This window comes from Schistocerca gregaria, chromosome 1 (assembly GCF_023897955.1).
Source record: "Schistocerca gregaria isolate iqSchGreg1 chromosome 1, iqSchGreg1.2, whole genome shotgun sequence".
Taxonomy (NCBI): Eukaryota; Metazoa; Arthropoda; class Insecta; order Orthoptera; family Acrididae; genus Schistocerca; species Schistocerca gregaria.
This window is the reverse complement of record NC_064920.1, coordinates 758,181,149-758,253,237: the sequence shown is the minus strand read 5'-3', so window position 1 is coordinate 758,253,237 and position 72,089 is coordinate 758,181,149. Positions and strand designations below refer to the sequence as shown.

Genomic DNA, 72,089 nt, shown 5'->3' with positions numbered 1-72,089 from the left:
ACAACAGGTTACGGGCCCAGGTACCGTATTAAAGCGAAATAATAAGCTTTAAGGTGACGTGTATTTGCGCACAAGGTGAGCGGAAGTTCATATAAACTTGGATTGTGTACGCTATACGAAGAAGAAAATAACTGTAAAATAAGTACAGCACAGATACCGCAAATAGAGCGGCTTGTAGGACACGAAAATTACGCGACCTGGAAATTTGCCGTTGAGGCGTATTTGCACTTTGATGACTTACGCGACGTCGTAAACGGTAAATTGGCACCGGCGGAATCAAGTTTTGCTACTAATGAACGGAAGGCAAAATCAAAACTAACCCTCGTGACTGATCTAGTGAATTATGTTCATATAGAAAAGGCTGTGTCGGTAGAGGAGCTATGGGACAAACTGAAAAACACATTTGAAGGTGGTGGTTTAACCAGAAAAGTAGGAGTTCTTCGTGAGCTGATAACCACGAGTTTGAATAAGTGTGAAAGCGTGGATGAATACGTGAATAAAATAATTTCAGTCTCCAATCGTCTGAAGAATGTTGGTTTTGAAATTGTGGAGGAATGGATTGGAACTTGCTGGACTACCAGAGAAATGTTCGCCAATGATTATGGGTTTGGAAAGTTCTGGAATATCCATGACAGCGCATAGCGTCAAAGTAAAGATTCTACAGGACGTGAAGAATGAACCACATTCTAATGCTTCAGAAAAAGAAACAGAGTCGGCTTTATACTTTAAGTACAAGAGGAAGAAGCCACTAAGATGTTTCAGATGCCAGAAAATTGGACATATTGCTTCGAAGTGTAACGAAAAGTTAAGTATAAAAGAAAAGAAGCATGTTAATTCTAGTAGATCTGGGTGAAAGATTACCGATAAAAGTAAGGCATTTTCTGGTTTTTACTCTTTTACTGAAGCGAGTCACGCCCATGCAGAATGATTCCTCGAATTCAGGAAAATCTGTGCACATTACTAGATCCATCAGGTTTGTATGATGTTCAGTCAAGGACTGACATTGGAATTTCTACAGATGACGGATCTAAGTTAAGGTGTGAACTCGCAGGAAAAGTGGATCTTAATTTGCTTGTGAATGGGGAAAAGCGAAATTGTTAATGTTCATGATGTCCATTATGTAAAGAATATTGCAACTAATTTGTTGTCAGTAAGCGAAATAGTAAAGAAGGGTGATAGTTATCTTCGATGTAGAGGGAACCAAAGTGATAGACTCTTGTGGTGATATTGTAGCTATTGCAAGTAATGCAAGAGGTATTTACAAAGCGAATACAGTTCAAAATACTGCTGAAACAAGAAACCACTCTGTTTATGTTGCAAAAGGTTTAGTGTGGTATAGGACACTTGGACAGTTGAATAGGAAAAGTATGACTTTACTGAAGAATATGGCAAATGGGATGGAAAATTATGTAACGAATAATGTTCAATGTGAGGTGTGTTTGCAAGGGAAGCAGGCTAGATTGCCATTTAAATCGAGTCAGAGCAGATCTACCGAAGTCTTGCAACTCATACATTCAGATCTCTGTGGACCTAGGGAGAATGAATCCTTAGATGTAGCTTCTATTTCCTGACATTCATAGATGATTTTTCTAGATACAAGCAGGTTTATTTTATAAGTAGCAAGGATCAATTTAATGATGAATTTGTTGTTTATTGCAAAATTGTCGAAAGACGGACTGGGAAGAAAATTAAAATTATTAAATCAGACAGTGGATCAGAATATGTAAACAGACGGTTTAAGGAACAGTTGAATGGAACGGGTATTAGGCATCAGACTACCATTCGCTACAGTCCTTCTCAGAATGGAGTTGCAGAACGAACCAACAGAACCATTCTAGAAAAGGCAAGAAGTATGTTAAGCAATGTTTTTGGGCAGAGGCTGTATCAACAGCATCATATTTAATTAACAAATCACCTATAAACGCTGTGAGACACAAGACATCTTATGAAGTATGGACTGGGAAGAAACTGAATCTAAAGCACTTAAAAGTCTTTGGATGTGAAGCCATGGTTCAGGTTCCAAACCATTAAGAGGAAAGTGGGATGCAAAATCACGAAAAGATATTTTTGCTGGCTACTGTGAGGATTCAAAAGGCTACAGATTTTATAATCCTGTGAATAAGAAGATAATAAATAGTAGAGAAGTAGTATTTTTGGAGGATTACAGACCTAAAATAAAGGAAAGTAGTCAAAATGATACAGTAATGCAACCAAGCATAATGTGTGATGGTGCTGAAACAGAGATGGAAACTGAAACAGAGGAAGACGAGAATAAAGAGGAAGCTGATGTGCTACCTGAGAATCAAATTGAGGAAGAAGATTCAATAGAGGAAGTCAATTTACGGCAGTCTTCACATATAGCAAAACCAAAAGAATATTCACATTAAGAAATTTATGCTGCCCAAAGAATCAACAATGAACCAATCACAGTTGATGAAGCTTTAGCAACTTCAAATACTCAAGATTGGAACAAACCTATTGAAAAGGAGCTGCAATCTGTTGTTGATAATGATACATATGAATGGGTTGACATGCTTGAAAATAAAAAGCCACTAAGAACAAGATGGGTGTTTAGTATGAAAAATCCTGAGAGTGCAATACGAAAAAATACCAAAATTCAAAGTCATATCGGTAGTTAAAGGATATTCCGAGAAAGAAGGAATAGATTACAATGAAACTTTCTCGCCAGTGGTGAAGTCTTTATCATTAAGATACTTTTTAGCTTTGGCAGTAAAGGAAGACTTATTAATTCATCAGATGGATGTGAAAACAGCCCACCAAATGGAAGACTGGAAGAGGAAATATATGTGATTGCACCTGATAAAGTTAAGTGACCTTATCAAGGGACAAGGAGAATTTGGCGTTTAAAGAAAGGCATATATGGATTAAAGCAAAGTGGCCGTTGCTGTAATAAATGTTTGCATAAAAGTTTGATAAAACTAGGCATGTTACAGTCTTAAGTCAGATTCCAGTATAAATCATAAAAGAGCAATGAAGAAATTGCAATTATGGCCATATGGGTAGATGATCTTTTTATTTTAACCAATAGTGAAAGACAGGTGGACTTTTTCAAAGAACAGTTATGGTCAGAATTTAATATGTATGATTTAGGAAAAATTGATCAATACTTAGAAGTGCCAACAGAGAAGAATTATGGATTGATCAATCTCTGCAAACAAGGAAGATCTTAGAAAAGTTCAATATGGAAAATTGTAAACCTATTTCTACTCCTATGGAAACCAATGCAAAACTGCTAATAACTGATTATGACAAGAAATGTAAGGAAAGTGTACCCTATTTGGAAGCTGTAGGAAGTCTACTGTACTTAGCACAGACTTCCAGACCAGACATTGCATTTGCCACAAATGCAGTAAGCAAGTTTTGCAGTGACGGAGAAAAAAACGCTAGATGGAAGTCAAGAGAATATTCAGATATTCAAATGGAACTGCTGATTGTAAGTTAATATATTCTAAAACTGGAAATGTAAATTTGGAAGGTTACAGTGATGCAGACTGGAGAAATGAGTTGGAAAGCAGACACTCCATCACTGGAAGTTGTTTTAGACTAATGGGAGGATCGATATAATGGTGGTGTAAGAGAGAAAGAACTGTTGCTTTGAGTACTGTTGAGTACTGTAGAAGCTGAATATATGGCCTTGTCCTCCAATATCCAAGAAGCTCTTTGGATCCGCACACTGATGAGTGAAATAGAATATCCTCCAACATTAAAGACAACTGTGGTATTTTGTGACAACATGGGAGCTATTAAACTTGCAAAAAATAACGTCACCAGTGTAAGAACCAAACATATTGACATAACGCATCACTTTATAAGACATCATGTGGAACAGGGGAATATAATCCTCAGAAATCTGTGCACAGAAGAAATGTTATCTGATCTCCTAACCAAGCCTCTCAGTAAGAACAAATTTCAGAAGCTGATGAAACATTATGGTTTAACCTGGGATGTATAGTGTTGAGTATCTGAAAAATATTTGTTCAAGGCTGAGTGTTGGGGATATGTGAACAAACAGTTTCCAGCGTGCATAGTGGCGCACAAGATATGATGTGCAGAGTGCATTAGACTCTATGGAATATATATGTTCCATGTGTGTTGATGGGGCAACGTAATATAATTTGGTAGTCAAATGGATTAATATTTGTTGTGTGAATAAAGCATAAGTTTATTTTGTCCCTTAAATAGTTGTTACCTGTCATTTAGCTGTGTTAATCTGCATAAACTACAACACTATTCAAGAAAAGACATCTTATGTAGCGGTTGGAGAATAATAGAAGAGTTGTTGTCGTTTGTTGATGCACTTGATGCAATAAATAAGGACCACACTGAAACTACACAAAAGTGAAAGTTCGAACCATAAAAGAACAGTGGGAATAATTTTAAAAGCATTGGGGCAAACTTAGCTAAAGCACACCAGTGCAATAAGAAAAGTTGTAAAGGTAATTATCAAGACAAGCATCCACATTCAAATTTACCTCCAGTAACTTCTTAAGAATTTGTATCGATTAACCAAAAAACACATAATAGGAATGTAGTACCTCGTTATGGTAAACAACCTATAATTAGTAGTAATGAGGTTAACGTTGTTTGACCTGGATCCATTACCAGGGCCCAGGTCGTCGAAATACATTAGGAGGCTGTATGTAAACTTCATGCACAAAATACCTACAAAGGAATGGTTGTTGCTTGAATAACCAAACTTAGCTAATAACCGATATCCTATAATAGCATAGCAGGACAGTGCAAAATTCCTAGGTTAACATACTTATAGATTCGGGAAGTGAGGTATCACTCATCTGAAACGTATTTTTTAACTCGATACAGAATAAACATCACTTACCGTTATTGCCAGCGACTGGAGAATACATGATTGGGATAATGGGAACAGAAAGTAAACTTCTAAAACACGAAACTCAGGTGAAGTGCAGCATTGGAAATATGTTATTTCGTCAAACGCTGTTGATAGTAGAGAATTTTAAATTTTAATTTAAAGAGAAAGGTACTACGTTGAAGCTGTCAAATGCGTTTTTTGCCCTCCAAGAACTTAAGTTATTAGGGCATATTGTAGGGGTAGAGGGAATTAGACTAGACCCTGAATGCATAAAAGCTATCAAAGAATGTCCACAACCCAGAAATGTAAGACAATTAATAGGATTTATGGGTATGGCCAGATACTATTGACAGTACGAACAAGGGCAGGAGTTAAGTGGTCCGAGAATTACACGAGTATTAAAAAAGGGAGTACCGTGGATTTGTGCTCAAGGTGCTAACGATGCATTTGAAAACGTTAAAAGAGCACTTGTTGATGCACCCATATTACATGCTCCAGTTATGGGCGAACCGCTCAAAATTTCGACAGATGCGTCTGATTACTGTATTGCTGCCAAACTTTTCCAAGGAGAATGCTATCCGAGTAATGTAGAACACAGAACCATAGTTTTTGCTAGCCATAGCCTAAATAAGCATGAACTAAATTACACAGCTACTGAAAAATAACTATTGGCGATTGTGTGGAATATTCAAAAGTTTCAAACACTACTATGGGGATCAGAAATCCATATTTATACAGTTCATCCAGCTTTATCCTTTCTGATGAGTAGTCGATTACCACACAGTAGGTTGATGCAACTGGATGCTTTTCCTATTGGAATACGATATCAAGATATGATATGTAAAAGGTTCCGAAAATATAGTACCTGATCCATTATCGAGGCTACCCATAGGAGTGGAAGATTAGACACACATGGAAGGGCCCAGTGTTATTTTTGCCATTAATTTTATGTCAGGAGAATATCTGAACATCAGGGTAAAAGAGATGGTTTAAAGAGTAACAGAGAATATACATCATGATCCTTATCTCACAGAAATATTTTCTATGTGTATCGAGAACCCGTTATCTCCTAATCAATTGGTAAATTGGAAAATTGTAGATCATAACTTGTTTCAGAGAGACAGTGTAACATCACATCGTTGGCGCTTATGTATTCTGAAGGTGGTGGAAGACGAACTTGTATGGGATGCTCACACAGGCTATGGACACTTTGGAATAAAAAAATGCATATCTCATATGAATAAATTTTATTATTTCAAGAAACTAGGGCATAAAATAGCATCTTTGATTAGAACCGGTGAAACTTCCCAGAAAGTAAAAGAGAGTAATACTCACGTGAAATACAGAATGTATCCTATTATCCCTAAGTCATTACATGACCTTACAGCGGCAGATTTCTTTGGACCAATTCCACAAGGAAAGGGAGGAGTATCATATATTTTGGTTATCGTAGAGACAGTTATACACTGTTTACAACAATACTTTCTAGAAGTAGGTAAACCAAAATGATTTCTTATAGAGAAAGGAACACAATTTGTGAACAACAAATTTAGAGAATTCCTAGTGTGAAAGAGTATTCGACAAGTGTTAATATCCAATTATAAACCGTCATCAAAACCATGTGAATGGATAATGAAGGAAATTGGCAAATTATGCCATACATACTGCCACGAAAAGCATACTTCGTGGGCAACGAAAATTAAGGACTATGAACTTATCCTAAATGAATTACCCCATTTATCGACTGGGTTGACACCTTTAGATGTTATAGCCAACCTTTTGTAGGAGAACCTTTAATTAAGTATTTTAATTGGCCTGCACAACCTAGTGACAATTACAAATAAATCAGGAATTTTAATTTCTAAAAATTTGATTGGAAAGGCGCAACAAAGATTAAGTAATCATAATGAAAAAGGTTGTGGAACCTCTGTACCAAATCGATAACCTGGTTCTTATAAAACATCATCTTCGCAGCATGACTCTGACAATGCATAAAATATCGCGTGTGGGGTGGGGGTGGGGGGGATATGCAGTGATATGAAAATTTCTGAACCACTCTAGAACCACTCAGCCTTCTACCACCTCGAACACACGATATTCTAAATACGACTGTGGGATACTGCATGTCACAAGTTTGTGTGTTTGCATGTTTAAAATCAGTCGCAGGAAGAAAGAAGATGCGTCGGTCAAACGGCACCTACAAGTACCTGTCGGGCAATCCATAGATGTGTTAGTGTGTATGGAAGAATCGTGGAATCTATATGCATCTTTGTGCTTATTGTGTCACTGACTATTGTTATGTGTAACAAGAACAGTGGAAAAACTACTTATATAGACTCAGCCTTGTTAGAGGCAAGACGCTTTTCAATCTCCTTTTCTGCCAAGTCATGGTGTCAAAGCAGACTTTCTTTGGAATGTAAATCAATTTGTTTCTAATATATGACTGTACGAGAGACTTACTGAAGTTACATATTATGTTGAAAGTGAGAATTTGTATTGTGCTTGAAACTCAACTACATCATTGATTGAGGAAACGTAAGGTTTGTATCGATACTTATTTCACTAGTAGAAAGAGGCTTTAAAGTTCCTGTTCCTAGCATTATTCGAAGCAGAAGAAGTCGAGAGTTTTCAGCAGCCAACTATCCAGTAAAGAAGGGTGGGTGCAAATCGCAAGTATGTCATCTAGTAAAGAAGTGGAACGTGGTTTGGGGCAATAAATCATTATAACCCAGACCCACAAATACACTTTATGTTGTCAAAATGTTAGAGTTTCTCTCTCAATATTGATTTTACTGCAAAAATGATCTGAGTCACAATTTGGTTCTCTGCTGCTGCCTACTTTAATAATGATGTTGATGTTGCAGGCAATCACTAAAATATGGTGAATCTGGTTGACTATTCCATTGACTGCAGGGTACCCAGATGAATCCTTTAGTGTGGGAAGGAGGTGCTCTTAATTGTGATAATATATCTTGCTGTGAATTACAGTCCCATTCTCATTGTTTTCTTAGTGCAGTGAATGGAAAACAGTCTCTGAAAAACAGAGATTTCATGTTGACACTCATTCTTCCTCATTTCTTACATTAACATCTATTACTGCCATTAACATCAAAAGATATTTAAGTCTGCACAACATACCTTTCCCAGGACTTCATAGAACAGTGTTTGCATTATGTCATACTTTTCCTTCATTGGTGTTTATACATTTACTATCAATATGTTCCTAAATTTTGTTCTAAGTCTGCACATTCATAGCTTACTCAGTTATTATAAGCCCTGTTTCAAATCGTCCAGTATTCAGTACTTTATACCAGTGAGGTATGTAGTGCAATCAATTCCAGTAATTCTTGCACATACATAATTGTTCTAGCTCCTGCTTACTATTAACATATTATTTATAGTGTTGTCACTGTGAAATAAATTCAAAAGTGAGCAATCATTTTTACAACCACATTGTCACATCATCCGTTCTGTGCCTACCATGGTGGGCCTGTAGGTGTTCTGTTTGTGGTAATTGTTGTTTGAGCTGTGAATTGTCTCCAGTGTTTCATCTGATGTTTGCATTTTGCGACATGCCCTGTGAATATCATATCCATTGGTGCTCCAACTGGATAAGTAATCTTTACATTAATCTATAAATACATATGGCTCTGCTGAAGCTTTAGCTGCAATCACAATTGACTCATCTATTACTTGGTGATTTACCTGTTGCTTGAATCTTAATTGCTTTATTTTTCAATACTACAAAGTTTGTGCCAGAACAATGGTGTAATTGTAATCTATTCCTTGTCACAGCAGATGTGTTTGGCTGCAATATCTGAGTACTCCACTGATATTCGTGATAGGAGATCTTCAATAGTACATAGTGTCTGTCTTATCTATATCTTCCACTGGAAGTGAGTTTTGGGGAAGGGGATGGGTGGATGGCATTATGTAGATAAAAGTACTGTACTTGTCCCTTACCAGTTAGCTGCTAACCAGTAAATCCCGATTCTTTAAACAATCGAACTCCCATGTATAAAACAGCTCCAAACTTTTGATTGGTTTATAAATGATGTAATGTGTTAAATATTTGAATTTAAACATACAAGTAAGAAAAAGTTGAAAAAAGGTTTGAAATTATGCCTAAAGCTTGTTGGAAGTCTCTTAAGTGCTTTCATTATGAAATACTGGATGAATATAAACTAGATAATTTGTTCATTTTATCCAAAAGCTAGTCTTTCATCATGAATATTTGTGGTGTCACATCTCCTGAACTGTGCGTTGTACAATGGTAGAATTTTACGAGTATGTAGAGTGATGTGTATAGGTACTGTAAGCAAATTGCGCTACAAATGGAGTTAGTAGAAAAGAGGCAATAAATTAAAACGTCATGCCTGATGCTGCCGTTTTACTGTGTTAACATCGCCGACGTAGTATTTGATAAACCTTGTTCTTTTGTCGTTTTGTAGGGGCGTTAGCGAGAAAAAAGTCTCGAAAAGTTTTGTTTGTAATTATGTGTAAAGGGTGTTGGAAGTTGCTAAGTGCTGTCAGTCTCAAATACTGATTGAACAAAATCCGGACATTTACACGCCGTCAGTGTGTGTAGTCGCCTCGAGACAAACATACAGATTGTAACTGCAATACTTGCCTTATTGTGTTAAGATTTTAACATAAGATTATACCTCTTAATGAGTAGACTGACAGCATTTTAAATTCGGCCAATAATTACCACACGCGAAGTATTGAAAATTAATTTTTGTAGCCCCTGGAAGCCATTAGATGAGGTAACTGTGCCCCGGCGTACGCGGCCTGTAGGCCAGTGGGTGTCTACCTGGTGGTGATTACCCCTTGAAGGGTGAAATTAAATTTTATAAGGGGTAAAAATAAATGTGATCGATTGTGTTTCGGTCTCGCAGCAAAATTATTTTTAGAAGATCATTACCATTATCACTATTTCGTCAGTCCGGCCCCAGTAGCTAAGTGGTCAGCGCACTGGAATGTGAACCCTAAGGGCCCGGGTTCGATTCCCGGATGAGTCGGAGGTTTTCTCCGTTGAGGGACTGGGTGCTGTGTTGTCTTATCATCATCATTTCATCCCCATCGACTTGCGCGTCGCAAGTCGCCGAAGTGGCGTCAAATCGAAAGACTTGCACCAGGCGAACAGTCTACGCGAGGGGGCCCTAGTCACACGACATTTATTATTTTACTTTTTCGATGGCTAACTATATTTTTTAAGCACTACAATTAATTATATCATGAGACAGTGAGTCATATAAATAAAATGGAGAAGTACTTTATTCTCGGAATTTTGGAGGACATTGTCAGTTTCACATGAATAAAGCAGGACGGAAAATACTTCTCTTGAGAATGATCTCATCTTGATTGAAAGGCTGGGAGAAGTTGCTGTACGCGAAGAACATTTTCCAATTTCATATGAATACTGTGCAGAACTTTCTCCGTTTTTTGACATCAGCTCTGTGGCATACTTTGAGCTAATAAGTTATGTTGAGGTTAAGTTTTAATGAATGTTTTTAGTAAAAATTGCACATTTTACATTTCTCGGAAGGCAATACATATGAAGTACTGAAGAACCGTACAAGTTTATGCAGCAAATAACTTTAGAAGTAGGGCAACTACCGCTAAAAAACCGGTTTCATACCCTAGAGATATATCTTCAGATCAAATTAAACTAGTACATTATTTGGCATGAATTCCAAGGTGCAAGTGTAGAAAAAGATCTCACTCCTCAGTGAAATGGCAGATGGGCTTCAGATCCGAAACATGCATGATCAGTTATACACCCCCATAACACAGTCAAAAGACGAACCTGGACAGTAAATAACGATTCAGGTATGTTAGGATTAAATGTAGATTGTCATGTGCTGTCTGGGTGATTAATAAGCATAATGAGCAGTGGAAAAGCAGCAAAAGAACTCAATATTCCTCGAAGAACAATTGAAAACAAAGTAAAGAGTCTCCATTTTAAGAAGCTAGGGCGTCAGACTGCATTGAACAGTGAAGAAGAGGAAGAGATCTTCGAACAAGTCCTCATGTTTGCGCATTGGGGAATACCTCTTGATGCCCTTGACGTACGGCTCAGCGATGAGGAAGCAGATTTCACAATTCAAAAATAATTAACCTGGCGATGGCTTGTAGTGTTCTTTTGTGATACGGCATAAACAAAGGCGTTCTTCACGTAAATGCCAAAATATTTCCTGTGCTAGAGATAGCATTGGATAAATTAGCTTAAAGTATACTTTAGTCATTTTAAAGGCTCTTTAGAACGAATTCCTCCAGCCCACATATTAAACCGTGATGAGAAAAATTAGACTGATGATCCAGTGTAAAAGAAAAGTTATTTCTACGGGATGCAAGTATCCGGAAATCAAGAGCCTCTCTAGTGTTTGCAGCTTTGGTGTCAGGAGAACTGCTTCCTCCTTTCATGGTTTTTCGTTCAAAGCACTTATGGGACACATGAATTGTAGGAGGGCTGAAAGAAACCAAATATGGCAATACGGCAAGTGGATGGTTTGATGCTCTGCATTTTGAAAAGTGGTTTTTTCCATCTCGTGAAATGGACAAAAAACCTATACAGCCCCAAATGTTTAATAGGAGATAATCTTAATAGCCATGTGAATGCAAGAGCTCCAAAGCAAGCAGAACTAATGATCTTTACTTTGTGTCCTTGCCCCCAGCATCCACTCATCTAACTAGATGGGATGATGGCAGGACGAGGACAGTTTTGACATCAAATTGATATGCATATTAATTAAATTGATCAGTTAATTACCCAACCCTTACCCCACCTCCACATGATGTCATGGGTTTTCCGCAACTGGCTCTTGGGTCCCCACCCCCTCCCCTGCCCCTTCTACACTATTGGTGGGAATTGCGGATTTTGGGGGAAATTAAAAATGGTGGGAGTTTAAAAAATGACAGGACTATCGTTGCCCCAAGGCTGTGTGATGTCCCACACCCACTCCCCTCCCCCATAAATTGGTGGGAAACACAAATTTGGATGGGAACTTTTTTCTCCATTCACATGACTGGGATTAGTGCAAGAGGTTCAGTCTAAGCTGAGCTATCATTGTGGAAGCATTACAATGTGTTTAATCAATGAGATGAATGTGAAGGTTAGAGTGGCTTTCAATTGCCGTATCACATGGATGCATTCATGGGGGGACTGTAGCCACAGTTTACTACATAGGGGATGGAACACTATGATAATGGAAAAGTATAGGAGAAAGAAGCAGAAGAATTTGGTTCAGCAGACTCTGGCAATGCAGAGGGATGGAGCCAAGATGCATGATGCAACGAAGATATGATCATGCACATGCACAAACTGCCGAGATACACCACTCTTCCAAAATGGAACACGTCAGCCGTTGATGCTAATTTGCTTCAGTGAAAGCATATTTGTATATGTAATATATACTACTGAAGAGCTTCAACTGCTCATCCCCATCCACGTCCCCCTCCAGCAAACCATTCTCTCATCCCATCATCAGTCACCTGCCATCCTCGGTGCAGTGCAGAATGTGTTCTATCGAAGAACCGGTGGTGTCTGACCAGGCAGATCTTAACAGCCATGTTTCCCATAAGCATACACCCAAGGACTACACTCACAGCCTCCTATGCAGAATAGAAAGGAAGTATATTGTATGAGTGCCAAAGAAGAAGAGGAATACCGTCCAGAAGGCAATGACTAAGCAGCAGAATAGTATCAAGATGTATTCCACAAGTCATGCAGACTGATGCTATTGCTACAGTTGATTTTCATTTTTGATATTCACAGTCAGTTTTCCACCTCACAAGAGACATCTGTCTCTAATCAAGAGGACCAATCAACTGGTCTAGTTCACAATTATGCCACCTCAGTCACTTGAAATTGGTAGTAGCCAATAGGTACGTAGCATTCGATCACATTGCCGGTAAAAGGTGGGCCCAGCAGCTCTGCAGCCTCAGTTGCAGTCAGTCAGCATGAAGTGCCAGCCAATATCATCACAGGAAGAAGCTGTGAAGTAAGTACTCCTCACTTCAAGTCTGTGTTTACTGCCATGTGAGGAAGATGAAATCCTTGTGCTACTATTACAGCTTGTAATGGTTTTTCTTCTTTGCTCATCAATGAACGCGAAGTCCTCCAGCCTGTTGGGGCCTGCTGCAGCAATGTGTCCCAGCCTGTCCGGACCTGCAGCAGCAGTGGCAGCACCCTGGTGTCCTGTTGCACACCATGTCAGCTGATTGGAGCAGGACAATGACTTGTTATTGTCAGTCGAAGACACACAGCCAGCCCCTGACTCGCAGAATTGCATCAGGGGTCCTAATCAGCATGATGCTGGTTGGTACTGGACCCCATCATAGATGCCATTGGAGAATATTCTGGTGATACTGCATGGACTAAGTGAATATATAGTGAATGAGAAAATACCATTTACGTCATTTGGAGCACTACTACTATTCACTGCAGTGTATAATTTAACCACTAATGTTTTGCCAGTTGAGTCTATCAGTAGATCGGGTTTCATTAGGCATGGCCTGCACCTTAACAGGTATGGAAAGGGGCGTCTGCAAAGCTTATAGGTGATAGTGTAGTGGGTGGTGGTGGGCTCACTCATGGAAAAATTCCTGTAGTAGTTGGTATTAGACCTACACCTCTTTTTAGACTGAAGTCAACTGATAGGTATACCTGCTTAAAGGTAGTCCCTCTAACTAAGGGATCACCTTTAGAGAAAGTCATGTTTCCAAGTAGAGAAGGAATTAGTGTATTTCATGAAAATATAAGAGGTATTAGAGATAAAGTTAGTGAACTACTCATAAATGTTGACAAAGAAATCATTGGTATATCGGAGCACCACTTAAATAATTTGACAATTCAGAGGCTTACTTTACCAGGATACAGATTAAGTGGCTGTGTTTCAGGGAGTTCCTTGCGGGTTGGGGGAAGTGGCCATGAATGAAAAATAAACAGTATTTCATTTGAGTCCATAGACGTATCACAGCACTGCACTGAACAGATACTTAAATGTTATGCAGGAGCAGTTGAATTTAGTGAAACTAAACTTCTAACTGTTGTTGTTTATAGGTCCCCTAATTCTGACTTCAGACAATTTCTGTTCAAGCTAGAGAGGTTTCTTGATTCACTTTATAGGAACTACCAGTAATTAGTTATATGTGGTGACTTCAATGTAAATTTTGTATATGATGGTGCAATAAAGGATGTTGGTAGATCTCCTAAATTCATAGGATCTGATGCAGACTGCGTTTTTTCCAACAATGGTGCAGGAGAACGGTAGCACAGCCATAGACAATATTTTTCTTCATTCTTCATTACTAGATGGGCATTCGGTAATAAAAGGGCGAATGGCCTTTCAGACCATGAATCCGATCCATTTTCTTGCCGCCCGATAAACTCTTTAATGACATTTTTCTACAGGACTTTACTTCATTACTAGAGTTGTGCTACCTCAGTAATTATAGGTATTAGATGGTGTTTTTTTTTATCAATGCTGCTTTTACATCATCTTGTAAGTAGCTACATTGCCGAGTAGAGGGACATTGAGCAGACGCTGTTCTGAGGTAGGTGAATTCTAATTTGCAGCCTGCACAGCGCAAGGAAAAGCAAACCCCGCATTGCTGCAACTGGTGCATCGGTTTCTGGGAAAAAGAATAGTGAAGTTTGGATGTGTAGGAACTTTATAAAAGGCAGCAGTGTTTAAATGGAGTGATAAAGGAAGTGTTGGGAGATGATAGACACGTTTCCTAATGAATTGTAGTTGGAACTCAGCAGTAACAAACTCGAGTGCAAGGTTACTAGTGAAGTGTACAAGATGGAGAGAACAACTGACGGTCCACGATAGCATAGTACGTGCCAACCAGTGATCTCCATTAGTATAGAGATCACTGTTGCCAGCAGCTGAAGATCGACAGGCGCCACGCTACAGCAGTAAAACGGGGGAAGGAGCAGTTGGCAGCCGTGTATGGAGTGCTGGCCTCCAAACTGGATCGGTGGAAGCAGGGGCTGGAGAATGGACCTGCAGTTTCATCTTGCTATTCGGTCATCCAGACAAGGCAAAAGATAAGTAGCGTTCTGCTTAAAATTTTGTGTGTGTTAGTGCCAAGAAACTTTGCAGAGTGCTTGAAAAGGATCAGGATATTGTAGATGAGAAACTGAAGGTAGATTTAGGTAATGTAAATTACAAAGATGACTCAATGAATTTCAGTTTTGATGTATCACAAACGGAGAACAGTGTTCACCTGAGTCATTGTTGTCTAACTATGGTGCAGACAATGAACTGTGTGCAGTGGAAGCTGATGTTAAATATGTACCAGTTACTGTTAAAGAAGGAGAGTATTAGCACAGAGTAGCAGAGAATGCTACGATAGCAGTTATTAGTGATCCACAAACTGTATGTCAAACTTGCTTGAACATTATATATAACAGAGGACTCGTATCTATTATGTATGTCGCTCATCGCTTGCGACATCATTGTTATTTCAGAGTTAAGTATTTATTGTCAATCTGCTTTATTAAAATAAAACTACTAATGTTATTTGCTTGAATTGTTGTATAGCACTCCGAGAAAACAGCATCGCTTGGGCACCCTACTATACACAACGAGTGGGCAAGCCCCTTAATTGCTTACTTGAGCTGACAAATGATAAAAAAGGGGCGATCGAAAAGGAGAAGACCATACAGTTCAGAATCGGTATAACAACCAGCGTAAATCGCAATGAGCACTGACACAATCACCCCACCAATGCACCAGATCGAAATTCTCATTTGGTAAAACACCATGACTTGCTATGTCTGTAAGTGCCAGCTGCACATCCACGTCCGACAGGAGTCATCGACCCTTCAAGGCCTTTTTCAAGGGACTGGGGGGCGATAATAGCATGGGGAGGGACCAGGGCTGTAGGGCAGGTGCTTGAGGGCTCCAACTTCAGTTGGCTTCAAGTTCTGTATTGCGACGTTTGCGATATGGGGACGTGCGTCACCATGAAGCAATAACACTCCTTGGGAACTTGGCGCACCATTCCACAACGGTGGTTTTCGACACAAATTCTGGCCCACACACATTCTTCAGTCTCCAGTGGATGTCTACTGACATTTTTCCTTCGGCATCCAAGTTATGAATAACAGCATGTTGTTCCTGTTTTAACGCATTTTGTAATAACGTCGCAATAGTTTATGTTTTCGCATTTACCGCACACACGTCGGAAAGACACGAATGCTACACTCATCCCTTGCCTACATGTCAGTACTTAAACATTGAAGAGCCAAAGAAACTGGTACAACTGCCTAATATCGTTTAGGGCCCACGCAAGCACGCAGAAGTGCCGCAACACGACGTGGCATGGACTCAACTAAAGTCTGAAGTTGGGCTGGAGGGAAGTGACACCATGCATTATGCAGGGCTGTCGATAAATCCGAAAGAGTATGAGGGAGTGGAGATCTCTTCTGAACAGTACGTTGCAAGGCATCCCAGATGTGCTTAGTAATGTTCATGTCTGGGGAGACTTGTGGCCAGCGGAAGTGTTTAAACCAAGAAGAATGTTCCTGGAGCCACTCTGTAGCACTTCTGGACGTTTGGGGTGTTGCAATTTCCTGTTGAAATTTTCCAAGTCCGTCGGAATGCAAATTGACATGAATGGATGCAGGTGATCAGACATGATGCTTACATACGTGTCACCTGTCAGGTTCGTATCTAGACATATCAGGGGTCCCATATCACTCCAACTGCACACGCCCCACACCATTGCAGACCCTCCACCAGATTGAACAGTCCCCTGCTGACATGCAGGATCCATCGATTCATGAGGTTGTCTCCATACCTGTACATGTCCATCCGCTTGATACAATTTGAAACGAGACACGTCCAACCAGGTAACATGTTTCCAGTCATCAAGAGTCCAATGTCGGTTTTGATAGGCCCAGGTGAGGCGTAAAGCTTTGTGTCATGAAGTTATCAAGAGTACACGAGAGGGATTTTGACTACAAAAGACCTTATCGATGACACTTCGTTCAAAAGTTTGCATGCTGACACTTGTTGATGGCGCAGCATTGAAATCTGCAGCAATTTGCGAAAGGGTTGCAATTATGTCACGTTGAACGATTCTCTTCAGTCGTCGTTGGTCCCATTATTGCAGGCTCTTTTTCCGGCTGCACTGATGTTGGAAATTTGATGTTTCACCGGTTTCCTCATATTCACGGTACACTCGTGAGATGGTCGTATGGAAAAATCCCCACTTCATTGCTGCCTCAGAGATGGTGCGTCCCATCGCTCGTGCGCCGACTATAACACCACATTCAGACTCACTTGAATCTTCATAACCTGCCATTGTAGCATCAGTAACCGACCTAACAACTGCATCAGACACTTGTTGCCCTACATAGGCGTTGCCCACTGCAGCGTCGTATTCTGCCTGTTTATATACGTCTGTATTTGAATAGGCCTACCTATACCAGTTCCCTTGGCACTTCAGCGTATATCGGAGTCGCGGCTATATCGTATATATGCTGCAACAATGCCCTCAAACGGAAACTTTTTGATCGCCTATTATACACTGCAATATTTTTGCATTATTGCAGCCGATTTCTTATGAATCTCAGCAATCTATTACTTTGCTCTCCTTGTCCGAGAAGATTCAAGTGAGGACCAATGTTTCCTGAATGGACTTGTAACACCATAATTAATACTGTAAATATTTTGTACTGTTTAGTTCTGTTCAGTGTCAAGTATGTATTTTTCACTATGAAATGTCTTTGACCTATTGTAATTTACTATTTAAATTCTTTGTGTTAATGGGAGGAAAATGTTATATAATTTTGTGGCTTTTGTGTCGACATGTTAAAGTATTTAAATATTAAGATTTTTTAAATGTATGTTTCTTTGCAACTATGTATAAGCTTGTTTATACCTAGGGACTTGCACTGTATAAAATGAAAAGCAACAATTTGCAATGGAAGTGAGTTGGCGCGCTCCAAAATGTGGTTGGCGCGCGCCAAAATGTGGTTGGCGCGGGCTGAAAAGTGGAATTGTAGTCAGTCGGCAGCTAGCTACTGGACAGTCTGGTCCGAGTAGCAAGTGAGCGAACAGCGCAAGTGCCAAGGGGAGCATCTGGTACCTGGATTAATATGGAAAGGCCTTGGATATGTGTACGGCTATAAAATGGTGCTGTACTAATGAAAAAGGCTCTAATGTTGGAAGTGTCATCGCCAATAAGAAGGTAATAGAGCAACTTACACCCAGAGGAAAGACCAGGTAGCCACAATGTACTCGCCAACAATATTGCTCCATTAATTCAGCAAATCTAAGAGGTCAGATTTATGTCAAAGTATGAACCAGTACGTTTAAGTGTTGTTTAATTTGCAACAATAAGGCAAATTTTGTGAAACTTGTGTCCGATCCTTGATTTGGTTCCTCTCATTATACCTCTTAGGATCCACTCCACATAAATACCGACATCTGAGAATCTTGTGTGTTAAAAACTGATGAAAATTAATATTTGTTTATTTGCATAATTCTGAATGCAAAAAGATATCTAGAGATACAGTGCTTTCAATTGAAGTTAAGGGAGGAAGTTAGTGTTTCATTTATGAAAACCTCCATAATGATTGGTTTGCTTTATTTCAAAGTGTTTGTGCTTTAAAGATTAACTGCATTAAATTCTGTTAGTGAAAATTACTGGTTATATTAATGGCAATAAGACAGCATGTTGTCTTGAAGTTAGTTAGAGTGTAAATGCACTTGAAGTCTTACTTAAAATTATACAGAGAAAATTGCCGGCATTAACTCTTTTAAAAAACCATGCAAGGTGAGTGAAATCAGTAAAGGAATAATGCCAAAATTTGCATCTTAAAAATTGTCTCAGAAAAGAGTATTTAGTTTGCTTTATAGTAATGGATAGATTAAGGGTCTCCAATTTTGAGTTGCTTAAAATGAATAAACATACTTGAATAATGAATATATTAATTGCAGTTGAAGTAAAATTTGAGTTTTGTGTACTTTGTGTGACTTTTTGGAAAGTCAGTTTGAGAGCCCCCATCAACAATTTTGCTCATTAAGGATAAAGTTACTGTAATTGCTCTTTTACATAAAAATAGAAACAATATACTTCTTAATGAGTATAAAAATCCTATTACAAGTGACATTTAATTATATTTGTACTATATGAAAAGTAACTATTGAAACAGAACAATGTCCATGTTCAATTATGGTTTTGTAGTATCTTTCACAACATTTGATAATGAGATAATTTATGTATGACAAAGTATTACTATTGATAAGAGATTAAGGTGTTACCTGTTTCTGTGAGAACTTGCATATACTATTTATAACTTCTTGCATCACTCTACCACTTGTCTGATTATGGTACAGTTCATTGCATTTCTTTGAGAAAGAAGTAATGGTAGTTTTCCTTTATCATAACTCTATACAGATTATATAAAAGTAATTTTTCACATTATTATGCGTAATTAGGCTGGCGACCGTTTTTATTTCATTTAAGTAAACTTGATTGGTTTGAACATTTTCCAAATTTCAGTCTTTCGCTTTCTGGTTTCTTCTGTTGCTCTAAATTCAGGTTCAATAAGCCAAACCCATTAAGTAATTCACAGCCAATTTACAAAAGTCCTCCCAGAGGGTAACATAACTGTGTCATAATACCATAATTGGTAATACACTGTATGTTAATATAATACATGATGCAGTATAGTTTTATACGCTGTACTTGCAGCTGGTGCAGCTCCGGGAAGCTTGACTACCTGGTACAGTTACAGAAGGAAAATAATACTGATTAGTTGGAGGAAAGTGTACAACAGACCCTTCTGAAGAAGGATATATTCTAAAGCTAAGCTAAATATTGATAATAATTTTGAAATGGGTGGAATATATTGGAATCACTCATGAACAGCACAGTAGGAAAAGTGTACGATGTAATATCTTAATGCAAAAAATACTGATAATACAAAAAATACTGATTAGCAAAAAGGGGTAATTAAATGGTTGTCAGCACACCAGTGCAATGAATATCCAGGATCTTAAGAAAGGCAATTGCAAAGAAAATTATGCACATAACCACTGGCGTAGCAGCAGAACGTTGTCACGCTTTTCAACAACAGCTGAAAAGAAAATAAACGAATCAGGAAGCACTGAATTTTCAGTTACTTACTCTAATTACTAAATTTTGAAAGTGAAGTTAGGGTAAGTTGCTGGTTAAATAAAAGATTGACTGCAACCGAAACTTTTTTACGAAAAAAAAGACTTTCAGTAACCTCAGTGTAACGTTATGCAAAATTTGTAAAAAGGCAAGGAATTTACTTTTTTAATTATTGAAAGATTTAATTGAACTTACTATAAGCGAATGAGTAACTGATTTACTTTTAATATAAGAACAATGAGATTCGCACCAAGCCATCTGAAGTCACTTGCTAAGCTACATACAGAATAAATGGAAATGTGCACTCTTAATTTTTGATGTATCTTTAGTTATTAGTTTTGCCAATCAACTTTTACGTTACTTTAAGTGAATGAAGCTGATACTCAAAATTGCAAATTAGTTAAGCCTCCATGATGCATTCCCAGACTGGGCTGTCGCTGAGTCAGCAAAATTTAGTCTGAAACTTGTCATTAGCAAATAAACAAAATTGCCAGTAAATAATTAATCAATTTTCATATTTTTACGTCACATGATGATTGCATGGAAAAGAAAGGAACCATGCACGGAAATAATGGCTGACGACAACGAAAACACAGGTGCCCTGCAAGTTTTAACTATTACGGGTTATTCCTACGAAAGTCAGTCAAACTTTGTGATAGAAATGCCACTGGATAATGCCTGTACAATATTAGTCATACTCCGTCAGTTAACAGTCTTACGATGTCGTAAGTGTGTGAAAAATGAAGAATGAAGCCGACGAAAATGTTGACCTGTTGCTGCTGCTGGTTGAAAGCCATGAGTCGTCTCCAGAGCCACAGATAATTGTTGGACAGGTAATGTTCAGAATTACAGCTTCCTCCGCCTGTCCACTCCGACCGTGCGGGTCAACAATCAAGGTGCCCCTACATTGGCGCGATCATAGCTGCACGCCGTACCTGCAGGAGCGCCCAACGAGCACTTCCGCACTCTCTCTAAAGGTGCGCCCAAACTCGTCTGCCGGGAGACTTGTCAGTCTTGCCTGACTTACGATCGTGCTGCTCCTATCCTCGTCCACACTACTCCAGGTCGCTTGCCAGGCTTTGGCTCGAGAGGATCCGCACTGTGCTCGCAGTCGTGACCAGCGTCAGTTTCCTAATTTAAAAATGGACGAAGTGGCTATAGCAAGTGTCAGCTTCCTTGTCATGCGCCTTTTAGCTGAGGAAGAGGGCAGAAGAAAACGCTACAAAGTCCCAAGAAAACGCAGATGGTGGATGACCACAGTTTTCAGAAGCAGAAAAAGATATAGTCGGAATGATTTGATAGATGACTTGGATGATGAAGACATACATTTCGAGACATTTTGCCGTATGTCCGCATCAGATTTTGAATATCTGATAAATTTGGTAGGACCGAAAATATCAAAGACTGACAGCAAATTTCGGAAGGCTATACAAGTTGCTGAGCGGTTGGCACTTACGCTCAGATACCTATCAACTGGCTATTCTTAAACCAGCCTCAGTTTTTTATTTAAAGTCTCCAAGCAAGTGATATAAAACATTGTTCCTGAAGTGTGTGCAGCTCTTACTGGCAGCTTGAAGGAGTGTGTAAAGGTAAGTTAATAAATTACACAAATTTTATTATTAATGCACTTTTATTCATCAGGTAATAAGCAGAAGAAATAAAAACATCTAGATTTAAAGAATGAGAAACAATTAAACGCAAAGATTATTACTTTTAATTATTATAAATCAAGCAGATCCACAAAATGTGGAGAGCCTTGTTCGGTGTTGTCAGAAGGAGAAGTATATTCTGTTGGAAGTTGCTTTTCATCTTCTCATCGGCATGAACTTGTTGAATTGAAGAAAATTGTGTCAGAAAATTCTTTTTTAACAAAAGCACGTGTTCTGTTGTCCATGGACCGTAGAACATTCGCTATGTACTCTCCATATGCGTCATACTCGTCTCTAGTTTTAGATAGAGCAGTTTGTAGTGCATTATATGCCTCTCCTATACGAGGATCTTCGGCCCTTTTTCTCTGATTTTTTCTAGGTGAATCAAATACCTTCGTGCGTTTGTTTAGTGTGGGTGGTACTTTATTGCCTTGCGTTGTTTGATGATCGACATCTTGACTACTAATTTCTTCGGAAGTGCTCGATGTACCTTCGTTTCTATCCATGCCCGCAACCACCGGTTCTTCCAGATCCTCCTTAATTTCCTCCTAAAACAAAGCGACGAGAAAAGATTGATATAAGCAATGGCAACTCAAATAAAATAAAAATGAAAGAATGGATATAGGAATAGGGAGATACACGATGATAAGCGTAAAAAATTGGGAACAATGTCAAGTTGATAAGTAAAATTCAGAATATTTGTTATAATGATTAAATTCAGAATATTTGTTATAATGATTAAATTCAGAATATTTGTTATAATGATTACTACCTATTATTAGGCAAAATTACTGATTTTAATTATTATTATTGTTCATAATTATTAGAATGTCCATTACTGTCTATGCATTTAATAATTATTTATATTATTAGGCGTGATTAGTTTCTGTTTATTTTTTTGCAGATGCCACAGACACAACAAGAGTGGTTACTTATAGCACAGGAATATGAGACAAAATGGAACTTTCCTCATTGCCTCGGCGCAATGGAGAGCAATCATTGCGCAATTAATTCTGGAAGCGGTTGTTTCAATCATAAGACGTTTTTCAGTATTGTTCTTTTTGGTCTAGTGATGCTGACTATTGTTTTTTGTATGCCGATGTCAGCTGCCAAGGTCGAACTTCAGACGGTGGTGTTTTTGGAAACATCTTCTTTAAAGAATATGAGTAATGGTACGGTCATTTTTCCGGACGATCGTACCCTCCCAGGTAAACAGAAAAAAGTACCCTATGTTATTGTCACAGACGACGCGTTTCCCCTCAACAATTACATCATGAAGCCGTATAGTGGACAACAAACATGGAGGCCAATGAAAAGAATTTTTAACTACAGACTTTCAAGAGCACGCCGAATTGCGGAAAATGCGTTCGGAATACTTTCTTCCATATTCCGGATACTAAGAAAGCCTAGCCTGAGAAAGCCCAAAGTGCTATTATGACTTGTATATTTGTATATACCTCCATAAGTTCTTGCGAAAAAGTTCTGCTTCCAGACAAATTTATACCCCTGGAGGAGCAGTGGATCATGACGAGAACGGGCATTTAAAGCCAGGAACTTGGAGAAATGAGATCACTCCTGCTACAACGTTTACACGATTAGCGAACATTCCACGACGTTCAACACAGAGTGCCCAAGACAGATGAATTCGCTGCTTATTTCATTTCCGAAGAGGCAAGATTGCCATGGCAAGATGATTACCAATAACTTATTAAAGAATTTTCAGCTGCTACCTACGAACGCACTAGTGACTGCCTGACTGCACACATTTCATCTACCTATATATGTGAAGTTTTACGTTTAATTAATTCCTATTTTATTATTTTTATTTCCTCAAATAACATAATATACAAATAAATAAAAGTACATGTGCAAAAATAAACGTTATTCATTATTATTTATTTATTACTAGCTGAGTACCCAGCGTTGCCCCAGTATGTATTCCAATCCTGTTATTCCATTTCCTCCTTTCCCCTCTGTGAGGTTCAGAACTCGTTTTGCCACAAACCTTATAATTTTATCACAATTAGAACTTTTTTTAAATTTTTAAATTTGAAAATTATAAGTAATTACTAGGTATATTCCTAATAGATATGGTAGTAAGCTATAATAAATATGAAAAATATCTTAAGAAATTATTTGATTAATGATATATAAGGGAATAACACGAGAAAATTAAAATTAACAAATGAGCAGGGACCGAAATGTAAGCTGAGAAAGATAAAAAGTTAGGTAGCCGTGGAGACAGAACCAAAAAGGGGCTGAACCCTATTAACGTTGTTAATAGTCTGTTTATACATTTCCAATAATAAATATATTTTACTAACATCTGCGTTGATTGTCTTCCGCGGCTGATATTTGCAGTGCAGAAATTCAAATGCTTTGAAAGCGAACCAGTTTGGAGCGTTCACTTCCTCAACCCCAGTGCCAGACTTCCCAGGCTTAGTCTTCTTCTGGCGGACTTTCGTGTAAGAGGCTAATAAGCTGGTCACTTTTTTTAAAATTCGGCCACATCCACGCCGAGTTCTGTCACGATGGAATCCCACACTTCACTTCTTTTAAATTTGATTTTCTATTGGGAGTTTGTTGCATCCCACAGCACAGGGTATTGTTCATAAGTATTTATGAATTAATGACAGTACAAGTCATCACCAGATTTTGGCGAAAAATTTTGAAGGGTGCAGAAGGTACTTTATCCGCAGTTTCGGTGTTACGTGCTGTCTCCTAATGTCTATTAGTGGGTGATCGCACTCATATGTATGGACATCGCAGCCCCGCAACCTGTGACTCCTTGATAAATATACTGACCTTTACGCAAAGGAGGCAGTAGAACTTTTTGTGATTAACTTGCAGGTAGTATTATAGAAACAGAAAAAGACGTATATGAAGAGGAGATGGGAAACTTGATATAGCAAGAAGAATTTGACGGAGCATAAGGCCACGGGGGTAGACAAGATTCAGTTTTCCTTCTGGTATGAGACAGATGAAATACTCTTAGACTTGAAGAAGAATATAATAATACCAATTCCAAAGAAAGCAGGAGCTGACAGGTGTGAATAATACTGATCTATCGCTTTAATAAGTCATGCTTGCAAAAAACTGGCACGAATTCATTGCAGAAGAATGGAAAAACTGATGGAATCCGACGTCGGGGAAGATCAGTTTGGATTCCGGATAAATGTAGGAACGCGCGAGGCAATACTGGTCCTACGATCTTTCTTGAAAGATAGCTTAATGAAAGGCGTTCATAGCGTTTGTAGACTTACAGAAAGCTTTTGATAATGTTGACTAGAACACTCTCTTTGAAATTCTGAAGGTAGCAGGGGTAAAAAACAAGGAGCGAAAGACTATTACAACCAATACAGAAACCAGACGGTAGTTATAAGTGTCGAGGGGCATGAAAGGGGAGCAGTGGTTGAGAAGGGAGTAAGACATGATTGTAGCCTATCCCCCGAAGTTATTCAATTTGTGCATTGAGCAAGCAGCAAAGGAAACCAAAGAAAAATTTGGAATTAAATACCAGGGAGTTGAAAGAAAAACGTTGAGGTTTGCCTGTAATGCTATAATTCTGTCAGAGACAGCAAAGGGCTTGGAAGAGCAGTTGAACGGAATAGACAGTTTCTTGAAAGAAGGATGTAAGATGAATATCGAAAAAGCAAAACAAGGATAATGGAATGGAATCTAATTAAATCAGGTGATGATGAGGGAATTAGATTAGGAAACGAGACACTTAAAGTAGAGATGATGTAAAATGTAGACTGGCAATGGCAAGAAAAGAGTTCCTGAAGAAGGGAAATCTGCCAACAACGAATATAGGTTTAATTGACAGGGAGAATTTTCTGAAACTGTTTGTATGGAGTGTAGCCATGTATGGATGTGAAATACGGGTGATAAACAGTTTACACAAAAAGATAATTAAAGCTTTTGGAATATGGTGCTACAGAAGAATGCAGTTGGTTAGATTACGTAACTAAAGATGAGGTGCTGAATAGAATTGGAGAGACAAGAAATTTTTGGCACAACCTGACTAGAAGAGGGGATCGTTTGGTAGAACATATTCTCAGACGTCAAGGAATCACTAATTTAGTACCTGTGGGGGCGGGGGAGATGTGAGGGTAAAAATATATGATATAGTAAGCAGATTTAGAAGGATGTAGGTTTCAGTAGTTTACTCGGAGATGACGAGGTTTGCACAGGATATACACTATGTGATCACAAGTAGCCGGACACCCCCACAAACATACGTTTTTCATATTAGGTACATTGTGCTGCCACCTACTGCCAGGTACGCCATATCAGCGACCTCACTAGTCATTAGACATCGTGAAAGAGCAGAATGGGGCGTTGCGCGGAACTCACAGACTTCGAACGCGGTCAGGTGATTGGGTGTCAATTGTGTCATACGTCTGTGCGCGAGATTTTCACACTCCTAAATATCCCTAGGTTCACTGTTTCCGATGTGATAGTGAAATGGAAACGTGAAGGGACACGTGCAGCACAAAAGCGTACAGGTCGACCTCGTCTGTTGACTGACAGAGACCGCTGACAATTCGAGAGGGTCGTAATGTGTAATAGGCAGACATCTATTCAGACCATCACAGAGGAATTCCAAACTGCTTCAGGATCCTCTGCAAGTACTATGACAGTTAGGCAGGAGGTGAGAAAGCTTGGATTTCATGTTCGAGCGGCTGCTCATAAGCCACACAATACGCGGGTAAATACCGAACGACGTCTCGTTTCGTATAAGGAGCGTAAACATTAGACCATTGAACAGTGTAAAGACGTCGTGTGGAGTGACGAATCAAGGTACACAATATGGCGGTCAGATGGCAGGGTGTGGGTATGGCGCATGCCCAGTGAACCTCATCTGCCAGTGTGTGTAGTGCCGACAGTAAAGTTCGGAGGCGCTGGTGTTATGGTGTGGTCGTGTTTTTCACGGAGGGAGCTTCCACCCATTGTTGTTTTGCGTGGCACTATCACATCACAGGCCTACATTGATGTTTTAAGCATCTTCTTGCTTCCCATTGTTGAAGAGCAATTCGGGGATGGCGGTTGCATCTTTCAACATGATCGAGCACATGTTCATAATACACGGCGTGTGGTGGATCTCTCCTCTGTGCAGCACTCTGTGAAGAATGGATTGCCATTTTCCAAGAAACCTTCCAGCACCTAACTGAATGTAGCCTTGCGAGAGTGGAATCTATCACCAGTGCTAAGGGTGGGCCAACAGCACATTGAATTCCAGCATTACTGATGGAGGGCGCCACGAACTTGTAAGTAATTTTCAGCCAGGTGTCCAGATACTTTTGATCACATTGTGTAGTAGCATGGAGAGCTACATCAAACCAATCTTCATACTGAAGACCACAACAACAACGCATTGTCTGATACGTTGCAAGTTAGAGCTTATGACATTGACTACTCTCTAACAAAAATTAATGAATACAAAGAAATGTTGAAATCCAAGCGCAAAAGATTTGAAAGAACGTGGAAACGAGTTGTCCATGGCCAACATATGGATGGACCAGTAACTAAACGTCGTAGATGCTGTAATCAATTTAGAAACAAACTGTAGAAGAATCTAAAGCCAAATTTTGACACTGTGGTGGGACATTTACAAGACAGATTTAGTAACTTGCACGGTCTGTTGTCTTTGGAACTTTTAAGTGTACATAATTTTGATCAGTTCAAACAGTGTTTCCCTGAACTTGCATTATAATCACTAAAGTACTTCAACGGATCACTTTCTGATTTTCCTTGATTAAGATCACTGCTAGATGAACATAGCGTATCTGGTAAAAATTGTGTTTGTTCTTAATAAATTTCGATTTGCAAGCTGTGACGAGAACAACGTACAGAATTTTGCTGAGCATGGGGACGTTGAGATGAAGAATTGCGCCAAGTTTCGTTATGCACGTCCGTGCATTCCGTGGATACCGCATACCTGCATATTGTAATGTGTATTGCTGCGGCGGAAATGAACTTGCCCATCGGGAGAGGCGCGGATGTCGTCGAAACGTAAAAATGTGCGTCTGGGATTTTCGTCGAAACGTAAAAATGTGCTGGTGGGATTTTCAAGAATTATCATGAAACGTAGGTACCTATTTCATATTAGCGCTACGATGTACTTTGATAACCTTTGTGTCAGAGGATCATCCTTTCGCTATCGGTTTTATGACACGTCAGCCCTGTGACACCGCTTGTTCGATCATGAAAACCGTCTGCCTTTCCTCGGCGGTTGGCTTCAGAGAATCTGCTGCACCCGGCCAAACCAGCTCGTCCAGTAGCCACTTTACTCTATCAGAAACAACGTAAGAATTTGGTTCCGTTAAGTTTCCCGGTAGAACGATTTTTGCACAAGACTATCGCCATATCTGTCTTCTTGATCGACTTTGAACGTAACGGTCCTGTTCTTACTTCCTATCCCGAGATGAGACCACTGCGCCAAAACGTCCCAAAACGTAACCGTGGTCCCTGTGTAGCTCAATGTGCCCCAAGTTATTCCTTCATTATCTTCCTTGCTCATTTCGTGAACTGTATTAAAACAGTATGAACAAAAATTTAATCTCGCCTCATCAGCACACGTCTGTCTGTATGGTAACGAATATGTTTCTTCGTTCAGTCATCGTCAAACTGCGGCCTGCGTGCCGCATGCAGCTCGAATGAAGTATTCATGTGGCCAAATCCAGGTATTTAAACTGATGTTAAGAGCTTCTGAAGAGTGTAGTTTTCCATCTCACTAACAAAAGAAACAAAAATACGAACAATAACAGTAATGCGAGTATTGTAAGATGTGCTTAATTGTAATGGACGTGGCTGAATTCGTCCGTGTGGTAAGTGAAGTTGGCCGCTTACACCAGGAGCAAAGGTTAAGTAATATAGCCACTGCGTGGTTCGAGGACGTGAGAGGGGGAATGTTTAATTGTGTTTCTTCCAGTACTGACAACTGGCGGCCGTGCACGATTCCTACCGATCAGCTGCACTGACATAAATTTTGACACGGAAGTAACACGTATTCGTAAATGCGCATGGCAGAGATGGTCATCTTCAAATACGGTACTTATTTGTAGCAAGAAACATTCCATTAATTAAGGCTGTTTTAATACAACACAGTTGTAGAAGAATATCGGCATTTAAATTATTTATCAAACTTTTGTGACGGTGTCTCAGTGTTTTTTTTTTTTTTTTACTAATTTATGCAGGTTTCCAGTTTATAATAACATCGATACATATGCGGCCCGAGGAGCCGCGCCACCTCAGCTTTGGCTCTTGGGCAAAACGTTTGACGAGCGCTGCTGTAGATGGAATGCGTTGTACAGACCTGAGTCAGCGACTGAGGAAGTGAGGCGTAGCGTCTTATACCGATCCTGCCTTGGAGGCGGTTAGGTGGGAGATGTGTCTCAGAGCTGGATAGTGACAGATGGTGACAAGAGACTGTACGCGCACGTAGTTTATGTATCAGCCGATAGAGGCCAGTATTTGATAGGGGACTGTGATTTAGTTTCGATTGTGCCCACTAGAGTGCACTAAAGTAATAGAACGTTTTTCAAAAAATGTTCTAGTATTTTCATAAAGAATTATTATGTCTTATTGTGTATGTAAAATGTTATAAATATGTTTTAGCAGTAAGAATGATACGTGTGGTTTAAGGTTAATATGAAGATACTTATTTAACGAGTTATGTAGTGGGATTTAGTGTGGGAACATTACAAAGAAGTATGGATGTGGACAAAGGGGAAATTTGTAGAATAGATTTGTAAAGTAAGTTTATGGTAAATGGAAAGTTAATTCAGGTATAAATAACAATAGTAAATAACTTTATGCATAAACAAAACTTCAGCATGTTAGATAATTACGTCGGTAAAAAGTGCAGTCATTAGGTTTACAATTTTGCGATTGGTTATTGATGAAAAGCAAACACTGACGCGGGAGAGTGTTGTTTTGCTATTGGCTGTTGAGTAAACTGACCAATGGTAAAGCAGTATTCTTCGCGCGTCTTTCTCTGCTGGTAGAGAAGACTTGGAGTATTCTAGAGAGGTGTCGAAGCCTAACCAAGAAACAGTTCGGGCGTGTGTAGTAGTAGTTCCGATGGAAATGATAAGTGTTTCATACATCAAAAGTGTTGTAAAGTGACGGCATAATTATTCCGACGGGTGTGTAGAAATGTTGGATGTTTTAAGTGAATTTTGTGACGAGAAAAGTCATAAATTCCGAGTGGCGTTTTGAGCAGGTCGGTGGCTAAAAACTGTGACTGCGTTAGGTACCGACAGACTTAATATTTGGCGAGCATTCTCAATCAAAAACAATCCGTATTTTTGTAGCTATTACGTTTTCGGGAAATGCAACACCATAAACTTGCTAACGTGAGTGAAAGGGATTGTGAGTGACTGTGTTAAGACTAGCACGAGCTTGCCAGTGACACTTGTTCAGCTAAGTTTCAGAATATATAAATTAAGGACAAAATTTCCAACCTTTCATTTCGTGTGAAAACTTTCTCCCGAAACATAGATTAGTGACTTTAATTGCAGCCTGGTTCACGTCGAAGTACAGTAAGTTTCGCTCGGCTTCCTTACTGATGATCTGCTAAGACAATGTTTACAGGTAGGTGCAGGTCCGTCGTAAAGGACACGGAAGGAACCGTGCTGCCACAGAAAAACTAGAAAAGAACAGAAACGGAGAGAGATGTGGTGTTACAGAAGGATGCTGATAATTCAGTGCACTGATAAGATCAGAAACGAGCAGGCTATCCGCAGAACAGAAGAAGAATTGGCTATGTGGGAAGCTCTGACTTCAGTGTGCGCCACTTCGTAAGGCGGCGAAGTACTGAATCGTTCCATGCACCCCATCCTGAACTGGCCCCTGGAAGTAATGGTATTTAATCTGATCCCACACACCTTACTGTGAATGGAGCTGGATGAGGATAAAAGCTCTCCAACAGAGTGCGACGTGGCCGGACTTAAGTTGCACTGCAGTTTACTTATTGCTGCCCGCAGAACACTTAGTCAGGCCTCCAAGCATGGAAGGTGTTACGCTGCCTCTCTGCCAAACGTGAACAAATCTCATCAGCTCCATGCTTCCCTAAAAGTGTTTTCCGGGCTCTGGTGAAGTCCCTAGAAATACTGCACTAAACTAGTTTGATGACCTCTTAAAGTGTATGTGTACGCGTGCGCGCATTTAATTCGATGTTTTACTTCCTTTTTTTTACACTACTCGCCATTAAAATTGCTACACCACGAATATGACGTGCTACAGACGCGAAATTTAACCGACAGGAAGAAGATACTGTAATATGCAAATGATTAGCTTTTTAGAGCATTCACATAAGGTTGGTGCCGGTGGCGACTCCTACACCGTAGTGACATGAGGAAAGTTTCCAACCGATTTCTCGTACACAAACACCAGTTGAACGGCGTTGCCTAGTGAAACGTTGTTGTGATGCCTCGTGTAAGGAGAAAAAATGCGTACCATCATGTTTCTGACTTTGATAATGCTCGGATTGTAGCCAATCGCGATTGCGGTTTATCGTATCGCGTCATTGCTGCTCGCATTGGTCGAGATCCAATGACTGTTAGCAGAATATGGAATCGGTGGGTTCACGAGGGTAATATGGAACGCCATGCTGGATCCCAACGGCCTCGTACCACTAGCAGTCGAGATGACAGGCATGTTATCCGCATGGCTGTAACAGATCGTGCAGTCACGTCCCGAACCCTGAGTCAACAGATGGGGACGTTTGTTAAGACAACAACCATCTGCACGAACAGTTCGACGACGTTTGCAGCATCATGGACTATCAGCTCGGAGACAATGGCTGTGGTTATTCTTAAAGCTGTATCACAGACAGGAGGAGATGTGTTACGACCCATGGCTCTACCCTTCATTCGATCCCTGCGAAACCCTACATTTCAGCAGGATAATGCACGACTGCTTGTTGCAGGTCCTGTACGGGCCTTTCTGGATACAGAAAATGTTTGACGGCTGCCCTGGCCAGCACATTCTCCAGATGTCTCACCAATTGAAAACGTCTGGTCAATGGTGACCGAGCAACTGGATCGTCACAATACGCCAGTCGCTACTCTTGATGAACTGTGGTATCGTGTTGAAGTTGCATGGGCAGCTGTACCTGTACACACCATCCACGCTCTGTTGGACACAATGCCCAGGCGTATCAGGGATTTATTACGGCCAGAGGTGGTTCTTCTGGGTACTGATTTCTCTGGATCTATGCACCCAAATTGCGTGAAAATGTAATCACATGTCAGTTCTAGTATAATATATTTGTCCAATGAATACCCGTTTATCATCTGCATTTCTTCTTTGTGTAGCAATTTAATGGCCAGTAGTGTATTTTCAATCTACAGACTAGATAACAGTGGTAGGATGTCGCACAATATTTTGAAGTGAGGCGAAATTTTTCGCTCTGTTTGGGTGGGAGGGGGATGCTTTAACGGCAAACTTATGGTTCTGCAGTAGGCGACAGCGTTATACCCTGGATCACTTTTCAGACACCCGTCTCAAGCCGGCCTGTAATCAGATGATTAATATAGTTTTTTTATTCCACTTTGAAAAGATAGCATTCACTTTTTGTACACCACTGGCAAGCCTACGTCTAACACCATGGCATCGCTAGGTGTGGCTATGCTGGTGTCGTGAAATAATTAACTGGAGAGTGGAATGGCTCTCTGTTGTCTTCAGTGATGGGAGTAGGTTCAGTCTGTATGTGGATGATGAATATCGACCTGGAGAGCTGCCTATTCCAGAGGGTATTAGTCTACGGCACACAGATCCCATCTCAGGCTTCAAGGTGGGGGGGGGGGGGGGAGGGGGGGGGCATCAGTCACAATTCGCCATCACATCTGAGGACCGTTCTTGCGAAACTCGCATTACACAAAAAATAAAATTTTATAGCAGACATATGTACTCAGTTAAAAAGCAATGTGTCCTCGAAGTCTTTCGCGACGGTATACATGAATACAGCATTCTCGGTTTTCCAGCCGCGTCAATTCGAATAAAATTCTCGAGCTTTCTATGGCCATCTCCGCCATCGTTGTCAGGAGTTCACTGACTGCCGGGGTCTGCTACGGTCTCTCGCTTATATAGGCAAGATGACATCATCATCATCATCATCAGCAGCAGCAGCCAATCAGATCGATCCAATGTGGCACGCGCGCGTAAGTCAACCCGGGCAGCTCGTGGCAGCACCGGTGACGTCAGGTGACGCCAGGGGGAGGCGCCACGTTTGAAACTGCCGCTCCCGCGTCGCGCATCTGTCTCTGCTTTCTTTGGATGTCCAGCTCCCGTCCCCATGCCCTGCTGAGTGTGTATCCTTGGCCACTGTTGAAATTGTTGTTGTTTAAGTAAATCTCGGCCGCTTCCTTTATAATGGAGTCCCAATATGTAGACACATGAGCCAACACTTTTGTATTTTCGAACTGTATTTGATGTCCGTTTTCTAGGCAATGCTCCGCTACGGCCGACTTGTCAAGCACCTTTTGTTTATACGGCGCTTGTGCTCAGTACAACGCTCCGCAACCGTGCGAGTTGTCTGCCCAATGTACATGCTGCCACATTCACAGGGTAACCCGGACACTCGAAGACCAATATCGTCATTAACAGGGCTCAACATATGTCGTATCTTGGGGACGGGCCGGAACACTGGTCTTAGCCCATGTTTCTGCAGCATACGTCCTAACTTACTGCTAGTTGCTCCACAATATGGCAGGAATACAGTCCGTTTGGCCTCTTCTACTGTTTCACCAGGTGTCTTTCGTCGGCGACCCTTGAAAGCATTTGCGATGTCTCTTTTGCTGTATCTATTTTCCCCGAAAACACGTTTTAAGTTCTGCCTTTTAGACTGTAGGTGGTCGTCGTCAGAGATAATCTTGGCTCTATTAACCAAACGGAGTGTATTCCTGCCATACTGTGGAGCAACTAGCAGTAAGTTAGGACGTCTGCTGCAGAAACATGGGCTAAGACCAGTGTTCCGGCCCGTCTCCAAGATACGAGATATGTTGCACCCTATTGAAGATCTTGATCTTGATAACTCCTCACCATCTGCAGAGAAAACCTATGCGAACTGCACATTAATCATTGTTTCGGAGTATGTATTTTCTGAATTGATGAGGCGCGTTTCGCCGCGCGGGCTCGCGCGGTAGTTTTCTGAAGCTTGGAGCCAACTGCAGATTTGGCACCGCCTGTTCTCATACGCGCTGTGTGAAAGGCTCGGCCATTGGTTTCTACGTGCTTCTTATGGCAGAGGTAGAGTCACAGCTAGTCTGACTCAGAGCTTTACGTTCCTCCCGACAGAGGGCATTAAAGTGCAGATCTGTCATCTAGCGATCATGTTAGAATACATCGGGCTGCAGATTTCTTGTAATCCAGTTTTACAATCTTTCTGCAAGTTAATGCTAATGCATTCCTAAAGGCTAATTACTGCTTAATTAAATCGAATACAGAAATAATACAGTTAAATATCGTTATAAATAGCTATATGTAATTTGAACCTAATTATGCCATTAGATTTTGAAACTAAGAGGCATTATTTCAATATTGGTATATCTCATAACAGCAGGGCTTTTGCTACAGAACTAACGTATTCACCTCATGTTGAGCATCTGTATTAGAAACCAAGGTGTAGTATTTCTATTTATACTCACTGCATTCGTGTAATACATTGCAGTTATTGTGACATCAGGTAATTAACCGTGTATAGTTGTCTGCACAGTGTTATACGTAAGGGAAAATTCAACTGAACGTGAAAATAGCAAATATGAACAAAGTAAATGAGTTATTAAAAGCGCCATTTTTAGCGACAGGACTCTCAGATAAAAAACACTAGGTAGGCCACTCCCGAATCTGAATTTGTAGCAGCAACCAAAAGTCAATACCGTAAGGTCAATCCTGAAATTTACCAAAAGAAGAAATGGATTTGTGGTTGTGAAGCAAGCAATGCTGATGTAAGATCGGAATAACTGATATTGGACATGTACGGTCGCAAATGAAAGTACATGAAATGTCAAAGTGACACATGAATAATGTGCCTAGTCTTTCATTTCTAGGCAAAACCGACATTCTGCAGAAATTAGGTTCGCAATGTAGACAAACAGTTGACTGCCACAACAAACATATAGAAAAGAATAGATATATACTGAATTTAATTATAAACTGTATTCGGTTCTGTGGTGCTTTGGAACTGGCTCACAGGGGCCACGTCGAATCTGATGCCTCTCAAAATAACAGGGTTTGTAGCGAGCGAATTCAGGTCAGCGCAGAACTGGGGAAAGATCCTCAAGTTCATCTCATTCAAGTATTAGTGTTCAAAGGCGTTTCTTAGACTGTTCAGAACGAACTACTACAGTGCACGTTGAAACTGTACCGCGACGAAGTCCGCAAAGAAATAAAACATGCCGATTATGTTGCAATAATCGCGGATGAAAGCACAGACGTGTCTTGCGAATCTCAATTGGTTACTGTTTTGCGTTATGTTGTTGAGGGAAAACGTGTTGAAAGATTTTGTAACTTTGTTAATCCAGAAAGTCAGAATGCTCATACTATAGCTGAGATTATCCTGAAAGAAATTGAACCATTAATTGGCGATGATTGAGCAAAACTAATAACTCAGAGTTACGATGGTGCAAACGTTATGAATCCCAAGTCGCACGGGGTTCAGAAATTAATTAAAGACAAATATCGAAATGCAAACTACATTCATTGTTATGCGCATCAGTGCAACCTTATGTCTACAACAGCCTCTGGTAATCGCAAAGCCCGCATCTCTTTTGCACACCTTTCAGCTAATTCTTTCTTTTCTAACTCACCACAGAGATCAAAAAATATTACACAGCATTATTCAAAATAACTAAATAACTTGCCCCGTGTGTGTGATGACAAGGAATTACTATTTGCGAGTAGTAAAAGATGTTTCTGAAAAAAGTTGGTTCATGCAAACAAAGACTACAAGATAACGAATCCATTTTCTGACTATCATTTTTCTATAAGATAATATCTCATGCAGTGTACTTTTTAATCAGCTTCAGAAGAAGACAACCTAACCGACCACAGCAACGCAAGACAACCAGAGCTTTGAAGCGGTAATGCAAAACATCATAGATGACATTTATTCCATCCTTAACGAGATTAGTTTCGAAAATGGCGCAACGATGCCTTCCAAGCTGCGCGGTCTTCCTTCACGGTTCGCGCGGGTTCTCCCGTCGGAGGTTCGAGTTATACCTCGGGCATGGGTGTGTGTTTGTTGTCCGTAGGGTAATTTACTTTAAGTTAGGTTAAGTAGTAAGCTTAGGGACCGATGACCTCAGCAGTTTGGTCCCATAAGATTTGTTTTTTCTTTTGCTTGTGTCTTCTTTCCCGCGGATACGTAGGGTCGGCATTGTTAATCGGATGTGGCAATGTTAGCTTAAGGGGTGGCTGGATGCCCTTCCTGCCGCCACCCTGTACTCCCTGGGAAAGAATTAGTGTACCCAAACTGACTGCGACTAGTGTAATCCAAGGAATAGTGCGAAAGTGCTCAGATGTCTGCGAGCCGTGCAACTGAGGCGGGACGTGGGTACCAGCCCACTATTCACCTAGGGGGATGAGGAAAACCGCCTAAAAACCACATCCAGGCTGGCTGGCACACCAGCCCTCGTCGTTAATCCGCCAGGCGGATTCGATCCGGGGCTGGCGCGCCTACCCGAGTCCAGGAAGCAGCGTGTTAGCGCTCTCGGCTAACGTGGCTGGTCAGTTTGGTCCCTTACCACAAATTTTCAGTTTACAATGGCTGCCAAGAAGCCACAGATTCTTGATGGGCACAAAAAAAGAGATGCTCTGGATGTGTGCGATGCCGTCCTTTCCAAAATAAAATTACATTTTCAGTTCACTGGTCACTTCATTGCAGCCAACTTATTTGATTTAAATCAGTCTGACAAATACATCACGCCAGACACATTCGACGAGACTGTTACAGTTTTGAAACTGCTAATCACGGCGCCTGTCTCGACATCATATGCTGAGCGATACTTTTCAACACTCAAGAGAATTAAAACGTTCCTACGAAACACCATGAAAGAAGAATTACTGATTTCCTTAAGGATGCTGTCCTGTGAAAAGTCATTCGTGTCTAAAATGGAACATTTCAGTCTGAGATGACAGATTTATTTGCCAACAAGAAGGAGCAACGAATAGATTTACAATATCGTTCCCACTAATTATTTTGAAGCTGTCTTCCCAAAGTCATGGAGTAGCTGCTTTTGGTGAGTACAATACTTTTAGTTCTAATTGTTGGTAATTTGATTAAATTTGCTTCGCAAAATCTAGATTACAAGTTCGAATAGTTTATACATGCTCTTTTATTTTTAGTACTGTCACTCATGTTGTAGCGGACACTTTTCTGGCAGTCGGCCGCGAACGTAAAACAAATGAGCAGTTCTGGCTGTCAAGGGAAGAAGAGCGGAGTGGGCAGCCAAGCCACGCCTCCCTCCGACAGGGCTGGCAGCCTACTTCCATTTTCTGTGCTCCTGGGAAGGAAGAACCGATGTAGTAATGTACATATCACAGAACACCAATTAGTACATATGGATCGCTGATTCCATCTGGTGTTGTGAGAGTTATATTCGAGCCCTGTGACAGAGCAAGATTGCTCTCTGCACTCATTTCAAAATACGGAAAGGAAACAACCAGCAATCACAACTCAAAGAAAAGAGGAGCACATAAATTATTTGGTAACAGTTAGAGCGCAGTTATTAGCTGAAGTTCGTAGTGTCGTCACGTGGTAGTTCAGGCCCGATCTCCACCGGTATCTTAAGCAATTATACATCAAAACACCACCTGCTTACGACTGTCACGTTAAAGTGGCCGAGGAGTGAAGAATTATGCTGGTGATACGTGTGGTCGTGTGTGGATTTGTATGTGTGAGAGAGATTTTTGGAGTTAGTGTTACGTTTTATGTCTCATGCAGACATACTAAAAAGTTAGCTACCTCTCTCTCTGTCTCTCTCTATCTCGCTCGCTCTCTTATACAGTCACTTGCTATCATGTTCTCCAGGAATGTATCGATCTCTTACGGTGCATAAGAAGACCGCTGTTGTTATAAGTGTTTATTTCTGTTACTATATACTTTTTTTTGGACCACCAATGGAATGCCCAGCCGCCGCCACTGAATACCAATATACCTTCTTCTAAATAATGTAGAAGAAAATGTTGTAGTGGAGATGCGATTTCATTTGTACCTCTTCCAGCTTCTATTTCACACCAAGTATCTTGAGAAGTGTTATCAGTACCTTGTTTTGGTTCATGTATCACCACAGTCAGGTTACAGAACCATACCTGTCATGTTTAAAAGACTTCTCGAATAGAGAATTTCGGCAGCGATCGATTTGTTGTATGTCAAAGACAACTTTTACAGTGTCTGAGAGTATATACTCAGGAATACCTCTAATTGCTTCGGCAAGCGAAGTAGTGTAAAGTGAGTTTTGAAAATACCCCTATACATGCATAGGCTGTATTCTCCTTTCTGCAACTGTGGAATAAAGCAAGTTTTGCTAAATCCTGCTGCGTATGCTTGTAGAGGAAACTGAACAGTGTTTATTAAGAAAAAAACTATTTTCAAAAAAATGCTTAAGGCAAGTTTTGTGAAAACGACCCTCATTCGATGTTTCTACAGGGTAAAGTAATCAGCGCCCGCTACACTGCACGGGCTGGTTTCTCCGTACTGCTACCATTTATTCGACAAAAAGGTGGTGGTATTTTCCAGGAGGACAGTTCTAATCTACGTACAGCTTCTGTGAGAAACTTGCTCTTCATGATTTCTACCTCTGCCCTGTCCAACAAGACCACCAAATCTCTGGCCATTGAACACATATACGACTTGATGAAGCAGAAACTTACGCATTCTCAAGGGCCTGCAAGAACTGTTGCCAAATGCAACAAGAGGCTCAAGATTTTTAGGACAATCTGTCCCAGGATGGCATTCGATATCTTTACGATAGTATTGGGACAAGCGGGACATGAGCAGAAAGTACTGTTATCCAAGACGGCGGCCGTGACGTCAGCTGATGACATCATCCAAGATGGTGGCCCTGCTGTCAGTTATGACGTCATCCAAGATGGCGCCTGTGACATCAGCTAATGACGAAAGAATCGTTATCCAAGATGGCGGATTTTTGGCGGGAATAAAGGTCAACTGCGCTACCTCCACTAACCTAACCTTCTCCCCTAGAAAATTGTGGTAAGTTCAAATTCCACCAGGATAATGCAGCGTCTTCTAACGTAAGAAAAATGGCGGGAAAGGAAGGGCAGTTGGTGTACCTTCACTAACCCAAGCCACCCGACCGCCAGCTCTTCCTAGGGATTGGAAGGAAAAGGACCCAGCCTGCACTGAATTGCTGGAGAGAGGAAGGAGTGTACTTTATTTATTTTGGAACAATTTATTTAGGGATCGGTTTTGAAAGATAGTATATTTTTTACACTGACACTGAACACATGCTCTGACATGCTTGGGGTCACGCCACACAGCCAAAGACCTGTAAATTACTCCTCAATAATCTATGTATAATGCCCTGAAGATGCACTTGCTAATTGTAAACAGCCAAAATAATGCATTGCACACCCTACAAACCTGCAAACTACACATAAATAATGAAATACATTAATGTCCACAGACCCAAACAACTCCTAAATTGTCGAAATAACAATCCCTATAAAAGACTCTGCAGACATGCTTGCTAATCATCAACTCTCGAAATCATACACCAGTCTTTATTTATTAAATTTGAGGGACTACCGCCATCCAATGTGATCGCCATGGGGTCTTTAGTCCAACTTACCTAGTATAAAGTACTGCCACCAGAGGGTACTGTCATCCATTTTGTGACGTAACCCAAGATGGCGGTCTGGGGTGAGGGATAATGGCGGGAAAAGGACTCTGCCTGTACTGGACGTAAGTCTTTATTTTGCAGGCAGTGTCTCCACCGCGAGATCTACAGTCCAACTGGCCTAGTACACAGTACTGTCACCAGAGGGTGCTGTCATCTGTCCTGTGAAGTAACCCAAGATGGCTGCCTGGAGGGGAAAATGACAGCTTGCACTGGGCTGCTGGAGAGTGTAAGGAAGGAGCGTACTTCATTTATTTTAGAACAATTTATTTAGGGACCAATTAAAGATAGTATATGTATCACACTGATACAAAACAGTCGCCCTAATGTTCTTGGGCTCACACCACACAGCCTACAGACCTGTACACTACTCCTAAATAATGCACGATAGACACGCAAACAACTCCTAAATTACCGAAATAGTTTCAGTATAGACATGCAAAGTCCTCCTAAATAATGCAGTACACTGATGTGCAGACACGAAATCAACTCATAAACTGTCCAGATAATGCATAGCACAGTCTACAGACCTGCTAGCAAAATAATGCAACAAGCATGCAATCAACGTACGCAAGTACCGTCCGCTGCCCCTTGTCCACTGGACTGCACAGATGGCTACCAGCAGCCCCCACAAAGTGACGCCGCCTTCAGCTGTCAAGCCACGTACAGCTGCCCTCAAGCATGAGGCGGTGCCATTCCTTTCATACTCGACACCTGAAAAATTACTCTCGAAATACGTGATCACCTAGGCATCGCCACTGACATGACAAGACGGGAACAAAGAACTATTTGCAGAGCGCAGACGCTACAAGGACGCACACGCATCAACACCACCACTGGACGCAAGCCAGCACAAGCCATTGCTCTCACGCCACTTTTGCCTACAGCGACCGGGTGAAAGTTGGGTCTATTTTCAGGTATACAGTTAGAGTTCTTCAACTGTTATACTAACGGTACAGAACTCCAAGGCACGCTCACGCCAGTCCCATATGTGAGACGCCTCTGGGCAGCACGTGTGATGGTGCGATACCTGCAGATACTGACATTGCAGTTTAGCATAGGGTGCATTGCTCCTAAGAGAACTTGCAAGCTGCGTCCAGCCATGCATACTTACCCAGTGTGGCTGATGCATTGCGCCAGATGTTCGTCCTGCTATCAATATATCTCTCATAAACGTTAAACGTTCACACCACTAAAGGCCTGTGCATGCTCGTGGAAACACCATTAATCATAAAAACAATTATGCAAACACTATTCGAGGCATTGCCTCACAGAAGAGAATAATAGCCGGAATTTTCGGTATCCTACAGCTTCACATCTTGAGATGTCCTAATGTCACAGTGGTGATGAGTGACAGCACCCCCGCCAGACATGGATGGCCTGCTTCAACTTATTTTTGAACACTTGATTTCTCAGAACTTTCCTTACATACCTTGCCTCCATCTTGTTCGTCTCAGTTTGTAGACGCTCCTATGTCCCAGCACAAAGGATGTATTGTGAATGAACAGAGCATTATGATTGCATTTTGTACAGATCACCATATTGCACTGACAATTAAACCCTGTAAGTTTCCCTACATATCATGAAATAGGAAAAGACTCTTACTCAATTACTCTGCTCTCCCACTGAGGACTGGCGTTTGAATATTAGGGCGTGAAACAGATCTCCAACCCAGAAATATATCACCGTGTACTGTGTCGATGTATTAAACATACAATTCGTGTCCTGTGCCATACAAAATCAGCCCTTTTACACCATTCATACGTATTCCGCGAAGACAGACAGTACCATATACACTCCTCACAGCACTAGATATTTCCCTGCGAGGTCGGCCGTCATCCACGCCCAACAGGTGACCAGAGCGCCCTCAGTGGACTGAAGTCACTCTCAGAACTGTTCTACAAATTTGGGCTCTTTCCTCCTTGGCACAAACGCGTTACTGTTTCTGGTCCGAACCTACTTGCTTGCTTGCTTTTCTGCACCCATCTCCAGGCTCTGGGATTACATGAACACATATATTTTCGCATGCCTTGATAATATTATATCATATTCGTGGTACTTCTCGATATCAAGCAACATAGCAATATCACTTGCATAGCAGTATCACTCGCGCGACATAATTCCGAAGATATAGACTCGAAATTATTTCTCTACAAACCCAAAACTGTAGTGAGGTGGACCGTGCTGTAGACCACTGAGTAACAAGAAACTTACCCTGCCCGCAAAGACTTCTACTTCAAAAACCGCGACAAAAAAAAAAAAAAAAAAAAAAAAAAAAAAAAAAAAAAAAAAAGAGAGAGAGAGAGAGAGAGAGAGAGAGAGAGAGAGAGAGAGAGAGAAAACTGATATTTTCCACTAGTGAATACTGATGTCAGTGATGTAGCAGATTCCAAATCATCTCTATAATTTACAAAGTCAACTAAGGTGTATCTCATGTTTAGAGGACCGGCAAACGTGTGTTCCCTGTTTCCCTCCACTTCCATGTCGACATTTTCTCAGGTTCCTCTTGCTGTCGCATACTTGCCCCCACGTACAAACTGTTCCGTACAAAGCAGAAGATACGCAAGTACTTCCTCAATTTGCCTGCATTTCGTTGTGTATTCGGTAAATTTATGTCTATTCCCCGTCATTTTTCGCAGGTCTATCGATTTTTTTTATGTCTGATGTTAACAGTGGGCGCTTTATATTTCCAGAAAGCTATATTGTGCTGGTACCACGCAGAGAAAATGTTTTAAGGAAGTAGTTTTTTCGTTTTATGGTTCGATAACATAGTTTATCGTAGAGAAATCGGAAAGAGGGATGTATGGCATGCACTTTAAATATATTTCTTGCATTGGAATATTAACAGCGACTGATAGGTTGGAAATGCAAGCGATCTAACATTATAGCCCGTTTTAGATGCAGAACGTGCAGAAGACGGTGTATGTTTATGTTCTCTCTTACCAATACCGTCCAAGTAGTGATCCTAGACTCTGGAATAATACTTTAAAATTGATCGTTTGGTTAATTTACATAAAAATGCTTTTAAGTCCATCTGTCTGGAGCTCCACTACGCATAAAAATCACCCGTTTCTTGTTCTTCTTATCTATCTACTATTACACCACAACTTTTTTAAATCTGTTACTATACATCGATAAGGAGTGCTAACCTCTTCGACATGGGCGCATCTCGAGAAATCTTGTGCACTTGGATGGGTGAGAAATCGGCAAGCTCCATTCAGTCACGAGACGTCTAATGTAGTGGTCTACTTCTGGTCGGTTGCACATTAAATCGGTAATAGTGCTGCAGGGTGGGTTGGCCAATGACAGTGTGAGGGGGTCTTTCACTCTCTAATTTTGCCCTAAGACAGCGAGAATGCTCTGTGATTCCCATTTGCAGAGAGATAGATCGTAAATTAAGCATTATGCTTGAGGTGTTAGAAATATGTAGAGCGTTGTCTAATATACTTTGATGGTGTATGTGTTCGAGAATTAACAATGAATGGACGTACTGCACATCTATCCACGTTCGCAACGATACTCGCAAAATGGAGAAGGGGTGGTTTAGCTATAATACTGAAATTGGGGTAACATAGTGTAACGTCATTGGTCGGTGTTGAAATTACTGTAAAATTGCTAAAATTGTTCACACTATCAACTGTGATGCTTATTATTAGAGTACATCGATGGTGTCTTTTCCATCCCATCCGTCTACTGGCACGCTGTTGGTTACCAGATAATGATTGACTGACATGCTTGTTTGAGTTGGAGAAAGAGTGTTGGAGGAGGAACAACACCTTATGGGGTGGATGACACCGAAACAGTGATCGCATACAGAACTGCAATGTGAGGAATCAGTCGAAGCGGAACATAGGGTCATCAGTTATTCCGTCACTGTGACAGATGAGTTTAAATGCAGAGCTCGTGGATCACCTTAGGACTGTAGTTTGGAAACTCTCCACAACTCGACCAAACTCATCCAGTTTCCTTATGTTGTAACTTTTATTTAAAATCATCCCATTTGTGTGGCGTGTTATGGTAGCTGCAGTAACAATATGATTTACACCGGGCAACGTCTAGTTTTTTGCGAGAGGCTGTGTATCAGTTCGTCTTAATGTCAGTTGGAACCCGACACAGACTTCGAAATAATGGCACACAAACAAAATGTATGGCAGTGTACAAAGCATGCTACAGCAGAAAAAAAATAATGTTTCAAACAATGAGACAGTGCCACAGGGAGCGTCTCTTGCTATTTACAGTATAGTCCATGAGATACAATCATCCTCCTACAGTATACTTGATGGAAGTTTAAACTGGCCTCTGCTGTGGATCAATACCTGTATATTTATTAGGTAGCAGCAGCAGTTTGACGGGTGAATTCAGTGTCAGACGGCTGTCCCTTTAAGAGTGGAATGCACCTCATTCTGTTCTGTGAAGCACTGCAACAACTCTCTCTCTGCACTGGACCCCCACCACTACTATGCGTCATTGCGCCAACAACGTCGTCTAGATGAGTTCTATATTGGATGAAGTTAGTGGAGCTTTCATAGTTCGTCATTTTTTTCTCTGTTGGATGGTGCAGAATTACAATGATAGCATGTTGGGCTGATAGATATGAATGGATGTGGATCTGCTTCAGACTGTAGTATCTGTACCAGAACTATTTGAAGTGGAATGGTCATATAAAATTTATTGTTGGTAAGGAGGGTGCAGATTGAGTGAGATTCATTGGGCGAGTCCATACAAAATGTAGTCCATCAACAAAAGAGGTGGCTTACAAAACACTCGTTCGACCTATACTCGAGTATTGCTCATCAGTGTGGAATCCGTACCAGGTCAGGTTGACAGAGGGGAGAGAGAAGATCCAAAGAAGAGCGGCGCCTTTCCTCACAGGGTTATTTGGTAAGGGTGACTGCGTTACGGAGATGTTTAGCAAACTCAAGTGGCAGACTGTGCAAGAGAGGCGCTCTGCATCGCGGTGTAACTTGCTGTCCAGGTTTCGAGAGGGTGCTTTTCTGGATGAGGTATCCAATATATTGATTCCCCCTGCTTATACCTCCCGAGGAGATCACGAATGTAAAATTACAGAAATTCGAGCGCGCACGGAGGCTTTCCGGCAGTCGTTCTTCCCACGAACCATACGCGACTGGAACAAGAAAGGGAGGTAATGACAATGGCACGTAAAGTGCCCTCCGCCACATACCGTTGGGTGGCTTGCGGCGTATAAATGTAGAAGTAGATTGAATAAAAGTTATGGCTTAACTTGTCTTTGTTGTGGTGGTGGTCTTCAGTCCGAAGAGTGGGATGATGCAGCTCTCCCTGCTACTATATCCTGTGCAAGCCTCTTCATTTCCGAATAACTACTGCAACTTACATCGTTCCCAATATGCTTACTCCATTCATGTCTTGGATCTCTTGGTCTCCCTCTACAATTTGGAGATGCACCACAAGGCGCCCATTTCCACTAAACGGTCAAAACACGGTCCTGTTGCACTAACTTAGGTCACTCTGCATCTACACAGGTTGCAGAAGGTGGTGGATATGGCTTTCTCCGACTTCTGCTGAGTTCCGACTTAAATTGGAACAATCACATACGCAAAGCTGTAGAAATTGGAGCAGTTGCATGATGCGTAAGGGCTGACTAAAACCAGATTGGAATTTTATTGCAGCAGACAGGTTCGAGAAAGGTAACTCGTTTCGAGATATGAGAGTGCCAGAAATATGATTGAGTAGTAGTTGTAATCATTAAAGGACTTGTCAATAGGATCCAACACAGGTATGTGCTTGAACAGAAAGAGCTGATTTCAAATCAAAGACGTCATTTCTAGCGGACAGTTTGGCACTAGAGATCTGAAAAGCTAGTATACATTTTCTTACGACCTTAATCAGCACACCATCTGCCACTGTTTATGATCCTTCTCAATCAATCATCGCCTATAACTCAGTGGATATATCGCAGAACCTCTGACATGTTATCGAGACGGAATACGTTACACATACTCTAGAAATATCTACCTGGGGCGGCGTGAGGGAGTCGTAAATACCGCTTACATACCACGTTCCTTAGCCGAATCACTTTCAAAATTTTGCGATTTTATCACGAGGTTGCATCATGGGCTAAGCGTAACCGGACTGCTGGTCTGATAATATACACTCCAGCGATCACTGTCTCGGTTTTTGTCTCAACAAAAAACCATCTCATTGAGAGCAAGTATAGCTTTTAACATGGACACTTGCGTGCACCTGCAGAACCAAGAGCTATTGTGAGAGTAACATAGAGTAGTTGTTGCGATCGGTTTTTTAACATTGCATGGGGGCTTAATTAAATAAAATGCAAATAATTTTAATTTTAGTCGCTGTTTGTCCGATTACGCAGTCTCGTAACCGGTTGGCCCTGAATAATATTAGTATTGCTCCGCAATCTGACTGCATAGAATGACAACAAAGAATGAAAGGAACTTTGTGTTAACACAATTAATTAATTAAGTTCCCAGCAACCATAAAAGCTACGAAACAACAAGTACAAATGTAACTGTTCTGTGTGTGGAAGTGTGATTCAACGTACACATCTGGCACGGTTCTACCTCAATAAGACAAGATATTTTAAACACGATTTACACTGAAGTAATTAAAAAAACTAGAAATACTATAATTGCATATAGAAACCAGAATTACAGTCTAACACAAGAACATGAGCTAGATGCTTTGTTGGCTGAACCTGTGATCAAGAGGCATAAGACATTTGAAATAAAAGAATTTTCTTTACCTTCATATATATTGACGAAAAACACACTCTTATCGTTACAACATCCCCAATCCAACAACATCTGGTGTCTTGCCCAACAGAATAACTGCACACGACATGGTCACAATTAGTACTATTACTACGGCTACCTCAGAACTACTACTGCCGTCAGCAACTTCTCAGCTGCAACTGCCAGTGGAGGTGGCTGAATAATACTCTTTGGCGCAATCTCTGGCGCTGTGGCTCAGTGTAGCCACCTTTCATATGCCCCTCCTCCACGGGCTAGAATTTGATGGTATTTTTGCCAGCATTGGTGGAGAAAATACCACCAAATTCGTCCAGAAAAAATACAAACAAAAATAAAAGATCATATTAAATAAGTAAATACCACCTAACTAAATAAATTTTGGCTTTGCACTGACCCTTCAATAACCTAATATATAAAATACAGTAAGGAATACAAATGCTTGCATGCATGTGATTTTACATAATAGTTTACACAAGTATCATGTGGTTAAACAATTCAATCAATAGCGTCAGCAATGACGAATAGGTGGAGGTAAGAGTCCCATAACATTTCATAAACAGTAAACACACACAAAATCAGTTTATACAATATTCACATAAAACTTTTCAATAGTCCAATAAACAAGCAGCACTCCTCAGAGTAGTTGAGAGTTCCAGCAGTAGCACCCAGCAATGGTCAACAGGTGCAAATAGCAGTCTCATAACATTTCATCAGCAGTATTTAAACAGCTTCAAGAGCGGCACCCAGAAATGGCGAGCAGGCGCAGACAACAACAAGTGACATCATCTCAGCAGAAGCAGTCCATCCGTGGCACCCAGCAATGCTGAACAGGTGCAGACACCAACAAGTGCCATCATTCAGTAGAAGCAGTTCCATCAGTGGCACCCAGCAATGTTGAGCAGGTGCAGACACCAACAAGTGACATCATTTCATTAGAAGCAGTTCCATCAGTGGCACCCATCATGTTGAACAAGTGCAGGTAACAGTCCATAATATTCACTATAATTAATCAAACAGTTGATCAGAGTTTATCAGCAGAAATTAAACATTTCCAAGTGGCACCCATCAATGTTGAACAAGTGCAGGTAACTGTTCATAATATTCACTATCACTAATCAGACAGTTCATCAGAGTTTATCAGCAGAAATTAAACATTTCCAAGTGGCACCCACCAATGTTAATACGTGTAAGCACGAACAACAGTTTGAATGCACACACAATTGCTTTTACAAAATTGTTATCAATGCTCTTACACTAAACATACAAATTATAATAAACACACAAATGATATCAGATAATTGTCATATTAACTATTACAAATACACAATATCAGTAAAAGTATAATATTTATGGGTGCCAGTGCAAGCCACAACAAACAAGTAAAATAATATTTAGGAGATAGGTCGGTGCCAATTATTTGGGATTGGGAAAGGAAAACACACAAAACACACTCACTCATCTTTCATCCACATTTAAGTACTACTGTGTAATTGAATAGTGTTAACTGTGTAAATGCAATTCTGTCAAAATTTGATGCTCAATATGTGTATCAAGTAGTAGTGGTACAGTGTATAAAAGTCAATAATAGTTAGTCAACGTCATAGTCATCATGTCAAGACCAATGTTTGCCAAGCCAACTTTTTATGAACATCTGTCAGTGTGCCATGATATGCAAATAATTCCTTTCTCCAAAAAAAATATATACTGCTTATTTGATTTAACAAAGTGTGTGTGTAGACAATCTTCCTTCTACTTGAGTGTTCTAGTCTGCCATCTTCATCCTCCTTCTTCCATATAAACCAACAAAAAAAATATACTCCTCACTTACTTTACCTCTTATCCACCAAAACTTCAATAATCATCAGCATCACATAATCTTAATACTTCAATAATACCTCTTCAATATGTCGATACATATAAACCTTATCACCAATATTATTTACCTTACCTCTTATCCACCAGAACTTCAATAATCATTAACTTCACACAATCTCAATACCTCAGTAATACCTCTTCAATACGTCGATACATATAAACCTTATCGCCAATATCATTTCACTTCCATAACAACTCTTTCCTCTAGTCAGTCTCCTCGAACAAGTACAGATAAAATCCTAGTGCAAACTTCAATTCATCATCCCATACAATCCAAAGACATAATGTCCACACACAACCTCTGTGTAATCCATCTGACCCGAATCTTCTACTCGTTATGAATTATAAAATACATTTAAGTTACCTTGTCCATCATTAAATAAAAGAAATGCATACATAACCTCTAACAGCCTTTTGTTTGAATAACTCTCAGTAAGTAAGTACGAGTACGGAGTGTGAATGATCGTAATAATTCACAGTGTGTACACCACTTCAAGAATCATGACACAACAGAAGCAAACACGTGGAGTATTTATTGTGTCAAGTGTTACTTGCTACTTCAATTGCTCACGAAGAATGCAGTGTAATGACAGTCAATGGTCTAAACCTAGTGTTGGTATGTCATATCGTTGGCTTCCTTCCTATTAGCATATATTTATACAGCTTCCATAAAACCTCCAGCTCATGTGACTTCAATGAAGTTTCTTGTACTAATGTCGTTCGTAGAATTATAGCAGTTCATTTTCTTATCTTAAAATATAAAGCACTGAGCGTAAGCAAAACATGCAATATCGAGTAAATATACCAGTAGACAACAGAATGTTAACAGGTGCCTGTAGCACAATCCCTACAACGAGGCTCTGCCAAGGGAACAATCTATGATTAATACCATAGTGTAACCTAAACTCCATGTTCGTACACAGTATATAAGCATTTCTATATACCAAATTAAAGAGTAGTTATGACAACAAAGCAGAAATGTGTAAATATCAATGCATACGCAAAGCAGCAAATATATATCTTACATAATAAACAGGTCATTAGCATCATATCAGCATAAGCAAATAAATGTTCATATCCAATCTTAATAAGTAAACATGAAGGCGCAAGCAGATAAATCACAAAGTATGACCTACTTACATAACCATATCAGCACGACTAATCAGGTGACAATTATAATTTAAATAAATAAGCACAGCAGGCACATAATAAAAAAAATGACATCAGTGAAAAAACACAGCAGCCAAGCGATGCATAATATACATAATTAACAACCCTGTTCATTAATCAGTCATTGTCAAAATCAGTTAACACAAAGTATAAATCACGTAATCGCGAGCAGCAAATTACGTCTAAAGTACGTACCTAAGTGGAAATATGTTACCTGAAAAATAAACTCAATGAACCTTTTTAGTTTATTACTTCTCTTCTTCGAAATTACATTCTTCTTGAAATTTTCTCGATAGCAAGTCCTCTTAATGTCGTACACACAGAATTTACCTGAAGTTCTTAAATATTTTATACAACTGTATCCTGAAAAATACGGAACGTTAATAACAAAATTTATCAAGTCACTATAGCTTTGCACTGAATTTAATCAGAGAAATTAGACTGTGTATTAGTTTACGGCTGTCAGTGCATTCGCACTGAGCGCTCGACCAGCTGTAGGTAACGCGTGACGTAGGAAGTAATTGTTTGCGGGCAAGGACTGCCTTGTGCGGCGCGCAGACTCGACTGTTGCTTTGAGTATGTGCCGCCGCCGGAACACAGCGCGGTATCCTTGTACTCTCCATGTGTTTACGTATAACTGTTAGTTTCTCGAAAGTATGTCATTCCACAAAAATTTTAACGTTCGATACATGATGAATTCTTTTAGAGCGCCGTGATTTAAGAGTTTCTACTTCGACAGTGTTATCATGAATAATTTTGCGAATCCTATATGGACCGTTATAAAGCAGAAAAAATTTGCGACACAAGCCTTTTCCTTTGTGAGACAAACGATGAGACTTAATTAACACCTTTTGACCAACTGACAAGGTTTTTATACGACCAGGACGTTTAGCTGATTTCTCTCTTCTAGCAGCCGCAGATGCAATATTTTGTAGAGCCAGGTTGACAACTTCAGAATGCCGCAGTTTCCGTGAAGGCAGAAAAGGAACGATTTCAGAAATGCGATTTGTCGGTGCTTTATATTTAAATATCAATATAGGCGGTAAAGAAGTTGAATTATTAGGGAGTTCATTCAGAATGTTTTGAAAAATATGAAGATACTGATCCCACGTTCTGTGATTCTGATGACAATAAAGTCGACACAGTTTATTGATTTCCTTCATCCATCTCTCTGAAGCGTTAGATTGAGGGTGAAAAAGTGAAATGAAAATTGGTTTAATCTTACGACGCTGTAGAGTACGAAGCCAAATTTTGGAGCGAAACTGTGATCCATTATCTGATATAACCTTGTCAACATGACCCACTTCTTTAAAAAAATGTTTGATGAAAGCATTAGATACTGAAGGAGCTGTTGCTTTGCGTAAAGGTGCAAAACACACATATTTTGATGTCAATTCTACTGCATCCAAAATGTACGCAAAACCATTAGTAGAACGAATTACTGGACCGAACAAATCGACTGCAGCCATATCCTTTAATTTCGCTGGAATGATAGGAAACAACTGTGCTCTGTGAGAAATAGTTGGCGGCTGAGCCTTTTGACATAATTAGCATTTGCCAAGAACAGATCGAATACGTTTTTCCATACTACTGAAGTAGCAATTTTCTCGTAATTTATGAAAGCATTTTCTGGGACCAAAGTGTGCATAACTGAAATGTGTATACCAAATCAATTTATTAACCCACTCATCAGGAATGCAAACTAACCAAACAGAGTTGTCGACCGATTTTCGTTTAAAAATCATATCATTGCGAACTAAATAATACTGTCTAATCGCTACTCTTTCCTTTCTCCTCCACTTCTCCTTAATGTCCTTCCAGATTGGATCCTTGTTTTGCTCCTTAGCGATGTCCTGGAGCGAAGACGAAATAAAATTTTCAAACGCAGCACCTTGAATATACATCAAACAATAATTGTTTTCCTTGCAGTCCTCCTCAGCACTTTGTTTCAAACCCATAGGTGCACGTGATAAAGCATCAGCAATAATATTTGAAGAACCCTGTATGTAAACAATACTAAAATCAAATTCCTGTAGATACAGCGCGCATCGTGACAATCTTCCATGTGTTAATTTTGCTGACATAAGAAATTCCAGAGCTCGATGATCGATGTAAACCTTAGTATGTCTGCCGTACAAATATGCGAAATTTTTTGAAAGCCCAAACAACAGCCAAGGCTTCTTGTTCCGTAATCGAATAATTCTTTTCTGATTTAGAGAGAACACGACTTCCAAATGCAATAGTTTTCTGTACTACACCGTTTTCTTCTATCTCTTGAAATAAGTGTGCACCTATGCCTTTGTATGATGAGTACGTCGCCAAACAAAAATCTTTAGATAAATCCGGATGTGAAAGAAGTGGAGCAGCATCTAAAGCATCACGAAGTTGTTGGAATTCTGCTTGAGCTTCTTCATCCCAACACCAATTAGAAATCTTTCCACACAGTTCACATAAACGAGGTGTGACCAAATTGTCCAATCTAACAAAGCGTCTAAGGAAATTACAGTCACCAAGGAAACTACGAACCTCACGTTTTGTAGTAGGAACAGCATAATTACGAATAGCGTCTAGTTTCTCTGGATCAGGAAAAATACCTTCTGTAGAAATAATATGACTAAGAAATTTCACCTGCGAACAACCAAATTCAGATTTTTCCAAGTTCACTGTAATGCCAACTCTTGCAAAAATACGTAATAATGAATCTAAAATTTTGTTGTGCTCACTCCAAGAACGTTTAGCAGTAAGAATATCGTCAACATATGAAGTAATATTGTCACGAAGATAAACAGGTAAAATTTCGTTTAAGCTACTAATGAATGCTGCTGAAGATACAGTAAGTCCAAACGGTAATTTCCGAAATTGCTAACAGTTACCAAAGGCTAAAAAGGCAGTGTATTTTCTACAGTCAGGGTGGAGTTCTATTTGCCAAAAACTTGCGCGCATATCAATCGTGGATAAAACTTTAATTCCATGGAAATGTTGAAGAAGTTCGTCTAGATTTTGTGGACGGTCAGTTTCAGGAATGATGATATTATTTATCTGTCTGGAATCCAGAACCAAACGAATTGACCCATCCTTTTTAAGAACGACGTGTAATGGGCTGGTATAAGGACTGACTTCTGGCTCAATAATGCCTTGATCTAACATGCATTGAAGTTCACTCTTAACCTTGTCTTTATAAGCCAAAGGAATAGCGTACGTTTTTCCTCGAAATGGTGTGTGTTCTTTTACTTTAAATAAATATTGAAAGCCTTGTATAGTTCCTGTGTGATGACTAAATACTGTACCATGTGACGTCATAATTTGGTGCAATTCTTCTCTTGCAACGTCATCTGGCACTTCAACTTTCTTAACCTTTTCATTAATTAATTCTTCGCTATTTATTATATCATCCATCGCGTCTCTGTATCTATTGTCGTTGTCATGAATGAACACATTTTCGTCATAATGCTCAGAGAAAACATCAGAAGTAAGAAACCTTAAACATTTTGCGTCTGATTCATATTTCGTTAAACACTCGAAAAATTTCAAGCATCTCGGCATTCCGGCAACAGTCAAGTTCACACTTCCTTCCTTAAAGTTTAAAATTGCCTTATGTGCGTTAAGAAACTCCATACCTAATATAATTTGTGTACTGAGTAATGGAACAATAATAAAATTAGCAGAAAATTCGTATCCTTGACAAATGAAATTTAAGTTGGTCTGTTGTTTGACTTCCACACTTTTTCCAGAAATAGCTCCTCGAATTGTAGTTTTAGAAACAGATAACACAGGGCAAGCTATAGTTCTTACACATATACGAAAAACTGATTCACTAATAACATTCAATGGCTCCCAGAATCTAAAACTGCAGTGAACTTCTTCTTACCCACACATACTGCAATAACAGGATGTAAAAATGCGTCTACATTATTTTCCTTATCGTCTAGCAAAATGTCTCTCATGTCTTCCAGGCGTACGTAGTGTAAAGTCGTAGTGTCATTACTTTCTGAACCGTCTATATTGCTGCCAGAAGCCGAAGCTACAAGTCATTGTCGATTGTTCGCGTCACGTCTTTGATTATTCCCGTCATTTTGCGGATCAATTTCTACGATTTGCTCTTGTCTCTCTGAATTTCTGTCACGCGGAGGATGCCATTAAATCCCTCCTGTCTGTTAGATGTAAATTCTTGGTTGTGTCTGTTATTAAAATTTCTATTTTCCTGTCTATCTGCATGACTGCTTCTTGTGTAATTTTGACTGTCACTTCTGAAATTATTGTTATATCTACTACCCTGGTTATTTCTGTAGTAAGAATTTCTATTATAGTATGAATAATGTCTGTCTTGATGATACCGATTACTGTTTCCGTATGATTGATCATTCCGGTAGGAATTTCCGTTATTATAATTGTCTGTGTAATTTCTGTTAGAACGTCTGTTATTGTCATAAGGCTGGTACATGTCCTGTCTGTTACGTCTGTCATTTTCAAAATTACCGCTATAACGTCCGTTCCGATCACTATTCCTTTTCTCTGAAAATCTATTGTAATTACTGTTACTGAAAAAATTGTAAGAAGTCCCGTCGTCGTTGTCATACTCAAGTTCTTGCAGCAACGTCTTAAAAGTCTCAGTGTCGTCTTTACATCTCCCGGCTAAAGCAATTTGTCTTATCGATTGTGGCAGCTTAGTTAAACAAATACGAATTAATTCAGTCGGGCTATAAGGGTTGGAAAGGAAATGATTCTTTCGAATCATGTCTTCAAAGTATTCTGCTGGCGTGCGGAACTCAAGACTGTTTAAAATTATGCTGCATAATATGACTATGTTTGACTCTGTCTTGCGTGTTTTCGGACCAATATGCCGATAGAAATGCATGATAAAAATCATTTAAATTATTACAATCTCTAATAAGTGCACGCATCCGCGTCGCCTGTTCGTTTTCTAAATATCCACACATAAATTCCAGTCTGTGACTTAGTGGCCAATTTGGTGGAACATGGATGTATGTCATTCTTAGAATTGCGAAAGATCTTAAATTTCCGAACAGTTAAGAAGTGTTTATAGTCAAAATTTTCGCCTCGTGGCGACAAAGACCTACCGCCTACGTCCCCGTCCCAATGTCGATTATTGTCAAGTTCGCGCGCCTGGGGCTCTTTGTTATTTCACGTAAATGAAATAAATTATTTTCTTCAAAGCCCTCGGCTATCTGTGATTTTAAATTTCTTCTGCTGTCTTTTCCTACCCTTTCAATTTGTTTGACTCGCTTTCGTAAAGCCTCAAATTCCCTTTTAACGCGTTCATTAAATTTTCCCTGATTTTCAACATGTTTATTTATGTTCTGGTACTCCTCTGTTTCTGCAAATGACAATGGAGCTGTATCGTCTGAATCTCTGTCCTCATTTAAACTAAGACTTGTCAATTTATCTGAAATCTCCTCAACTCTTTCCGATAAGTCACCTATTTTTTCTCTCTGTTTATTTACGTCTTCCGTAAGTGTCGCCACTCGGGTTTCAGTATTGACACATTTAGTAGTTAACTGTTCATACTGTTGTGCTAGGTTATTTATTCTGTCATTTGGTACAGATTCCTCGATTCTTTCAAATATTTCTTCCTTATCGTGTGCGCATTGTAAATTTAATTCTAAAAATTTTTGTACTATCACGCGATCTCTTTCTTCCTGTTCTCTATCCTGTTCCTTTTATCTGATTTCTATTGAAATTAATCTATTATTGTGAGCATTCAAAATCGGTTGTACTTCTTCTCTAATTTCTTTCTTTAATTCATCTTTCATGTTTTTAAAACATGTCCCTATTCGTGAGTCTAACCGTGTTTCCATTGTTTCCATCTCGGTTTTAATTGTTCCTATTTCTGAGTCTAACCGTGTTTCCATTGTTCCCATATCAGTTTTAATTGTTCCTACTTGTGATCCCACTCTTTGTAATTCAGATCCCAACTGTGATCCCACTGTTTTTAATTCAGATCCCAAATTAAATATTGCACTCATCAATTGCTCCATATTAACTGGTTCGAAATTCTTTGCGCCCCTAAAATTTCCCGTGAAACCAACTTCCTTCGTCATAGCTGTAAAGCTATATGTGTTCGATACTATTTCAGAATCTTCTGTCGTTAATTTCGTATTCTGTGAATTTTTTGATTGAGAAAAATTTTGAACTGGTTCCGCACTATTTTCCCGACTTGTTAAATTGTTTTCTACTTCATTATTCATTATACTGCTCTCTTGTGTTGGCGAGTTCGCCATGTTAACAATTTCGTCCTTTTTAATTTTCCATCATTTTTGCCTTTTTCATCGATTGCATAATCATTTACAAAACATACAAAACTCGTCCCTATACGAAAATTACACACAATATGACACTTTATCACCAACAATACCATTCACACAAAATGCTCCTCGACAAACACGATTAACGAACAATTGAAATCTTCATAATTGCACAAAATTGTCAAACCCCTATACAAGACATCAAAAATTAAATTCTGCATAAAAATACCATTAGAAGAATGACAAGACAACTACAAATGTTCAATTACCAAATCTACACATGCAATGTAGACTGCAATTACTAAACTACAAATTACTACAACAATACTACTGTCTGCTATTTTTACTATCAAAAGAATTCCAAGGGACGATCCTGGCAGGGTCGCCACGTGTATGGGGCTTAATTAAATAAAATGCATATAATTTTAATTTTAGTCGCTGTTTGTCCGATTACGCAGTCTTGTAACCGGTTGGCCCTGAATAACATTAGTATTGCTCCGCAATCGTACTGCATAGAATAACAACAAAGAATGAAAGGAACTTTGTGTTAACACAATCAATTAATTAAGTCCCCAGCAACCATAAAAGCTACGAAACAACAAGTACAAATGTAGCTGTTCTGTGTGTGGAAGTGTGAGTCAACGTACACGTCTGACACGGTTCTACCTCAATAAGACAAGATATTTTAAACACGATTTACACTGAAGTAATTAAAAAAACTAGAAATACTATAATTGCATATAGAAACCAGAATTACAGTGTAACACAAGAACGCGAGCCAGATGCTTTGTTGACTGAACCTGTGACCAAGAGGCATAAGACATTTGAAATAAAAAAATTTCTTTACCTTCATATATATTGACGAAAAATGCACTCTGATCATTACAACATCCCCAATCCAACAACATCTGGTGTCTTGCCCAACAAAACAGCTGCACACGACATGGTCACAATTAGTACTCTAACTACGGCTACCTCAGAACTACTACTGCCCTCAGCAACTTCTCAGTTGCAACTGCCAGTGGAGGTGGCTGAATAATACTCTTTGGCGCAATCTCTGGCGCTGTGGCTCAGTGTAGCCACCTTTCAACATGAGACGATTACGCCTATTTTTCTAAGACGTAGTGCTATCACTCATAAGAAAAACTTATTAGACATGTCCACTGTTCGCTGATTTTCTCTCAGTATTATTTCGTATTGTGGGCAATCAGTTATTGATGAGGTATTATCCTTAGTAGTAGTAAGGGATGCATGATACGTTCACCTTGAGCATCAGGCTTATAAAGTATGTGTTGGTGGTCAGACATGTGCAAAGGAGATGACTGGAATACTGTGATAGCAGAGGGAAGAGTAAGTCAGGTCATAAGCATAGTACAGATATTTCTATTTCCAGAGCTGTCAGCAGGACGTATTTCTGATACTTCGCTCATTGTCAAATGTCATTCAACTGAAACGGTAATTGTAACATTTAATTGTAAGTATAGCAATCAAAAATATATGTGACTGATTTCGTAGGATGATTCCGTCTAAGAGTGGCCTGTGGTGGGAATGATTCACGTTTTCAGGTAACACCAGAGGACATCTCGAGACCTGTACCTGCAGGATAGCGAAAATTCTGGCCATTTTTCTCTTCTGTAAGACAGTGCTTCGAATTGCGTTTGGGTAATTATTCTGATTTGCCCCTGTATGTGCTTAGACAGTCATCTCTTTCCAAACAATGAGAATACTTTTCTGATTAGTGGTGTTTTCACGAGCGTACACAGGTTTATAGTGGCGTGGACGTGTAACATTTATGAGATATATAGCAGGATGAACATTTAGCGAGACAGTCAGCCAAGCTGGGTACACGTGCACGGCTAGATGCAGCTCGCATGTTCCGTTAGGAACAATGCACCCTGTGCTATTCTGTGACGTCAGTATCCGCAGATAACGCGTCATCAACAGTAAACACACGTGTAGCCAGGTGCGTCTCGCATGTGGGAGCGATGTGAGCGCACCTTGGAGCTCTGGGACGTCAGTGTAAAACTTGAAGGACTCTAACTGTGTACCCGAAGATAGACCCAAATTCCACCCTGTCGCTGTAGGCAGCAGCAGGGTGAGAGCGATGGCTGTCACTGGCTTGTGTACAGCAGTGGCGTTGACGCATGTGCGCCCTTGGAGCATCTGCGCTCTGCAAATAGGTCTTCGCTCCCTTCCGGTTGCATCATAAATGGTGCCTAGGTGATCACGTATTTCGAGAGGAATTTATCAGGGGTCAAGTATAAAGGGGATGCCGCCACCTCATGCTAGAGTTCACTTGTGTGTGGCTTGACAGCTGACAGCTGTATCACTTCGTTGGGGCCTGCCAGTGGCCACCTGTGCGGTCCAGTGGAGAGGGGGTGGTGGACGGTGCTTGTGTACGTAGATTGCATGCTTGTTGCATTATTTTGCTAGCAGCTCTGTAAGCTGTTCTGTCTGTTATTTGGACAGTTTACGAGTTGATTTTGTGTTTGCACATCAGTGTACAGCATTATTTAGAAGGAGTTTGATGACCGTACTGAAATTATTTCAGTAATTTAGGAGTTGTTTGAGTGTCTGTAGTGCATAATTTAGGAGTAGTTTACAGGTATGTACGCTGTGTTGTGTGATCCCATGCACATTAGGGCGACTGTTTTGTATCAGTGTGATAAATATACTATGTCAAATCAGTCCCTAAATAAATTGTTCCAAAATAAATGAAGTACACTCCTTCCTTGCTCTCTCCAGCAGCCCAGCACAGGCTGAGTCATTTTCTCCTCCAGACAGCCATCTCGGGTTACGTCACAGGACACCACCCTCTGGTGGCTTAACTGTGTAATATTTCAGTTGGACTCTAGATATCATGGTGGAGACACTGCCTGCAAAATAAATACTTATGGCCAGTAAAGGCAGAGTCCTTTCCCCGCGATTTTCCCCTACCCCAGACCGCCATATTGGGTTATCTCACAGAATGGACAACAGCACCCTGTGGTGGCGGTACTGTGTACTAGACCAGTTGGACTCCAAACCTCATGGTAAAAATACACTGTTTCCCGCCATCTTCCCCCATGCCATCTAGGATTACATCACGGAATGGATAACAGTGCACTCTGGTGACAGTACTGTGTACTAGGTCAATTGGACTCAGGACCCCATGGCGACCGCACTGGATAGTGGTAGTCCCTCAAATTGTTTAAATAAAGACTGGCGCATGATTTTGAGAGTTGATGATTAACAAGCATGTTTACAGAGTCTTTTAGGTGGATTATTATTTCGACAATTTAGGAGTTGTTTGGGTCTGTGCGCATACATGTATTTCATTATTTATGAGTGGTTTGCAGGTCTGTAGGGTGTGCAATGCATTATTTTGGCTGTTTACAATTAGTAAATACATCTGTCGAGCATTATACATGGGCGGTGTGGTGTGACCCCAAGCATGTCAGAGCATGTGTTCAATATCAGTGTAATGAATATACTATCTAACAAAATCAATCCCTAAATAAATTTCTCCAAAATAAATAAAGTACACTCCTTCCTCTCTCCAGCAGCCCAGTGTAGGTGGGGACTTTTCCCTCTAATCCCTAGGAAGAGGTGGCGATCGGGTGACATAGGTTAGCGGTGGTAGCCCAAGTGCCCTTTCTTTCCCACCATTTTCTTAGGTTAGTAGAGATAGTCCAAGTAACCTTTCTGTACTGCCAAAATTCAAACTTCGCACTAATCCCTAGGTAGAGGTGGAGGTTGGATGACTTGGGTTAGTGGAGGTACCCCATCTCCCCTTTCTCTCCCGCCATTTTTCTTACCTTACTAGAGGCTGCATTATCCTGATGGAATTTGAACTTCCTGCCTTTTTCTGGAGGAGGGGGTTAGGTTAGTGGAGATAGCGCAATTGACCTATTTTCCTGCCAAAAACCGCCAGCTTGGAACGCTAGTTGCGTCAGCAGCTGGCATCACGGCCGCCGTCTTTGATGACGTCAACTGACGTCATGACCGCCATCTTGGATGATGTCATCAGCTGATGTCAGTTGATGATGTCATCAGCTTATCAGCTTGCGTCACGGCCGCCATATTGGTTAACAGTACTTTGTGCTCATGTCCCCCTTTCCCCAATACTTATGATAGTTCACAAGTGAGAATACACGATTGAGTTGCTCCTAGAGGGGGCAGGGTGCCAGTGTATCAGTGTGACTCCTTGGGCACACTCTACTGTGATGTTTATTTCATTTGGTCTGAACTTGTTGTGATACACTCATACTATGATGTCACCTCACTTGTTACTAACATTACCTTGTCCCTGAGGGTTTTGCATTACTTTCCCATGGTGTATGTTGATTAATATCGAGAGACAGTGGAATTAAGGTATAAAATAGTATGGCTAATTCATGTCACTGTATGGACATAAAATAGCTGTATAAATTCGATAGTGAGGGAATGTACTGCTAGTTAATCCACTGCATGCACAGACATATCGAACACAGTTCACATTCAGACAAGTTTTTCATAACACAGTCTGAGTCATTGCTTTGGTACTATTCACTTTTCTTACCATTATGCTTATATTACAATAGTCTTGAAGTTCCCATGACGTGGTGGAGAAATTTGTGGGATTAACATTTTATTTACCCTAAGATGAAGAGATAAAGTGAATATAGATTAATTTAGTTCCTTCCCAAAAATATTTCAAAATTGTATATATAGTTGTGGGATACCTCCTAATATCGTGTTGGATGTCCTTCTCCTCGGCATATTCCAGCAAATCAAAGTTGCATGGACTCAATAATTTCTTGGAAATACCCTGCAGAAATACCGAGCAATACTGCCTCTATAGCCGTCTAATTGCGAAAGTGTTGCCAGTGCAGGATTTTGTGGACGAACTAACCTCTGGATTATGTCCTATAAATGCTTGATGGGATTTATGTAGCGTGATCAGGGTAGTCAGATCATTCGCTCGAACTGTGTAGAATACTCTTCCAACCAGTAGCTAACAATTGTGGCCTGGTGACATGGCGCATAGTCATCCATAAAACGTCCATCGTTGAATGGGTGCAGGCGGTCTCCAAGTAGGCCAACATATGAATTTCCAGTAAATGATCAGTTCAGTTGGAACATAGGGCCCAGCCTATTCCATGTGAACATAGCCCAGACCCTTATGCAGCCACCACCAGCTTGCACAGTGTCTCGTCGACAACTTCGAGCCAGCCGGAGTGGCCGAGCGGTTGTAGGCGCTACAGTCTTGGGCATGGGCATGGATGTGTGTGCTGTCCGTAGGTTAGTTAGGTTTAAGTAGTTCTAAGTTCTAGGGGACTGATGACCTCAGCAGTTAAGTCCCATAGTGCTCAGAGCCAGTTGAACCATTTGACAACTTCGATCCATAGCTTCGTGGGGTCTATTCCACACTCGATCCCTACTATGAGCTCTCACCAACTGTAGTCATGACTCATCTGTCCAGGCCACGGTTTTGCAGTTGACTAGGGTCCAACCGATATGGTCACAAGCCCAGGTAAGGCGCTACAGGTGATGTCGTGCTGTTAGCAAAGGCACTCGCGTCGGACGTCTGCTGTCACAGCCCATTTGCGCCATGTCGCCGCTTTGTCCTAACGGATAAGTTCGTTGTACGTTCCACATTGATTTCATCAGTTATTTCATACAGTGTTGCTTGTCTGTCAGCACTGGAACTCTACGCTAATGCCGCTGCAGTCGGTCTTTAAGTGAAGGCCGTCGGCCTCTGCGTCGTCCAAAATGAGAGGTAATGCCTGAAATTTGGTATTCTCGGCATACTCTCACACTCTTGATCTCAGAATATCGAATTCCCTAACAATTACCGAAATGGAATGTCACATGCCTCTAGCTCCAATTAGCATTCCACGTCGCGCGGTCATGATCACGTTGGAAACATTTTCACATCATTCGCCTGAGTACAAATAACAGCTCCGACAATGCCCTGCTCTATTATACCTTGTATACGCGATACTTCCCGTCATCTGTATATGTGTTTGTCACCTCTTTATACAGCCAGTTTGCTGCATTACATAGACCCAAATTTGACATTTGTGGGATGCTTTCACTTTGGCATACGAGGAAGCCATTTCACAAACCCACTGCAGCAACATTTGTTTAATCAGAGACACAGCAATGCGTCGCAGACCAATTTAAACCAGAAAAAAAATTCTTTCCCTACAACAAAAAAGCGACATCCGACCTCGCGTTTCTCGCTTCATATCTTTAAGTCAAATTGATTCTAAATCTCACATGCAAATTGTTCAGGTGACTCTGAAAGTCTTGTGCACACTACACAGTGGTTTTGGACAATTCGGTTCTTTGTGTACTAAAATTAATGATGTTCAAAATCTGCAGAGCGCTTACGAACAAACATTACGCCACGTCCTTGTCACGTGTCGTTTGTAGTTTACGTATTTTGAATTCTACTTCATGCATCTGAATGCTCACACCACAGATATTCCTACTTATTCCTACTCATGCACGCCAGAAACTCGATATATTGCGACAGAAGTAGTATAACTTCAAACCAACTGCTTTGGTGAACAATCCGTGGGCAATATGCTCCAGTGACGTTGGTTCGTGGCTCCAGTGGTCGTCAGTGAAAAGTGGTTGCCTTCGTAATTACAATGCCTCCTTCATGATCGTGAGTGACCAAATTAAGGAGAGTCTGGTGAAACATTGTCATTTTTCGTCATACACATCACTAGTATTTCATTATCGTCTGCATGAGAAGGAGTTAGAAAGTGTTTAAGAAGCCGCAGTGCTTTTTTAAAATTTGATTTGTGTATGACTTTGATTAACTCTACTTTAGTTGTAAACCGTTAACTTCGTTCTTTATTCTTATCTAGGACAGGGTCGTGTTTTCTATTGCCCAAGTTGAAACTCACAGTATCGTTTTTAATAAAATATCAAATTTGTGTCCAATTTCTGATAATTTTTGTTTTGAAACGTCCTGGCAGATTAAAACTGTGTGCCCGACCGAGACTCGAACTCGGGACCTTTGCCTTTCGCGGGCAAGTGCTCTACTAACTGAGCTACCGAAGCACGACTCACTCCCGGTACTCACAGCTATACTTCTGCCAGTATCCGTCTCCTACCTTCCAAACTTTACAGAAGCTCTTCTGCGAAACATGCAGAACTAGCACTCCTGAAAAAAAGGATACTGTGGAGACATGGCTTAGCCACAGCCTGGGGGATGTTTCCAGAATGAGATTTTCACTCTGCAGCGGAGTGTGCGCTGATATGAAACGTCCTGGCAGATTAAAACTGTTGCCCGACCGAGACTCGAACTCGGGACCTTTGCCTTTCGCGGGCAAGTGCTCTACCAACTGAGCTACCGAAGCACGACTCACGCCCGGTAGGAAGGTTGGAAGGTAGGAGACGGATACTGGCAGAAGTAAAGCTGTGGGTACCGGCCGTGAGTCGTGCTTCGGTAGCTCAGTTGGTAGAGCACTTGCCCGCGAAAGGCAAAGGTCCCGAGTTCGAGTCTCGGTCGGGCACACAGTTTTAATCTGCCAGGACGTTTCATATCAGCGCACACTCCGCTGCAGAGTGAAAATCTCATTCTGAATTTTTGTTTTATTTGAAATTTCATAAAATGATAAATGTGTATGACAGCGCTATTAATTATTAAGTGTTGATTACTATAAAATCGGAAACCTTAAAATTTTTAAAATATAAAGCCACATTTTTATTCTAGTTTGATTGTTATACTTGTTCTGGTTTTGGGTACACTACGCGATTTCTACATCTACATCGATACTCTACAAATCACATTTAAGTGCCTGGCAGAGGGTTCATCGAACCACCTTCACAATTCTCTATTATTCCAAACTAGTATACCACGCGGAAAGAACGAACACCCATATCCTTCCGTACAAGCTATGATTTCCCTTAATTTATCGTGATGATCGTTTCTCCCTATGTAGGTCGGTATCAACAAAATATTTTCGCATTCGGAGCAGAAAGTTGGTGATTGGAATTTCGTGAGAAGATCCCATCGGAACGAAAAACGCCTTTCTTTTAATGATGTCCAGCCCAAATCCTGTATCATTTCCGAGACAATCTCTCCCATATTTCGCGATAATACAAAACGTGCTGCCCTTCCTTGAAATTTTTCGCTGTACTCTGTCAGTCCTATCTGGTAAGGATCCCAACCGTGCAACAGTATTCTAAAAGAGGACGGATAAGTGTAGTGTAGGCAGTCTCCTTAGTAGATCTATTACATTTTCTAAGTGTCCTGCCAATAAAACACAGTCTTTGGTTAGCCTTCCCCACAACATTTTCCATGTGTTCTTTCCAATTTAAATTGTTCGAAATTGTAATACCTAAGCTGCATCAAACCAGTCTCAGGACTGAAGACCACAACAACAACAACAACAGCAGGTATTTTGTTGAATTTATGGCTTTTAGATTAGACTGATTTATCGTGTAACCGAAGTTTAAACAATTCCTTTTAGAACTCACGTGGATGACCTTACTTTTCGTTATTTATGGCCAACTTCCAATTTTCGCACCATTCAGATATCTTTTCTAAATCGTTTTGCAATTTCCTTTGATCTTCTGATGACTTTATTAGTCGATAAACGACAGCATCGTCTGCAAACAACCGAAGACGGCTGCTCAGATTGTCTCCCAAATCGTTTACATATATACGAAACAGCAAAGGGCCTATAACATTACCTTGGGGAATGCCAGAAATCACTTCTGTTTTACTCGATGACTTTCCGTCAATTACTACGAACTGTGAACTCTGACAGGAAATCACAAATCAAGTCACAAAACTGAGACGACATTCCATAAGCACGCAATTTCACTTACAAAGCGTTTGTGTGGTACAGTGTCAAAAGATCTCCGGAAATACAGAAATTCGGAATCGATCTGAAATCCCTTGTCAATATCACTCAACACTTCATGTGAATAAAGAGCTACTTGTGTTTAACAGGAACGATGTTTTCTAAAACCATGTTGACTGTGTATCATTAGACAGTCTTCTTCGAGGTAATTCATAATGTTTGTACACAATATATGTTCCCAAATCCTGCTGCATATCGACGTTAACGATACGGGCCTTTAATTTAGTGGATTACTCATACTTGAATATTGGTGTGACCTGTGCAACTTTGCAGCCTTTGGGTGCGGATCTTTCGTCGAGCGAACGGTTGTATATGATTGTTAATATGAAGCATTCTGCGAAAGGAACCTAATTGGTATACACTATACAGTCTGGACCAGAAGACTTGATTAAAGTTGCTTAATACTCCGAGGATATTTAGTTTTACGTTACACATGTCGGCAGCTGTTCTCGATTTGAATTCGGGAATATTTACTTCGTATTCTTTTGAGAAGGCATTTCGGAAAGCTGTGTTTAGTAACTCTGCTTTGGCAGCACTGTCTTCGATAGTATCTCCATTGCTACAGCACAGAGAAAGCATTGATTGTTTCTTGCCGCTAACATACTTCATATACGATTAGAATCTCTTGGATTTTCTGCCATTTTTCGAGAGATGTTATAAGCATCTCACATTGAAGTCCGCGCTAAATTTTGAGCTTCTGTAAAAGATCGCCGATCTTGGAGATTTTGCGTTTATTCAAATTTGGCATGTTTGTTTCGTTGTTTCTGCAACAGTGTTCTAACCCGTTTTGTGTACCAAGGAGGATCTGATCCGTTGTTTGTTAATTTCTTTGGTGTAAATCTGTCAATTGCTGCCGATACTATTTCTTTGAATTCAAGCCATATTTGGTCTAGACTTTTATTGTTAATTTCTAATGAGTGGAGATTGTCTCTCAGGAAGGCAGCAGTAGCCGACAGCGACAGACGCAGCAACAGATAAGTAAACCGCTGTTGTGACATTCACGAGTTCCTAACCAGGAGAACATTTTATTGTATCTGTGCGCTTTAATAGTGTAGTTTCTTGAGTTTCTGCGTGTAAATTTAAAATCTAATAACCACAGTTCTCGCGTTTTCATTTGCGTCAGGAAGTAAAACGATTTTGTGACAAATTACAAATTCCTTATCAGGGGCAAATTATTTAGCTTCATCTGAGTGCTTCGGTAGTTAGGTTTTTGAATATCATGCGTAGTACTAAACACAGTTCGTTCGTTTTCGTCAGGACCTACAGTAGATTTCGGTAGCGCGAGTCGATAGTCGTTTGTTTACTTGCTTTGAAAACTAGTGTGACCGCTTGTTGGCGTTAGTCAGTCAGTGAGGCAGCAGTAGCCGACTACGACAGACGCAGCAACAGATAAGTAAATCGCTTCTGTGACATTTACGAGTTCCTAACCAGGAGCAAATTTTATTATATCTCTGTGCTTTAATTGTTTAGGTTCCTGAGTTTCTGCGTGTAAATTTAAAATCTAAAAGCCACACTTCTCGCGTTTTCGTTTGGATCAGAAAGTAAATCGATTTTGTGACATATTACAAGTTCCTGATCAGGGGCAAATTATTTAGTTTCACCTGAGTGCTTCGGTAGCTAGGTTTTTGAATATCGGCGTATTACTAGACACAGTTCGTGCGTTTTCGTCAGGTTCTACAGTAGAGTTGCGCAGCACGTGCCGATAGACCGTTTATCTGCGTAGTTTAGTTTTCCACGGTCTTTAGTATGGACAGGGACTGTAATTGTTGTGTGTGGATGCGAGCCGAGTTGGTGACACTTCGCTCTCAGCTTCAGGCTGTGATGGCTTCGGTTACACAGCTTGAGCCTGTAGTGGATGGACACCACTGTTGTGGGCCGGCCGTGGGGATCCAACGGGCGTCCAGCGCGTCAGTCCTCCGATCGGTCCAGCCCAGTAACTGCTCGCACTGAGGCTGACCCCTCATCTGTGGTCGAGTGGGAGGTCGCCCCGGGACGTAGCAGGTGGCGAAAGACTTCCCAGGCGGCTTCAAGTAAGGCCTCCCCGGTTTGTCTGACAAACAGGTTCCAGGTGCTGTCTGTGGCTGACACTGTCGCTGAGCCAGATGCTGTCGCCTGTCCTGTTTCAGAGGAAACCACTCAGCCTGCATGATCCGGGCAGTTTCAGAGGTTGGGATTATTGGTAGTTGGGAGCTCCAACGTTAAGCGCGTTATGGGGCCCCTTAGGAACTTGGCTGACAAGAATGGTAAGAAAACCAGTGTGCACTCCGTGTGCATACTGAGTGGAATCATTCCAGATGTGGAAAGGGTCCTCCCGGAAGCCATGAAGAGCAAAGAGTGCAGTCAACTGCAGGTGGTTGCTCACGTTGTTACCAATGATGTGTGTCACTTTGGATCAGAAGAGATTCTCTCTGGTTTCGGGCGGCTAACAGAAGTGGTAAAGGCTGCCAGTCTTGCTTGCAAGTTGAAAGTACAGCTGACCATTTGTAGCATACTCGACAGGACCGATGGCGGACCTCTCGTGCAGAGCCGAGTGGAGGGTCCTGAATCAGAGGCTCAGACGGTTCTGCGACCATGTAGGCTGCAAATTCCTCGACTTGCGCCAAAGGATGATTGGGTTTCGGGTTCCGCTGAATAGGTCAGGTGTCCACTATACGCAGGAGGCGGCTACACGGGTAGCAAGTGCTGTGTGGCGTGAACTGAGCGTTTTTTAGGTTAGAGGGAACACAAGAAGGGCTTCAGTCACAAAGGGAGCAGGCTGAACACAGGAAAACGCAGATAAAGGAACCATTGGTATAACAGTTGTAAATTGTCGTAGCTGTGTTGGGAAAGTACCAGAGCTCCAAGCGCCAGTAGAAAGAACTGATGCTCAAATCGTTATAGGCAGTGAAAGCGGTTTAAAGCCGGACATAAGCTCATCCGAAATTTTTGCGACGAAACTAACGGTGTTGAGAAAGGATAGGCTAAACACGGTTCCCGGTGGCGTGTTTGTTGTTGTCAGAAGTAGTTTAACTTGTCACGAAATTTAAGTAAATACTTCCTGTTAGTTAGTATAGGCAGAGGTCATTGTTGACAACCGGAATAAAATAATAATTGGATCCTTTTACCGACCTCCCAATTCAAATGATACAGTTGCTGAAAGGTTCAAATAAAACTTGAGTTTGATTTCAAAGACGTACCCGACTCATACTATAATAGTTGGTGGTGACTTTAATTTACCCTCGATATGTTGGCGGAAATACATGTTTAACTCCGGAGGTACGCATAAAATATCATCCGAAATTGTGCTTCACGCATTCTCTGAAAATTACTTCGAGCACTTAGTTCACGAGCCCACGCGAATAGCAGACGGTTTCGAAGACACACTTGATCTCTTACCAACAAATAATCCTGTGTTAATAACGAGTATCAAAACCGATTCAGGGATTAGTGAACACAGGGTTGTCGTAGTGAGATTGAATATTGTAATCCCCAAATCCCCGAAACATAAGCGAAAAATATACCTATTCAAATAAGCAAATAAAAATTCACTTGACGGCTTCCTGAGAGACAATCTCCACTCATTCCAAATTAATAATAGACGTGTAGACCAGATGTGGCTTGAATTAAATGAAATAGTATCGGCAGCAATTGACAGATTTATACCAAATAAATTAACAAACGACGGAGTTGATCCTCCTTGGTACATAAAACGGATTAGAACACTGTTGCAGAAACAACGAAACAAACAAACCAAATTTAAGCAGACGCAAGATCCCCAAGATTGGCGGTCTTTTACAGAAGCTCGAAATTTGGCGTGGACTTCAATGTGAGATGCCTATAACAGTTTCCACAACGAAACGTTGTCTCGAAGCCTGGCATAAAATCCGAAGGGATTTTGTTTGTATGTGAAGTACGTTAGCGCAAGAAACAATCAATGCCTTCTGTGCGCGATAGCAATGGAGATACTATCGAAGACAGTGCTGCCAATGCAGAGTTACTGAACACAGCCTTCCGAAATGCCTTCTAAAAAGAAGACGATGTAAATATTCCAGAATTCGAATCAAGAAAAGCTGCCAACATGAGTAACGTAAAAGTAAATATCCTCGGAGTAGTGAAGCAACTTAAATCAGTTAATAAAAACAAGTGTTCTGGTCCAGACTGTATACCAATTAGGTTCCTTTCGGAGTTTGCTGATGCATTCGCTCCATACTTAACAATCATCTACAACCGTTCGCTCGACGAAAGAACCGTACCCAAAGACTGGAAAGTTGCACAGGTCACACCAATATTCAGGAAAGGTAGTATGAGTAATCCACTTAATTAAAATCCCATATTGTTAACGTCGTTATGCAGCAGGATTTAGGAAATATATTGTGTTCAAACATTATGAATTACCTCGAAAAAAATTGTCTAATAATACACAGTCAACATGGGTTTAGAAACATCGTTCATTTGAAACACAACTAGATCTTTCAACACATGAAGTGTTGAGTGCTATTGACAAGGGATTTTAGATAGATTCCGAATTTCCGAATTTCTGGATTTCCGGAAGGGTTTTGACACCGTACCACACAAGCGGCTCTTATTGAAATAGCGTGCTTATGGAATATCGCCTCAGTTATGTGACTGGATTTATGATTTCCTGTCAGAGAGGTCACAGTTCGTAGTAACTGACGGAAAGTCATCGAGTAAAACAGAAGTGATTTCTGCCGTTCCCCAAGGAAGTGTTATAGGCCCTTCGCTGTTCCTTATCTATGTAAACGATTTGGGAGACAATCTGAGCAGCCGTCTTCGGTTGTTTGCAGATGACGCTGTCGTTTATCGACTAATAAAGTCACCAGAAGATCAGAGGAAATTGCAAAACGATTAAAAAAATATGAATGGTGCAAAAATTGGCAGTTGACCCTGAATAACGAAAAGTGTGAGGTCATCCATGAGTGCTAAAAGGAACTCGTTGAACTTCGGTTACACGAACATCTGTCTAATCTAAAAGTAGCAAATTCAACTAAATACCTAGGTATTAAAATTACGAACAACTTAAATTGGAAGGTTCAAATGGCTCTGAGCACTATGGGACTTAACTTCTGAGGTCATCAGTCCCCTAGAACTTAGAACTACTTAAACCTTACTAACCTAAGGACATCACACACATCCATGCCGGAGGCAGGATTCGAACCTGCAACCGTAACGGTCGCGCGGTTCCAGACTGTAGCGCCTAGAACCGCTCGGCCACCCCGGACGGCAAATTGGAAGAAACACAAAGAAAATGTTGTGGGGAAGACTAACCAAAGACTGTGTTTTATTGGCAGGACACTTAGAAAATGTAACAGACCTAGTCTTTTAGAATACTGCTGCGCGGTGTGGGAACCTTACCAAATAGGACTGAAGGGCTACATAGAAAAAGTGTAGAGAGGCAGCACGTTTTGTATTATCGCGAAATATGGGAGAGAGTGTCACAGAAATGATATAGGATTTGGGCTGGAAATCATTGAAAGAAAGGCGTTTTTCGTTGTGATGGAATCTTCTCACAAAATTCCAATCACAAACTTTCTCCTCCGAATGCGAAAATATTTTGTAGATACCGACCCATATAGGAAGGAACGATCACCACGATAAAATAAGGGAAATCAGAGGTCGGACGGAAAGATATACACTCCTGGAAATGGAAAAAAGAACACATTGACACCGGTGTGTCAGACACACCATACTTGCTCCGGACACTGCGAGAGGGCTGTACAAGCAATGATCACATGCACGGCACAGCAGACACACCAGGAACCGCGGTGTTGGCCGTCGAATGGCGCTAGCTGCGCAGCATTTGTGCACCGCCGCCGTCAGTGTCAGCCAGTTTGCCGTGGCATACGGAGCTCCATCGCAGTCTTTAACACTGGTAGCATGCCGCGACAGCGTGGAAGTGAACCGTATGTGCAGTTGACGGACTTTGAGCGAGGGCGTATAGTGGGCATGCGGGAGGCCGGGTGGACGTACCGCCGAATTGCTCAACACGTGGGGCGTGAGGTCTCCACAGTACATCGATGTTGTCGCCAGTGGTCGGCGGAAGATGCACGTGCCCATCGACCTGGGACCGGACCGCAGCGACTCACAGATGCACGCCAAGACCGTAGGATCCTACGCAGTGCCGTAGGGGACCGCACCGCCGATACCCACCGCCACTTCCTCCTGGGGTATCGGCGAGGACCATTCGCATCCGTCTCCATGAAGCTGGGCTACGGTCCCGCACACCGTTAGGCCGTCTTCCGCTCACGCCCCAACATCGTGCAGCCCGCCTCCAGTGGTGTCGCGACAGGCGTGAATGGAGGGACGAATGGAGACGTGTCGTCTTCAGCGATGAGAGTCGCTTCTGCCTTGGTGCCAATGATGGTCGTATGCGTGTTTGGCGCCGTGCAGGTGAGCGCCACAATCAGGACTGCATACGACCGAGGCACACAGGGCCAACACCTGGCATCATGGTGTGGGGAGCGATCTCCTACACTGGCCGTACACCTCTGGTGATTGTCGAGGGGACACTGAATAGTGCACGGTACATCCAATCCGTCATCGAACCCATCGTTCTATCATTCCTAGACCGTCAAGGGAACTTGCTGTTCCAACAGGACAATGCACGTCCGCATGTATCCCGTGCCACCCAACGTGCTCTAGAAGGTGTTAAGTCAACTACCCTGGCCAGCAAGATGTCCGGATCTGTCCCCCATTGAGCATGTTTGGGACTGGATGAAGCGTCGTCTCACGCGGTCTGTATGTCCAGCACGAACGCTGGTCCAACTGAGGCGCCAGGTGGAAATGGCATGGCAAGCCGTTCCACAGGACTACATCCAGCATCTCTACGATCGTCTCCGTGGGAGAATAGCAGCCTGCATTGCTGCGAAAGGTGGATATACACTGTACTAGTGCCGACATTGTGCATGCTCTGTTGCCTGTGTCTATGGGCCTGTGGTTCTGTCAGTGTGATCATGTGATGTATCTGACCCCAGGAATGTGTCAATAAAGTTTCCCCTTCCTGGGACAATGAATTCATGGTGTTCTTATTTCAATTTCCAGGAGTGTAGCTGTTGATTCTTTCCGCGCGGTATACGAGATTGGACTAATCGAGAATTGTGAAGGTGGTTCGATGAACCCCCTGCCAGGCACTTAAATGTGATTTGCAAAGTATCCATGTAGATGTAGATGTAGATTTTATTCCGATTGCCAACAATGGTCTCTGCCCGTACTAACTCACAGGACATATCTACTTCAATTTCGCGACAAGTTAAACTACTTCTAGCAGCAACAAACACGCCACCGGTAACCGTGTTTAGCCTGTCCTTTCGGAACACCGTTAGGTTCTTCGCAAAAATTTCGGCTGAGCTTATATCCGGCTTTAGACCGCTTTCAGTACCTATAACGATTTGAGCATCAATGCTTTCTATTAGCGCTTGGAGCTCTGGTACTTCCCCAACACAGCTACGACAATTTGCAACTGTTATACCAATGGTTCCTGTATCTATGTTCTTCCTGTATTCAGCCTGCACCCTTTGTGACTAAAGCCCTTCTTGTTTTTTCCCGAGACCCTCTAACCTAAAAAACCGCCCAGTGCACACCACACAGCCCCTGCTACCCGTGTAGCCGCCTCCTGCATATAGTGGACGCCTGATCTATTCAGCGGAACCCGAAACCCAACCATCCTTTGGCGCAAGTCGA

The 72,089-nt window shown here is 40.9% G+C and overlaps 1 protein-coding gene and 1 non-coding gene across 2 annotated transcripts; both read right to left on the bottom strand.

Moving 5' to 3' along the window:
• Positions 1-21,601: 21,601 nt before the first annotated feature.
• Positions 21,602-46,887, bottom strand: LOC126304657 (uncharacterized). The gene is made up of 2 exons (XM_049991864.1): positions 46,249-46,887; positions 21,602-22,187 (listed from the first exon to the last, which is right to left on the bottom strand). The coding sequence occupies exons 1-2, from the start codon at positions 46,252-46,254 to the stop codon at positions 21,804-21,806; spliced, it is 390 nt and encodes a 129-aa protein (XP_049847821.1). The 5' UTR covers positions 46,255-46,887; the 3' UTR covers positions 21,602-21,803.
• Positions 46,888-62,826: 15,939 nt separating this feature from the next.
• Positions 62,827-62,901, bottom strand: Trnas-cga (transfer RNA serine (anticodon CGA)). Its single transcript has one exon. It is a non-coding gene; the product is annotated as a tRNA-Ser (tRNA).
• Positions 62,902-72,089: the final 9,188 nt, after the last annotated feature.